At 44.1% G+C, this 72089-nt stretch overlaps 1 protein-coding gene across 1 annotated transcript; it reads left to right on the forward strand.

Moving 5' to 3' along the window:
• Positions 1–7716: 7716 nt before the first annotated feature.
• LOC146027211 (uncharacterized) lies at positions 7717–42811 on the forward strand. Its single transcript, XM_083158167.1, has 4 exons — positions 7717–8542; positions 9395–9897; positions 21392–21589; positions 42718–42811. The coding sequence occupies exons 1-4, from the start codon at positions 8126–8128 to the stop codon at positions 42809–42811; spliced, it is 1212 nt and encodes a 403-aa protein (XP_083014293.1). The 5' UTR covers positions 7717–8125.
• The last annotated feature ends 29278 nt before the right edge of the window (positions 42812–72089 follow it).

Here is a 72089-nt window from a genome sequence, read left to right on the forward strand (position 1 = left end):
CCCCTGGCGTCCATAGATGCCTCTTGTTGTATAAGCACATTGGCTGTACAGTATTGCGCCGCCACTTCCCTGCAGCTGTGAAATATCCTGCATCTCTGAATCAGGACCTTTGTTGGGAAAAGACCTGACTATGTTACCTGAAAATTTAATTCTATTCTTGGAAACCATCTGTCAGCAGAGCTACTTAGACGATGTTATATAATCAAAGACTCATTTTAGATATGGTAAATGTTTACATTGATTTCACATGGAACCAATACAACGATTGCATAAAAATGGAACCTCACGTCTCTCATCTTTCCGAATTGGAATAGTGTGATTAATTAGGTCAAAACCCAAACTACCTCTGCTCAGCTGACTACAGCATCCAATCAGAAGACAGTAATCCCTTTAAAAGCACTTCCTGAAGCGCCAGCCAGTTGCCAGTGCACTGTTGATCTTTCAAATGCCAACGTGGTCTTCTGCAACCTGCAGACTACTCCGTTGCTTCTGTCTAGCCCAGTGGTCAGGGAACGGGTAAATTACCCTTAATGGGGTAAAAATGAAATTCCTGTGGGTAATGGACGGTCACGCTGCCGAAACACAGCCGGGCATGCATATGAATCTATAAGCATGCCCAGCTGTGTCTCCACAGCGTGACCGTCCATTACCCCCAAGAATGTCATTTCATTGCATATAGAATTTATATATAGATTCTATATGCATGCCCGGCAGTGTGTGTTACAATACTGTAGTGTACAAGGACCTGGCGCAGTGCAGTGCGTCAGGCCCTTGTGTATAACACACCTCTGTGCGTGATGCCCTGGGCCCCGCCTCCAAGTCCGCCTACTACTTCAGTAGAGTCAACTAGTTGCTGCACCATGTCACCAGTCTGTACTGAGTTTCTTTGCCTGGTTACAGGCTCCTGTCACGGTATACCCATCTCTAGTCGAGGGGAAAAATGTGCACAGACTGACACTATATCATCTTGTAATACTGACACTAGTAGTTGCGTGGATGTCACATTATCAATGGCTATACCACACACATGGCAGCGATCGATGATGATGATTACCATGTACCACACACAGCCCTACATGGTAATCATCATCAATGGCTGCCAGGCTGTGTACTGTACTAGCAGGATACATCATACATTTCTGGGGGTACAGCATGTATTACAATTATATAATTTCCTTCCTTTCAAATCAAGGCGGTAACGTCGGCGTATCTAAATATATTTTGGTGTAAAAGGTTAAAAAAAAAAAAAAAAATCCCTGCCCCCTGGTCTAGCCACTGCAGTCAGCATGCCGTTTCCAGTCTGTTACAGTCATCCTGTTCCGGTCTGGCCCAGCATTCTGGTTCACTCATCTGATTCCATTCCACCCCAGCATTACTGTTCAAGCTTGTTTCATTCATCTATTCAGCTCCAAGACAGCATTCTGGCTTCAGTCTTTCGGTTCCGGTCAGGCTCAATTATCCTGTTCCAGCCCCACTTAGCATTCTGGTTCCAGTCCGGTCCAGCAATCCAGTTGCATTCCAGTTTGGTGTAGCCAGTCTCAGCCTGGCATTCAGCCTGATATCCAGTGTACTGTAGCCAGTCTTAGCCCAGCAATTAGCATTGTCAGTACCTGCCTGGTATTCAGCATAGTAAGTTCCAGCTCGGCATCCAGTATAGTGGCCTCAGACAACATTACCGGTCCTCATTACTGGTTCCAGCCTGGTCTTGTCAGCTTAACAGATTTCTCTGTAGTTCTTCTAGGCCTCTTCTATCTCGAGTGCATTCCGCACCCAGCTGTTCCCTTTTGTGCATTCAGCGATGTCACTCATCCTGTAAGATAGGGGGCACTGTTGACGGCACTTGTCATTTATCGACTTTCACTTATAGCTTCCCTCCGCTTTGAAGCCTGGCATCCACTGACTGTCCCTGTATCCTTCCTCCACTGATACAAAATGCTGACATACCCAGGATTCAAACCTATAGCCTGTGGCATTGCAGTAATGCACTCTAATCATTGTGCTATCTGACTTGCAGAGAATTCTAGAGAATTCCAACTATTTGAAGCTCACATTGTACTTGTTGAACCAATATTCGGCATTGCATTTTAGCAGATTTATGTAGTGTGTGGTTGCAGATTATTGGATTTGTGGCTGCACACTAGGGCGGAGTGAAAAAACTGAAATTGAGAAATTCAAAATCGGCTAGTGTGGGAAAGTTGTGACTTGACCTGAATAAGAAACGTGCAAAAGCATTTTGATCTGAGTCAACATCTTCTGTTCTGGCAAGAGGCCTAAAGTTTCACTTTTTTGGTGAAAATGACGAAACCTATGAAGATGCTCCAATCTAGTTATAATTATGTCAGGATGTCTTAGAGTGATTCATTAATATACTTTAGCATAGTAAAAAACAGTACGAGCTTGTCCTAGTGCAAAGTGACTGACTGGCGGGAGAAAAAATCCCTAATAATTGACTCATTTTCATGGTCACAATTGTGAATATTGTGTGTTTTCTCCTGAACGTGTTTATAATAGAAGAAGCACAAATACTCCAGGGTTGCCGACCCTCCCGGAATTTCCGGGAGTCTCCCGAAAATCGGGGCTCCCTCCCGGCCCCCCGGAAGGGTGGGCAACCCTCCCGGATTCAGGAGGGACTCCCACTGTCCCCCGGATCGCGGCATTAAAATGCCGCAATCCTCGGGTCTCAGAGGAGGGGGCGGAGCTAAAATGACACAATCGCGTCATTTTAGCCCCGCCCCCTCCACGGAGATCACTGAATTAGCTGGGTTAACAGCATGGGGGCGGGGCTAAGTGATGTCGCGCTTAAGCCCCGCCCCCTGAGCGGCAACTGAATCTCTCCTCTCCGGGCTTCTCCCGGAGAGGAGAATAAGAAAGTCGGCAACCCTGAAATACTCTAAATGGAATTTCATTGACACTGTGTGAAATATAACACTGCATAATAGCCTTAATCAGACCTGATCGCAGTACAAATTTGTTCTCAAAATGGGCAAAACAAATGCTGCATTGCAGGTGGGGCAGATGTAACGTGCTGAGAGAGTTAAATTTGGGTGGGGTGTGTTGAAACTGAAATCTAAATTGCAGCAGGTATTTACCCTGCACAGAAACAAAATAACTCACACAAATCTAAAGGTGGCCATACATCTACAGATCGATTGTCAGATCTGGCTGGTTGGAACAAATACCTGGTAATATCTGAATGACAGTTTTTGGCAGTTTTCCAGCATTTCAAAGCAAAATGCTCTCATCCATTACCAGTATTTGGTTCCAAACAGACAGATCGGACAATAAATCTGTAGATGTATGGCCACATTAACTCCCTCTGCACATGTTACATCTGCCCCACCTGCAGCTGCATTACAGCATATAATTATGCCAAAGATAAGCCAATATATTAACAGTTAAATACATTAAAGTGCATTATGCTGTAATAAGTATTGCTGATCAATCCTGCCTAGCAGGGCTGTCTTTTTGTATGGGCTTAATGGGCACTTGCCCAGGGGCCCCCGGCATATAAGGGATGTATATTGATAGCTGAGGATCCCCTTTTTCCATGGAAACCAAAATTTTGAATATCGGCCCTGGGGAACTGCAGATATCCAACTTCAAAGCAGCAGTCCACATCCGACCTGTTAATTACAATTTCCAGTCATATTTCTCAGGTTCTCTCTGACACTAGCGGCTTGTCTCTATCATGCCCAGAACCAGAGATATCAGCCTTCAAGCAGCCGGTCCCTGCTCCAGCTCCAAACGTCTGGTGTAGTTTTATATTTTTGTCAATGGATTGCTCTGGCTCCTGATCTCTGATCCCCAAGTCCCCAGCACCTCCTGAAAGTTGGGACTCTAGGTTTTTATACTAGGCTAAGAAATCTATTTCCAGATAATGGCGATATCTGCAGTCAAACAAGCTGCACTTCCACCGGAAAATGACGAATATTAAGCCCACTCCATTATCCAACCGTCCCCTGTGTATAAAACATCCCCTACCTCCCTGGAAGTCATTTACAATGGACCCTTCATACAGCTTAGTGCCCCCTTCCACACGTTAGTATTCACCCTCCCACCACCTGTGCAGTAAAGGAGTAATTAGCAGAAGTTACTACTCCAGGTCCTACATGTTGAATGGAAGATAGAGCACCCCCTGCCACCCGTGGGACATCAAAGCTGCTGCTGATACCACCCCCCATCCCTAGGAGGGAAGAATGGGTAAGGGCCCCAGTGCATTGCTTTGCCCAGGTGCCCACACTGCTGTTAAGACGGCCCTGCTGCCTAGAAATGAACACAGTGATTGGCATATATGTACTGCTGGACACCACTCATAGAATGATTAACCTGTTATTTTTTGAATCAATGTTCTTGTTTTTTTTCCCCCTAAACATTAGATGTATTTGTTTATTTATTTATTTATTTACAGTTTCTTATATAGCTCAGCAGATTCCTTTACGCTTTACAATAGTAGACAGTGATAAAACAAACTGGGTAATGACAGACAGACTTGGGGGTTAGAGGGCCCTGCTGCAAGCTTACAATTTATTACATCATAATACACTTCAACGTATTTAACTGTTAATATATTGGCTTATCTTTGGCATAATTATATGCTGTAATGCAGCCCAATCATGTTCCCAGTATAGGGGATGCAACACTGTTTTTCTGTCAATAAACAGAAGTGATATGTAAAATGATACATTAGACAGTTTACACTTACTTGTAATACTTATTGTAACAGTTACTGTTTTTCAATAACAGACTGCAAGTTATTTCTTATTTATATACACAGGATTGTCTATCTTTGTATATGCACTGCAAAGAGAGCAGCATAAATCCAATTTCATGTATTTCAGTGACACTGTGTGAAATATATCACTGCATAATGGCCCTTAATCAGACCTGATTGCAGTACAAATTTGTTCTCAAAATGGGCAAAAAAATGCTGGACTGCAGGTGGGGCAGATGTAACATGTGCAGAGAGATTTAAGGTGGCCATACATCTACAGATATATTGTCCGATCTGGCTGGTTGAAACAAAATCCTGGTAAAAGATGAGAGCAAATGACAGTTGACCATTTGCTTTGAAATGCTGAAAAACTGTCATTCAGATATTACCAGCTGTTTGTTCCAACCCACCCAATCTGACAATCGATCTGTAGATGTATGGCCACCTTTAGATTTGTGTGAGTTATTTTGTTTCTGTGCAAGGTAAATACCGGCTGCATTATTTTTACACTGTAATTTAGATTTCAGTTTCAACACACCCCACCCAAATTTAACTCTCTCAGCACGTTACATCTGCCCCACCTGCAATGCAGCATTTGTTTTGCCCATTTTGAGAACAAATTTGTACTGGGATCAGGTCTGATTAAGGGCTATTATGCAGTGTTATATTTCACACAGTGTCACCGAAATTCCATTTAGAGTATTTGTGCTTCTTCTATTATAAACACGTTCAGGAGAAAACACACAATATTCACAATTGTGACCATGAAAATGGGTCAATTATTAGGGATTTTTTCTCCCACCAAAGTCATTCACTTTGCACTAGGACAATCTTGTACTCTCTTTTACTATGCTAAAGTATATTAATAAACCACTCTAAGACATCCTGACATAATTTTAACTAGATCGGAGCATCTTCATAGTTTTCGTCATTTTCACCAAAAAAGTGAAACTTCAGGCCTCTTGCCAGAACAGAAGATGTTGACTCAGATCAAAATGCTTTTGCACGTTTCTTATTCAGGTCAAGTCACATCTTTTCCACACTAGCCGATTTTGAATTTCTCAATTTCAGTTTTTTCACTCCGCCCTACTGCACACTACATAGATCTGCTCTATCTATTTACAAAGTGCAAGGAGCTTCTTATAGTTAGAAATCTCAATGTCTGTATGCATGATCAAATAGCTCCATATGTATGGTGATTGACTGAGATGCAAAATTGCAGACTCACGGCTAATATACCTATTATGTGGTCCCATACGTGGTACCAAGGCTGGTATGACAAAATTAACTTTTCAGCTCAATGTTTTTATTTTACGTATAAAAATAAAATAAATTAAAAAAAGCTTGGGGGTCCCTCGCTAATTACTCAGGGCCCTGTTTGCAGTGCTGGGGAATACATGCTTTGTGTTAGAAGTGAAATCCTATCCTTCTGGCTGAAGGCCTGGATTTAATAAATAAGATTACGCTGTGACTAAAAAAAAATATATTTTAATTTACTGTTTTTCTTCACGTTCCTTCCATTGGCAGCAATTCTGAAGACACAAATCTTTATTCTATATTAGATCTAAAGCCACCCAAAAAAAAAAAAATAGCAAAACAACCGCATTGTGTAAGGTAGCGCTGCACTACACACACACACACACACACACTAATGACGTTCAATTAAGCGCTGCATTGGAGATGCTAAAGGTTAATTAATAGTGAAATCACTGGTCCTTATCTGATAACAAGACTACATTTTAGCCAGATGGATCTTTGCTGTAACAAAGTACATCTAACTACATATACAGCCTCATCCTTTCTTCTTGCATTAAAAGGACGAGTAAAGCCATGCTAATTTCCATATCTTAAACATGTAGGTAACGCGCGGTAAGATGCTGTTTGGTCTCACTCTGACTTATTACCATAGATTTGTAAAAGATATCTCCAACCATAAACATACTGGGAGAAATTTACTAAGATGGGATATATATATATTTTACAAAGGATGTTGTTATGTGTAATCCATCAGATACTGGGTCTGGTTCACTTGCAAAAGCAAATTCACTCTCTAATGGACAAAACCATGATGCACTGCAGGTGGGGCAGATGTAACATGTACAGAGAGAGAGAGTTATGCTAGGTACACACCAGGACGACTAGGGCACGATTCTGTCAATTTAGATCCGATTCCGACCGGTTGTATGCAGATTGTGTGTACTATCGTGTGTTTTTGCCATTTATTTGATCCGATTCCGATCCAATGCGCGTTCACGCCGCTCGTTTGGTCGCATCTTTGGTCCTACGTGCTGCAGGTAGGATCCGTCAATCCCAGGCCGACCGACCGTCAATCGTATGCAGATCGTGAGTGTTTTTTGCCGCCTCCGTCGTCCGTCCGTCGGTGCGTCCGTCGTTTGATCCAGCCTATTTGAGTGGCATTTCCTAAACACTCCCCCGGCGCCATGTTTTTCCACATAGCAAACAGCGCTGGCGCAGCAGTTGGACTCTCCTTCTTGTCTCATCTCCCAGAACAACAACCTGGTATGTTTGCACTCCCAATGCTCTTCTATGCATGCCCACTGTTGCCACCAATGTATATAGTGTGTATAAAGCACTGGTTTGGCAACCGTGCACCCGACCATGTCACTGTTTTTTTTGGGTGGGCCCCATGTGTGTGTGTATACATATAACCAGTGTCCACCATTGCAGTATTCCAAGCACTCCTCTCTGCTAGGCCCCATTCACCTGTGTGTGTGTGTGTGTTTGTGTATATATAGATATATATACATAAACCATTGTCCACCATTGCAGTATTCCATGCACTCCTCTCTGCTAGGCCCCATTCACCTGTGTGTGTGTGTTTGTGTATATATAGATATATATACATAAACCATTGTCCACCATTGCAGTATTCCATGCACTCCTCTCTGCTAGGCCCCATTCACCTGTGTGTGTGTGTGTGTTTGTGTATATATAGATATATATACATAAACCATTGTCCACCATTGCAGTATTCCATGCACTCCTCTCTGCTAGGCCCCATTCACCTGTGTGTGTGTGTTTGTGTATATATAGATATATATACATAAACCATTGTCCACCATTGCAGTATTCCATGCACTCCTCTCTGCTAGGCCCCATTCACCTGTGTGTGTGTGTGTGTTTGTGTATATATAGATATATATACATAAACCATTGTCCACCATTGCAGTATTCCATGCACTCCTCTCTGCTAGGCCCCATTCACCTGTGTGTGTGAATAGCAATCTGCACAATAAAATGTATAGTGGTTTTCATAAAAGTTTATTAACATTTTAAATACTTAAAACATAAGAACTAGGTAAACTGGTAACTATAACTATAAAAATTTAAATATGAAACAAAACATGGGTATAACTATAACAACTAAAATGGTTTTATCTTTTTACAGTCCCAATGTCCAACGCAAAGGAACAAGAGTTTTTGGAAGGGTTTATTGAAAAATATCGTACACACGAATGCCTGTGGAGAACAAAATCCAAGGAGTATTCAAACAAAATGAAAAGAAACCAAGCCTTGGAGGAGTTGGCACGCTACAGTCTTCCATTTCATCCAGAGGCCAATGTTGAATGGGTGAGGAAACGCATCCAGAATATGCGCACGGTGTTCTTAAAGGAACACAAGAAGATGGAGGCTGCAAAGAAGTCTGGTGCTGGAGTCGACGAGATGTATCAAACATCGCTCTGGTACTATGACCGGTTGACATTCACCCTCAGCCAGGAGTCGATGAGGACAGGAGTAGTCCTTATGGTAGAACATGAAAACCAAGAAGTCACGGCGCAGGAGGAGGAGGAGAATTCGCAGTCTGCATCGGTGAGTCTATTTTTTTGGCTATCTAATTGATTCCTCCTGCCAATCCACAGCGCCCTCCCCATTAAAGTAGGCCATGTACTCTTCCCTCACCTGTTTGGCTCGTGCACTCCCTGTGTAGCGTTGTGTTGGGGTTTGCAAGGAGGATATCTGCACTACCTCCTCTGGCAGTTCTTGGTCTTCTTGGAGTGCTGTGCCTGTAGCCCTTTGCTGTGTGGCTTTTCTGCGGAGCAAATTGTGCAGGACACAGCACGCCGTGACAACCCAGTCAATTTTGTCCACCCTCAGGTTAATGGCAGTGTGGAAAATGCGAAACCGGCTTGCCAGGATGCCAAAAGCATTTTCCACAACACGCCGTGCCCTGGATAGCCTGTAGTTAAAGATCCTTTTGTCATGGTTCAACCCCCTTTGCGCATATGGCTTCATGACATGCTCGTGCAGGCCAAAAGCCTCGTCAGCCACAAAAACAAAGTTAAGCCCCTGTTTAGTTTCCTGGACAGACGGCAAGTGAAGGGTGTTCGCTATGAGCCTTTCGTAGAACTTTGTGTCCTTGAAAGTGCCACCATCCGATGCACGGCCATTCCTTCCTACATCCAGGAAGATAAACTCATAGTTCGCATTAACAACAGCCATTAGTACAATGCTAAAATAGCCCTTGTAATTAAAATAGTAGGAACCACTATTGATAGGCTGGGCTATGCGGACATGTTTGCCATCAATGGCTCCACCGCAATTTGGGAAGTTCCATCGCTGTTCAAACTCCTCTGCGATGACTTTCCATTCATTCACGCTGGTAGGGAACTGAAATTAGAAGTAAATAGAATTGATTAGTAAACATGTTCAATTTTTTTACAGCTTGGTGACTACCCACCTGCAACCCCAGACCTATCTGTCCTATCTGAGAATGCATGCACATCGAACGAAGTTCCTACTCCGGCACGCACTCCGCCACCCACCCTGGAACCCACTCCACCACTCCCCCGTGCCAAAAAAATGCGTGGCAAAGGAAAAAAAGGAGAAGCAGCGGCACATGAAGAATTTATGATGCGGGCACATCAAGTCCTGCAAAGAAACCCGGACAAACATGACAACTACTTCACTTATGTGGCAGAGTGTGTTCGCAACATGGCTCCTGACCAGCAACTTACTTTTGAAAAGTTATGCATGGAGTTGGTGTATAATGGCAGTTTAGGGTATCTCAACAGTGGCACTAAAATAGTTGGCATTGGTAGTGCACCAGACACACCACTGTCATTAGAATCACCAGTGCCTACTCCGCCTGCCACCGTAGCAGGCCAGTCGAGCACAATTCCAACACATACCCAGTCAACACCTACACAGCCTTCTCAACCCCCCAAGTACCGTAAATTCTACAGTTCTTTACTGATAGAAGATCCAGAGTGTCCTGTTTTTGAGGATCTGTCTTAAAAAATAGGCTACTTTATCATTTACCATCGACATGGTCTCAGCTGCAGGTATGTGATGGCCACTGCTCACATGGCGTATGGCGCACATCAATGGGGCCGGGACCATTGCATCTGCGCCATGCGCCATGTGGGCCGCAGCCTTTACATATCTGCAGCAGACATCCTCTGCCACACAAGGGCCACAGTGTGTATTTTTGTTTATTTATATGCTGCTACCTGTACCTGCATTACCAGAGGGAGAACAGGATTCTCCTCAATCTGGATAGCAAACTCCATTTATTGCCCTTTTGTCTTTGCCAATAGTATGGGGTACTGTGCGGCAGACATGGTCTCAGCTGCAGGTATGTGATGGCCACTGCTCACATGGCGTATGGCGCACATCAATGGGGCCGGGACCATTGCATCTGCGCCATGCGCCATGTGGGCCGCAGCCTTTACATATCTGCAGCAGACATCCTCTGCCGCACAGTACCTATCCCTACTGTTGTAAGGGCATGTTCCAGAAGTTACCAGAGTGTGTTTTTTTTGTTTATTTATATGCTGCTACCTGTACCTGCATTACCAGAGGGAGAACAGAATTCTCCTCAATCTGGATAGCAAACTCCATTTATTGCCCTTTTGTCTTTGCCAATAGTATGGGGTACTGTGCGGCAGACATGGTCTCAGCTGCAGGTATGTGATGGCCACTGCTCACATGGCGTATGGCGCACATCAATGGGGCCGGGACCATTGCATCTGCGCCATGCGCCATGTGGGCCGCAGCCTTTACATATCTGCAGCAGACATCCTCTGCCACACAGTACCTTATCCCTACTGTTGTAAGGGCCTTTTTCAGAAGTTACCAGAGTGTCTTTTTTTTCTTTTTATATGCTGCTACCTGTACCTGCATTACCAGAGGGAGAACAGGATTCTCCTCAATCTGGAGAGCAAACTCCATTTATTACCCTTTTGTCTTTGCAAATAGTATGGGGTACTGTGCGGCAGACATGGTCTCAGCTGCAGGTATGTGATGGCCACTGCTCACATGGCGTATGGCGCACATCAATGGGGCCGGGACCATTGCATCTGCGCCATGCGCTATGTGGGCCGCAGCCTTTACTTATCTGCGGCAGACATCCTCTGCCACACAGTAGCCCGTACTTATTGGGAAAGTTTAAACTGGGTCATACATACTTAAATCTTTATATATAGTGTGTGTTTTTGTACAATATCTTTTATATATGGTATTATAATATATTTGTGTTGACACAATCTATTTACTATTTTACATGTTTTAACCATGAAAGGCCTAAAAAACCTGTTTCTGTCCTAGGCCTAAATTATAAATAAAAATATTTTGTTTGCACAATAAAGTGTACAGTGTATATTTCATCCTTACCTTGCAATACTGGTACTGCAGCACCTTCACAATGGCTTTGCAGGTCTCCGGGATGATGAGGCCCAAAGCTTGCGGGGAGATGAGGGATCCAAACTTTAGGTCAGCAAGAGACCGTCCTGTCGCCAGAAACCTCAGGGTCACCACCAGCCGTTCCTCAGCAGGGATAGCCATGCGATACTTGGTATCCTGCTTCTCGATGTGGGGAGTCACCAGACGCAGCAATTCCTGGAATGTGGCATCATCCATCCTCAAGAAGTTACGAAAATCGTCTGGGTTATTCTCCCTGATGTCCCTGAGCAGTGGCATGTGCGAACGAGTCTGACGCTGAAGTAGCCACTGCTTTGTCCAGCATGATCTTTCTCTCCTGCGCTGGGCTCTCTGACGCCTGAGCTTCAAAACTGCATAATAGAGCAGGTACTGTTGCTGGTGACTACCCATCACTGCATTCTCCATAGTGCAGGGTTAAAAGACACTTTGTAATGGCAGGCAAAACAAAGTAATGTGTAAATAGCTATGTCCAGCAGGTATAAACCAAGCCTCACTAGTAACAAAGCAGAAATACACTGGTTTAAAATGGCTGCTGCTATTCCTATCCCCCTCTGCTAGTCCTCCCCCCTCTGCTAGTCCAGCCCCGTCATTCAAATTTCAAAGGCCCATCTGACGACGGTCGCATGTGTTCTTGCAAAAAAAACAAAAACCAGCGATCCGACCGTCTTAACGACCATCGCGGGCGCATCGGGATCGGATCTAGATCGTTCCGCAAAAAAACACAATTTTTGCTAATCGTTTGCTGGGGACTGCCTGGGAGCTCCCGGGAAGTCCAAGGGAAATCGTTCCATGGTCGTCTATCGGTCGTGAACGACGGTGGTCGTCCTGGTGTGTACCCTACATTAGATTTGGGTGCTATTTTGTTTCTGTGCAGGGAAGGTACTGGCTGCTTTATTTTTACACTGCAATATAGATATCAGTTTGAAGTACAAACCCCACCCAAATCTAACTCTCTTTGCACATGTTAGATCTGCCTCACCTGCAGTGCATATCGTTTTGGCCATTAGATTAGATTAGATACCTCTTTATTGTCATCACCCCAAATAGGGTGACAAAATTCAGTTTAGCATCCATCCAATACAAACCATCAACAAATAAAATACAAGATAGTCCATAGGCAAACCCAACCACCAACTCCTAACCCATTTCAACATTCATTTCTAAAATCGCCCTCGGGAAAAAACTATCCCTCATCCTACTTGTTTTACTTTTCAAGCACCTGAACCGTCTGCCAGAAGGTAACAAAGTAAACAGCACATTTGCTGGGTGGGTTCTATCCTTAGCAATACTGTGTGCCCTACGCAAGCAGCGTTTCCTCTGAATATCATTAGCTGATGGAAGAGGAACCCCCACTACTCGCTGAGCCAGTTTTATTACCCTTTGGATTTGCTTCTGCTCTACTACAGTGCAATTCCCATACCACACAGTAATGCAGTTTGTAAGGATGCTTTCTACCGCACATCTATAGAAATTTAATAGAATTGGTGGCGATAATTGTTGTTTCTTAAGCATCCTAAGAAAAAAAAGGCGTTGATGGGCCTTCCTCACTAGACAGTTAACATTAGTTGACCATGTCAGGTCTTCTGAAATGTAAGTGCCTAGGAATTTAAAATTAGGAACCTGATCCACAACTGTCCCATTGATTTCTACTGGCTGGATCGGTTTAGATTTCCTTTTTCTAAAATCTACAACAATTTCTTTTGTTTTACTGGCATTTAAGAAAAGATTATTGGCGTTACACCACTCGGTTAGTAACTGAATCTCACTCCTGTATGCTGCTTCATTATCATTGTCTATGAGGCCTATCAGTGTTGTGTCATCAGCGAATTTAATTATGGCATTCGAGTCATACGCTGGTTTACAATCAGATGTAAAGATTGAATAAAGAAACGGACTTAGCACACACCCCTACGGGACCCCCGTACTCAGCATAACTAGATCTGAGCACAGTTTACCTGCTCTTACCACTTGGGGCCTATCAGTCAAGAAGTCCCCTATCCAGTTACATAAAGAGTCGCTTACCCCTAGATCATATAACTTAGAGATTAGCCTAGATGGTAACACCGTATTAAAGGCAGAGCTAAAATCAATGAACAGCAGCCGAGCGTATGTATTGCTTTTATCTAAATGCGACAGAACAGTATATAGCAGCAGAGAAATTGCATCATCAATGCTTCTATTTTTGCGGTAAGCAAACTGGAATGAATCCAAATCTGGTGGAAAAGCAGCTTTTAAATGTGTTAATACCAATCTTTCAAAACACTTCATCACTATAGGAGTATCTATCTTCCTTCACACACTCTCTATTCTACTCCAACCCACAATACCAGAGTAGTTGTGAGCACCCCGATTTTCTACCTTTCACATCTCAACGTGTTTATACAGGTTTCAACTTGAAAAACCGCAATGACCCCCAAATGGAAATACTTTTCTATGAACCTCCTTCCTCAGCGCATCCTCATGAACATTTCTTGGTAAAACCCATGATCAATTTCCAGACCCACAGGCAGAGCCGGATTAAGCCTTCGGAGGGCCTGGGGTCACTTTAGACAGGGGGGCCCCCTCCCACTTTTCCATACTGGCCACAAACTGCACAGGAGAATATTACACTGTCAAGGCAGTATAAACTTGGTCAATGGGTAACTGCAGGGGGGGGGTTAATGTAACCATAAATATATATAATGGTTCACTACCTGGCAGAAGAAGGTCCAATACCCTGCAGAAGGAGGTCCACTTCCTGGCAGAAGGAGGTCCACTACCTGGCAGAAGGAGACCTATTACCCAGCAGAAGGAGGTCCAATACCCGTCAGAGGAAGGGCTATTACCCGGAAGGAGATCTACTACCTGGGAGAAGTAGGCCTATTAATATCCCGGCAAAAGGAGGTCCACTACCAGGCAGAAGAAGGGCTATTACCCAGCAGAAGAAGGTCGACTATCCGGCAGAAGGAGGCCTATTAATAACCCTGCAGAAAAATGTTCACTAACTGTCAGAAGAAGGTCCACTACTGGCAGAAGGAGGTCCACCACCCGGCAGAAGGAGGGCTATTATCTGACAGAAGGAGGTCTACTACCAGGCAGAAGAAGGGCTATTACCCAGCAGAAGAAGGTCGACTATCCGGCAGAAGGAGGCCTATTAATAACCCTGCAGAAAAATGTTCACTGTCAGAAGGATGTCCACTACTGGCAGAAGGAGGTCCACCACCCGGCAGAAGGAGGGCTATTATCTGACAGAAGGAGGTCTACTACCTGGCAGAAGGAGGCCTATTAATAACCTAGCAAAAAGAGGACCATTACCCAGCAGAAGGAAGTCCATTACCTGGCAGAAGGAGGCCTATTAATAACCCAGTAGTAGGAGGTCCAAAACCGGCAGAAGAAGGGCTATTACCCTGCAGAAGGAGATCCACTACCCTTTCTTACTGAAACCCTTTCTTCAGGCACTTATTCTTATTGTCTTTTAACCCATTTAGCAATGTGACCCCAGGGTTGATTTTGTTCGATAGGGGTGGGAGTGTCTGTGGCTTCAGAGCAGAGAGAGTCCAGATTGGCAAGTTAGGGTAGTTTCCAGAGAATATCTTCCCTAGCATAACTAGTCAAAGAATGGATTGTACTGCAAATACCAGGGCTATATCAGGGTCACATAAACAGATGGATGAATTTATAAGGTACAATAACATCCACCCCAAAATACAGGGATATTTTCAGTTTAGTAGGCCCTTCTGAGAGGGGCCACCCATCTAGACCCACAACTGAGAGGTTTATCCAGTGATATCACTGGTAATCAGAACCTAGTGGCCACTTCACGGTCAATAACATTGCTTGCAGCCAAGGCCGGATTAAGGGCCTCATGGGCCTGGAGCTGAAAATGTTAAAAGGTCCTATTGTAAGAAGTGGAGGAGGTGAGGCCAATGCCATGTAGGCATGTCGAGCCCATACACTATAAGCCCCAATGTCTCTCTAAATATATAAAATATGTGTGGAAAATTGAAATGCAATATTTATACTTCACTAGCACATTTCTTCTAATTACATTTATATACCTGTGCGAAGCAGGGGCGGGTCACTAGTACTGTATATATACACATATATGATGTAAGTGATAGTAATGGTTCAGTAAGAGGGGGCTGGCTGTGAACCTACATAGGAAATTGGGAGACAGAATAAGCCCCCACCCCCTCAGGTATGTGTCACCACAACAGCCATCAACCCCTGCCAACTTCAGGCCCTGGTGTCCAGGGTACTCTCCCATGCTGCCCGGGAAGGGAAGTCACTCTCTGGCCTCTCGCTGCCGTCAGCCCATCCACTCCACCCGGCACCGTGCTCATCTTCCCAGGCTACTTCCCCTCACTGGCTCCTGACTGGTCTCCGTCGCAACTACTACTGCTGCACCGGCTAATCAGCCACACCCCCCTCTCTTCCGGCTCTATCCCAGCAGCTTCCCTTCCCAGAGACTGAGCACTGGCAGCAGCTAGAGAGGGAGAGTCCAGCCCATGACTGATACCAGATGTGCTGACGTCACCCTTGCCGAGTCTTCTCCCACACATTGCCTGGCCATCATATTAGCAGTGCCTCCCATCACATTGCTCCTGCAGCATCTCACATTGCTGCCCACAGGAGACTGTTTGGCATCTTGGTCTATGTTATCATTCAACTTATTGAGACTCTCCAAGTTACTTGCAACATGAAACTAGACTAGAGTGTCTTTAAATTATTAAGAAAGACACAGGATTTGGAGTCACAATTTCAGATGCCTCCAGTGTTTATAAGCCATAAATGACTATCCGTCTATAAACTTATTTATTAACACCTATTTATATAGTGCACACATATTCCGCATCGCTTTACAGAGAATATTTGAACATTCACATCAGTCGGTGCCCCAGTGGAGCTTACAATCTATTCCCTACCATGTGTACACGCACACATTCTAGGGTTAATTTTGATGCAAGACAGTTAGCCTACCAGTATATTTTTGTATTGTGGGAGGAAACCTGAGTACCTGGAGTAAACCCACCCAAGTATATGTATGTATACTTTAGAGCAGATAAAGGAAAGGGGGGACATGATAGAAACTTTCAAATGCATCAAGGGCTTTAACAAGGTACAGGTGGGAGACATTCTTCACAGGAAGAGGAGCAACAGAACACGAGGAAATGCACTGAAACTACAGGAAGGAAGATTATGTGAGGAAGAATTACATCACAGAAAGAGTAGTAGATAAGTGGAATAGCCTCCCATCAGAGGTGGTAGAGGCAAATACCGTAGAGCGATTTAAGAATGCTTGGGATAGGCATATTGATATCCTTACAAAGAAATAAGGATCAAGTTTAAAAAAGGGGCCGACTAGATGGGCCAAGTGGTTCTTATCTGCCGTCACACTCTATGTTTCTATAAGTATGGGGAGAATATACAAACTCTACACAGTTAGAGCCATGGTGGGAATCAACCCATGACCTCAGCGCTGCGAGGCATTAATGCTATCACCAGTCCTAGGCTAAGCAGCAGTGAGATCAGGAGGTGTCACTGACAGCATTTAGGCTACCCCATGCTTTGTGCAGAATATATATGTATACTGTATACATACACACACAGTCAGCGGCAATCAGAAATCAAAAGTTCTCAAACGCAGGTAATTAGTTTACATGAATAAACAGTTTGTATATGTACAAATCTATTTCTATAAAAACATATGCACATACACAGTCTATTTTACATTCAATTAAAATCCATAACTACAGTAAATTCAACACGTTCTTTATATCTTTATATCTAACCTATTGCAACTAATTAAGTTGCTTGGAACAATCAATTTCCTTTCCTTTTGGCCCTTGTGTGTTGGAACATAAAGCCTGACAGCAATTGATGTTAAATCTATTTCCAAGGCAATTTTATTTTATTTATTTGGTCTTTTATGACCAAAATGTTTTTCCCACATTTTTCTCTGGTAAACTTGTCCGTTAAGTAATTGGGGGCATATTTCCCTAATGCCCTGTAAAATTACATGAAAAGACGATTGGTGAGTCCGGCTAAAGATTATATTTATTTGAACAAATAAAACAGACAGTTTTATGTGTGCACCAAACATCAGAAAATGGCTTAAATATAATTCTTCTATGTATATTGTTAATTTGAAGGTGTGTGGTCCCGGGGGATTAATCACACATAAACCACTAAACATTACTCAGAACTAAATGACATTTTTATCACATCATATTACCAAATTTCCATTGAAAATGCTAAAACGGTTCGTCATGCGGCTGATAACTGCCTGAACCGTAAAAATGACCAACACAAGTGCTAGTGCTCCAACATTAAATTATGCTGTAATTAATAAAGACAGTTAAACTGTCGACTACCAACAGCAATTTAGGTAACCACATTTGATCAGCAATAAATTGTAACTACATTAAAATCCCAGAAATATTAACAATATGGATTAGTTGATGGAAATAGGTGCTGATTACCCACAATGCTTCCCTCTTCCTTTAACTGTGGAAAGACAGGTCACCCTGGCTGGAGGACCGTGGGCTAAGATCACAGCTAAGCACTTTTAATCTTGTGAAACAAGCAATTACAAATAGTTGCATCGATTTGTTAAAAGGCTTTTGGTGACATAAATTGTTTCCTGTTTAGCTCGGAACCGTGTTCCAACACAGTAACGTCACTGTGTATAATATTAATGAGGGACAGTGGAAACAACAACGGCTGGTAGATAGTGGCGTCTGGCCAGGAGACAACAGAGATGGATGATTATTCTCACCGGACAGCAGTAGTCATCACATTTTCGGTGTGAGTGGGGGCAGAGATGGGGCAACAGTCCAGGAAATGTGGTGGGAAGAGGGGGGTAGAGGAGCGGAAGAAACATAAAATATAGATTCTGAGGCACTTTTGTATTATATACAGTGGCGGCTCTTACCTCTGCGGAGGAGGGGGCGGCTCTTACCTCTGCCACCGCTGCTGCCACTGCTGTGCTCCCCGCTGCTGCCACCACCACCGCAAATGAATCTCAGTCCCAGCCGCCGGTCCCCTGCTTCTTACATACTGTGCATGCGCTGGCCTCAGCCTATCTGGGCTGCTTTTGCATCAGCCCCCGGAGTTATATTCAGGGTCCCAGGTCCGGCGCATGTGCATTATCGTTCGCAGTACTGCGCATGTGCAGAACCCGTTTTTGGGGCTGCCGCACGGGTGCACATAGAGAGGAAACCCGGAGGGAGGGAACACCTCCCAATGGGACTGCCTTGGGTAACTGGCAGGTTGGACTTCCAATAGGAAGCCGCTGCCAATCACAGTGAAGCCAGAGTAGTCTCACAGACCGGCAGAGACCAGTGGTGGATTTTACCTTGGGGGGGGGGGGGGGGGTTTGCGGCCCATAGGTAAAAACCGCCACTGATTATATAGCTTACCTTCTGGACTTGTAACTTGGTGGGACTGCTATGCTATTACTGGTGCCTGTCCTTGTGTTTCCCCCTTATATCCCTATAGATTGTAAGCTTGCAGCAGGGCCCTCCTACCTCCAAGTCTGTCTGTTGTTACCCAGTTTGTTCTATCACTGTCTACAATGGTAAAGCGCAATGGAATCTGCTGCACTATATAAAAAACTATAACCGAATTTGTTGCGTTATATAAGAAACTGTAAATAAATAAAACTATAGGACTGGGCACAATGAAATAATTAAGCCTACATGCTGATGTTGCCATATGAGAGGCATTCAATAAACTGTATCATTTTATTTCACTGCGGCGTTACTAATCAGTGAGGTGCAAAGGAACATTTCCTCCCCATCTTTAATTAATAGCAAGAAAAGCTTCCATGGGTCTTACATATGGAATATATGACAGAAAGATGAAATGGTCAGTTATTGCTGATCATGCTTGTAGTGTTGGCACTGGTCATGGATTGATGCAAAAACTTTATGTTGACTGCCTGCAAATCACTTAATATAACAATACCAGGATTCTATACAGGGGAGAAGCCTGGCATTGCTAGGCTCCACCCTCTGGAGGGCCCCCTTCAAGAGCAGAGAGGGGTCAGAGGTTCAGCAATTCCAGCCCTTCTTCTTCACCTCAACGTGTTACAGAAAATGCACCACTTATAGCAGGGGTGTGGGATGAAATAAAATGTTGATGCTCAAAATGTTGAAACTCCTTTTTTTGGCCTATGCCTAATTGCAGCCTGGCCATAACCGTAACCGTTTCTAGTCCAACGCTAACTCTAACCCTAATTGCATCTAACTCTCAAATCATCCTAACCCTAATTTCATTCATGTCAACATCCTGTCTACAGCCCAGAATTACCACCACTGATTTCATTCATGTCAACATCCTGTCTACAGCCCAGAATTACCACCACTGATTATACGCACTGCGCCTACACTCCTATTCACTCGTATTCATGGGCATTCTGTAAAATGCAATGGGAATCTGGAACCTGTATACCAAACTTGGTTAGCGATGTCCGTTGGAGGAAATTCTGCTTCGTAGATTGGAAATGACCTCCCAAGATTGTGGATTAGCAGATCCAGTTGCGAGCTGATGTATTGGTGTGGTGTCCCAAAGCAAGGAAGGGTGAAGGGGGTCCTGCAGTCCTAGTGCAAAAAGTGCAGTGTCTGAGCTGATTCAATGCAAATGCTGGTGGTCATCCTTTAGTGTCCAAAATATGTCTAAGTAAGTGCTCCTGTGCCTTGACGCGTTTCGTTGTTTTGTTGTACTTGGACAACGTAATCAAAGTAACATGCACAGTATTTTTTTGTTTAAGGTTCCCTCAACAGCTTAGGCATGTAATCACTGGCACATGGCACATGCTGACCCATTTCTTGAATAGTTACCCCTCCGGAGTTCCGCACCGAAGGCAGCAGTGCCATTTTTCTGGAGATCTCTGCTTGTACATTAGAGTCTGAGCTCCCTAGCGCACACCGGCCTCCTACTCTCTTAACCCTCCCCTGCAATATAATCAAAGGCTTAATGAGGTAAGTGTTTGTCAACTCATTGTCTTGGTTGCAATTTGAATCGAAGAAGAAAATAAAAAATTCTAGTTACTACTTTAATTACACCAATTTAATTTTACAGTTTTGCTGCTTGATACCAGGTTCGCAGTTTAAAATATAATGTCAGGAATGTTATTTTATTCCCCTCACTGCTCTAGAACATTGTTTATGAACCCTTTCTGCTGCACTAGAATAATACACCTTATTTTGTAAAGACTTTTGCCTGCTGTGTAAAACGTATATACGTAAAATAACAGTGCAAGGCTATTTTGTTAACATAAATCAGGCCTCATGGACACTGTTTCTTTGGATTGGCATTTGACTTACAAAAATACAGTTAAGCGTTGCAGAAAAAAAATTTGAGAAAATTTATTAAATATGAGGTTTTTACTGTAATAGAATATTAATGTAACCCAATGCTTATTCCCCATTAAGTTGATCCTGTTTTAATACACACATGCTTTTTATTATTTTGCACTCATGCAAGATATTCCACACACAAACTGTTTCCACCCTGAATGGAATGTCTGGTGAAGTGGAGACTGAGAGTTTGGAAACAAAATAGATAGCCCATTTTATTTCTGTAAGAAGAATTCCATTTGTTTACAGAAGGGCAAGTCACCTTAGAATATAGGATTTTGTTTTAATGAAAATACAAGTTCCTTATGATCTTTCACAAACAAGGTGGTAATATATATGAGTGTACATAGGTATATGGGTGCTTTTTTTTTGTTAAAAAAATCACAAAAATGTATATATTGATACACGTTAATGATCAATTATTCAAATGCATCTCATGTGCTTGCAGGCTCCAGTTCCTTTTAGTCAGTTCTCTTTTAATCTTTGGGTGCATCCTCTTTCTCCTCCACATATTTCTCTTATCCTCCTTTGCTCCTTAGGGGCAGATCTCAGCTCCTCCCTCCCTCCTTGGCCTGCCCCTTTTTACCCTCATTTGCTATGTGGAGGCAGGCCCTGGTTCCTCTTTCACTCAGTTCTCTTATCCTTCTCTGTTTCTTAGGAGCAGTCCACAGTTCCTCTTAGTTTTCTTACCCTCACCTTCTCCTCAAGGGGCAGGGCCCAGCTCCTCTTCCTCCCAGTTCTTGTATCCTCTTCTGTTTATTGGGGCAGGATCTAATTTCTTTTGTAACCTACTTTTCCTAACCTTCTACTCTCTACAAGAGCAGGCACCTCCTATCCCTCTTCTAAGCACCTGTAGGTAAGCATGATATACTGTATTGGGTAAATATAAATGAATAAACCAAAATATTATGACCACATTCCTAAAAGGTTGTTGCTACTCTGTATGCCACTAAAACGGTAATGACCTACCTAGGCATGTTCTCTATAAGACCTCAGAAGTTGTACTATAGTATTTGGAACAAGGATGCAAATTGAGAGGTGGAACCACAGTGAATAAGAGATATTGTTCTAGCATATAACACAGATTATCAATTGGATTGAGATCTGGTGAAGTTGGAGGCTGAGACAACACACCAAATGCTTCATTATGGTCTTTAAACCATTGTCAAACAATTTGCCCCTGAACAGAGAACTACACCTGGAGCGTGGTGGGAAATCCTCAAGAGACATAACAATACCCCCCAAAATGTTATTGTTCCAGCAGTTGCACTCATAGTCACCCAAAATATTTCCTATGGATCGTGGGTGTGACTTTTCGTGGCAATATAGTCACATCCCCAAATAGTCGGAGGTACAATGAGCATATGAACATCCATAATTAACGAGACTCGATGACGATGTTTCAGAGAAAACAACTCTTTTCTCATAGCATCAGTTTTTTTTCCTTAAATACTTGAGATCAAGCTAATCTTCATTTAAAAAAGCCTATCAGCTTTAACAAACAGGTATTTACAAAGGTTAACACAAATAGCAACTACAGATCAAACCAATTAGACCAATAGATAAGCACATATATGTCCACTACGGAAGAAATACCTAATACTAAAAATACCACCAAACATCGTAGAGAAAATTGTAAAGAAGAGAATAATCGGTACTTGCTTCCTAGCCTGATGCCCAGATTTTCTACGTACGCTAACGTAGTGAAATCGCATCGCATCACATGCGCTTTTTGCATGACATGCGATGCAATGCGATTTTCCATATTTTCACATGTATGATATGGCTGGTGTGAATGTGTTCCTAAAACACCCCCACTATCCACGCCACCCCGAAGCGTGGTGAGCGGCGGTGGAACGCGACCTCCGACCTTTTCATACCCCCACTATCCACGACGGCATGGAGTTGTTTCTATATAGTGTGGCGAGCCCAAAGCGTGGCGAGCGGACGCGCATTACTTCACATGTATGCCGCGTCCCCTCGCGGGGCTCGCCACGCTTCAGGCTCGGTGTCTCACTGCGCTTGCCACACTATATAAAATCAACTCCACGCTGACGTGGATAGTGGGGGTATGAAAAGGTTGGAGTAATCGTTATGCCGCCCCTCGCGGGGGTCGCCACTCTTCAGGGTGGCGTGGATACTGGGGGAGATGCAATGGCATAGTAAGCACCCATCACATCACATGGCATGGGTGCTTATGCAACGAAATATCGCATCGCATTTGGTGCCATGCGATCCTATGCGATATTTCATTGTATAAGCACTCCTGTGCACTTAATGTGGGCATCGCATCGCATGCATCATACAGCACTATACATGGTACGCGATGTGATTTTCCTACGCAGAATAGCCCACTAAACTATTTGTTTAGTGGGCGCCGTGCTAGGAAACAAGTACCGAATAATCAACATGGCAACAGTCATAGGGTGGAATCCAATAATGGACAAAGTTCTCTTGGCCGCAAATTAGTGTGGCAACTTCGATACTTTATGCTACCCTGCATTTGCTCTATTTTTTTTCCTCAAGCCCTATAGTGTACATAATTACATGAATTTGCGGGGAGGGCGGACCATGGGGGTTATAGTAGAGGGATTGTTGGTGCAAAGGCAACGGCCACCTTTCGCCCCTAATCTGTATCCAGTGAAGTTCCTGAGGCTGCCACTTTAGTTAGATACGCCAGCTTGCAGCTATACAGCTAAGTACACTACAATGTATACAAGAGAAAAAAAATATTCAGTAAATAATAAAGGACAATCAGCAGATATTGTGTATGTTGTGGTGTAGATAGTGGAAGGACTGCTCAGAGAATTGAGCAGTAAGTTTATGGCCAATCTGACTTGGCCCAGAACGAAGGGAATTAGTCCCAACCATTGTGCCAACAGGCCATCGTTCTGGTGTGTACCTGGCCTTAGGGGCACTGATCGGAAAAGCAAACTGCTTAGATGTAAGGTAAATTGGGATTTTGATCTCAATGCATTGTTATCTCAGGGGTTATACGAACTACTGTAATTTGAACCCGTTTTTTTTTTTAAACTTATTTTGTAATGTTATCTTTTTTGATTTTTGTTCTGACAATCTAGAATAAAGCCCCTACAGACTACAATGATCCCGCCGACGTAGATATTGGCATACACACTTGCCGATGTCGCACACAACGGAGTCGACGGTGGGGTAGGCGTGGAGATGACGGTCATGATGCAGCATGGCTGTCGTTGACGATGTACTCCCTCGTCTGAACAGGCTTGGACGAGGGAGGGGGGGTGTTAACGATGTGACCAATATCGTCTAGTGGGTATGAGCCTTACCACTCTTATACTAGTTTTCTGTATTTTTTTAATTTCTAGCATAATATTCTCTGCACAGTTTCAATAATATCCCTCATATTATATTTCCATGCTTCCCTTTTTTATGTGCTTTTCTTCAGCCGCACCATGCTGGATGTGCCCAACCTCATCTAATCTTGGAAGCTAAGCAGTGTTGGGTCTGGTTAGAACTTGGATGGGGGACCACATGGAAATATCAGGTGCTACAGTCCAAAAAAACGAATTCATACTATATTTTTACATCCCCTTTCAAGTTTCTCCCCACTTCTGTCTTTCTGTTGCCTAACTAGAATATTGCGCCCCGTCGTCAAAACAGTTTTTGCCCCCACAAATAAAGTATAATTTTTTTCCACCTACTTGCTCATTGCCAGGGGTTACATGCTTATTGCCAAGGGTTACATGCTCATTGCCAGGGGTTGTATGCTCATTGCCAGAGGGTTATATGCTCATTGCCGGGGTGTTATATGCTCATTGCCAGGGGGTAGGTGATTGACATTTCTGGGTAGCGCTGTGCGAGCTGTGCACCCCTGCCCGATGATAGAGGTCCAGTAGGACCTCGTTCTCTCTCTACATATACTATATATATATATATATATATATATATACCTAATTTCCCTTCTTACTTGCTAAATGTCAGCAGATGCCGTGCTATACTCTGCATGCACAGCGTATGTCTCATTTATCTTTGCCTATCTATCTAGATCATTCAGCATTAAGGACCTCTGGAACTGATTACGAGAAAATTAATATCCCCCTCAAAAGCCTTTTTTTAATTATTGTGAAAACGGCAAAACCCATTTCTTTTTGTGTGCAAAAAGGTGTGTAATTAAACTAGGAGTATAATACCTATCAACACGCAAAGCCGGCACTTATGAACTTTAACTGCTGAATAAAATCTCCTATTACATGACCATTAAGTATTATGAATAAAGCTAGTCATTGTAGTACTTGATTAATTTTTATACACTATATAAATATAGTTTAATCATTGTGTAACTGTTTTAAAACCAGTTCTCTAATATATCGGATAGGATGAGATGATCAGTGGTATAGAGATAGTGGTAATGGGGGGAAAAAAAAGACTTTTTTATTGACTTGAAAGAACTTGTAGACCTAGATGTTCTGCATTAACAAGTTTTTTGGTCATTTTGATGATCTCGTCAGTCCGGGTTTGCAGGAATTATCTCGAAGATTATGTGAGCTCCAAAGAGTACATCTCAACCATGACATATATTATTCTTATAGAGCTTGTTAAATGGAGAGTCTAGCTGTTACAGCTTACTGTATATACTCTATTCAGTTATACTGTTGCTTAAAGGTTTGGTTGCACCATAGGGGTTTACGGTTGCCCACAAATCTGCCTACTCTTGGCAAGTGGCTCAAATTATGACAACAAAAGCAAATATAATAATGGGAGCTGCTGCGCATGGCTTATTATACCAAGTTTGCTGTGTGTGGATCTGAGTCCTCAATCAGTGCACTAGACCAGAGAGCAGCTATGAGGAAGAAGACACAGGAGACTTACCATAGGGTGCTTAGAAAGTGTGGTACTGGTTCTATCATGTTTGTGTATGTATTTATTTATTATGGCATGTTAACCTTTTCTTGACTACTTATTTAAATTAGTTGAATGTTTGATACAGCCTACATTATAGACCGTCCATAGTGTTAAATACAGTATTAATCCTGTATTCCATACGGCAGGGCCGAAACTAGGTTTTACAGTGCCCGGTGCAGGCAATAATATGGTGCCCCCGGTTTACCCGGTGGCAACCCACACCCGGAAGCCTCCACCTTCCCTCCCGGAGGTTACCTCTGTGCTGCTGCCCTGCGTGTGTCCCCTGAAGCGGTTGTAGGTGTCAAGGGGGTGCAGCGATGGCTTTGGGAGCCACTGATCAATGGTGCAGGGAGGAGCCGCGGGCTGCTGTGCAGTGACACTCAGCTGTTGTGGTTCCTCTGCACCTGCTGTGGCCAGTATCCGAAAGGCAGTCCGCTATTAACAGTGGACATAGCGATAGCGCAAAGCCTGTCAATTACATGCCCCTACACTCCAGCTCCCATGGCACCTGACCCCCAAGTCCACCTCTAGCCCTGTAAACAGTATCTATAAATAAAATACTAATGTTTATATTACTGTCCAGGGTTGGTAATCTGCTGCTTCCCCAGACTGCTGCACTTGCTCCAGGTGGGAGATGGTGAACTACATTTGAACTCCCCACTCACACAAATCCTCTTTATACCCCGTGCCACATGCCCTCTTTTTCTTCAGTTCATAAATAACACATTTATACTGCCATACCCAGGATTCAAACCGATAACCTGTTGCATTCCAGTCAAACACCCTAGCCATTGAGCTATTTGATCCAGTATTAAAATGATGAGATTTCTAACTATATGAAGCTACTTGTACTGTGTGAAAAAAATATAAATCAGTATTGCAATTGAGCAGATCTGTGTAGTATGCAGCCACACACAACATAGATCTGCTCAGATACAATGCTGATCATAAATGTATGCCACATATGATGGGTTTTAATCCCTGGTAGGTAAGCATCTTGAAATATAATAAAGAACAGTGTGACTGAATATCAAAGCACTCTCAAGTTAAGTTCTTGAATGTTGTATGGGATTAGAGATGGAATGGGTAGAGGAAGGAGACAGTGTGCAATTGGACTCTTCGCACCACCCCAGTTATGTCTGTGGTCACTAATGTGAACTGCAAAATGTAGTGCTTTCCACTTTCTGACTTTTTCCAAAAGGACTCCACTGTAGTTGCAGCTGACACAGGTCTTTCTCTTGCATTCCCTCTTCTAAACTGGTCACACAAAAACTGGAGAAAAAAAAAGAGGTGCATTTCTGCCCAACAAACTTCTACGATCTAGGTCTATGGGTTATATTCCACTAGCTTTATGTTCCAGACACATGGGGCCAGATGTAAATATGCCACAGTTGGCCAGTAATGTGGGTTCCTGCCATGTAAATGATTGCTGCTTTAAAAAAAGTTCAGGTTCCCAGCAATATAAGCTTCAATGGGGATTGTATCCTGTATAACTTATTTGCTAAACAACCAGACCAAAAATACATGGGTATTGGTTGGTGAGGTTGTGGGGAGTCACAACTGCTCATTTAACCCCTTACCGACGCAGCATGTTTTTGCCTTCCTGACAGAGCCCTTTTTTTCAAATCTGACATGTATCACTTAAGTGGGGATAACTTTTTTTTGCTTTTACTTATCCCAGTGATTTTGAGATTGTTTTCTCGTGACACATTGTACTTCAAGTTAGTGGTAAATTTTGGTCGATACAGTCTGTGTTTTTTTGTGAAAAATACCAAAATGTCGTAAAAAAATTGAAAATTTTGCAATTTTCAAAATGTTAAATTTTCTGCTTGTGAGACAAATAATCATACCACTCAAAATAGTTAATAACTAACAAAGACCATATGTCTACTTTATGTTGCCATCATTATTTCAACCTCCTTTTAATTTTTTTGGACACTAGGAGGCTTAAAATATGAATAGCAAATTCTAAAATTTTCAAGAAAATGTCAAACACTGATTTTTTTTAGGGACCAGTTCAGTTCTGATGTGACTTTGAGGGACTTGTATGTGACACCCCCATAATGATGCCATTTCAAAAACTGCACCCCTCACAGTATTCAAAACAGCATTTTGGAAGTTTGTTAACCCTTTAGGTGTTTCACAGGAATTAAAACAAAGTGTAGGTGAAATTTCAAAATTTCATTTTTTTTGCAGATTTTCAATTTTAATACATTTTTCTAAGGAACACAGTAGATTTTACTAGAGAAATGTGACTAAAAATTGATTCCCCCAATTCTTTTGTTTTCATAAATATCCTATATGTGGCCCTAGTGTGCACGTTGACCAAACCACAGGCTTCATAATAAAAAGGAGCACCTACTTGATTTTGGAGCCACCTTTTTATGAGATTATTTTTTAGGCACCATGTAGGTTTCTAGGCACCATAAGATGCTAAAAGTTAGGAACCCCCCCACAAGTGACCCCATTTTGCAAACTACACCCCTCAGGGAATTCATCTAGGGGTATAGTGTACATTTCAAACCCCCAGGGTTTTCACCAATTGTGGTACAACTGGGCTGTGAAAATGAAAAATTACATTTTTTTACACAAAAATGCAGTTCTGGCTCAAAATTTTTCATTTTCACAAGGAATGAAGGAGACAAAGCACCCCAAAATCTGTGCCCCAATTTCTCCCGAGTACGGCAATGCCTCATATGTGACCAAAAAATACCATTTGGGTGCATGGCAGGACTCAGAAGGGAAGGAGTGATTTTTGGATTTTGCAGCACAGATTCTGGTGGAATGAATGGTGGGTGCTGTGTCGCATTAGCAAGACCCCCGAAGCACCAATACAGTGGAACCCCCCACAAGTGACCCCATTTTGCAAACTACACCCCTCAGGGAATTCATCTAGGGGTATAGTGTACATTTCAAACCCCCAGGGGTTTCACCAATTGTGGTACAACTGGGCTGTGAAAATGAAAAATTACATTTTTTTACACAAAAATGCAGTTCTGGCTCAAAATTTTTCATTTTCACAAGGAATGAAGGAGACAAAGCACCCCAAAATCTGTGCCCCAATTTCTCCAGAGTACGGCAATGCCTCATATGTGACCAAAAACTACCATTTGGGTGCATGGCAGGACTCAGAAGGGAAGGAGTGATATTTGGATTTTGCAGCACACATTCTGGTGGAATGAATGGTGGGTGCTATGTTGCATTAGCAAGACCCCCGAAGCACCAATACAGTGGAACCCCCCCACAAGTGACCCCATTTTGCAAACTACACCCCTCAGGGAATTCATCTAGGGGTATAGTGTACATTTCAAACCCCCAGGGGTTTCACCAATTGTGGTACAACTGGGCTGTGAAAATGAAAAATTACATTTTTTACACAAAAATGCAGTTCTGGCTCAAAATTTTTCATTTTCACAAGGAATGAAGGAGACAAAGCACCCCAAAATCTGTGCCCTAATTTCTCCCGAGTACGGCAATGCCTCATATGTGACCAAAAAATACCATTTGGGTGCATGGCAGGACTCAGAAGGGAAGGAGTGATTTTTGGATTTTGCAGCACAGATTCTGGTGGAATGAATGGTGGGTGCTATGTCGCATTAGCAAGACCCCCGAAGCACCAATACAGTGGAACCCCCCCACAAGTGACCCCATTTTGCAAACTACACCCCTCAGGGAATTCATCTAGGGGTATAGTGTACATTTCAAACCCCCAGGGGTTTCACCAATTGTGGTACAACTGGGCTGTGAAAATGAAAAATTACATTTTTTTACACAAAAATGCAGTTCTGGCTCAAAATTTTTCATTTTCACAAGGAATGAAGGAGACAAAGCACCCCAAAATCTGTGCCCCAATTTCTCCCGAGTACGGCAATGCCTCATATGTGACCAAAAAATACCATTTGGGTGCATGGCAGGACTCAGAAGGGAAGGAGTGATTTTTGGATTTTGCAGCACACATTCTGGTGGAATGAATGGTGGGTGCTATGTTGCATTAGCAAGACCCCCGAAGCACCAATACAGTGGAACCCCCCCACAAGTGACCCCATTTTGCAAACTACACCCCTCAGGGAATTCATCTAGGGGATATAGTGTACATTTCAAACCCCCAGGGGTTTCACCAATTGTGGTACAACTGGGCTGTGAAAATGAAAAATTACATTTTTTTACACAAAAATGCAGTTCTGGCTCAAAATTTTTCATTTTCACAAGGAATGAAGGAGACAAAGCACCCCAAAATCTGTGCCCCAATTTCTCCTGAGTACGGCAATGCCTCATATGTGACCAAAAATGGCAGGACTCAGAAGGGAAGGAGTGATATTTGGATTTTGCAGCACACATTCTGGTGGAATGAATGGTGGGTGCTATGTTGCATTAGCAAGACCCCCGAAGCACCAATACAGTGGAACCCCCCCACAAGTGACCCCATTTTGCAAACTACACCCCTCAGGGAATTCATCTAGGGGTATAGTGTAGATTTCAAACTCCCAGGGGTATCACCAATTGTGGTACAACTGGGCTGTGAAAATGAAAAATTACATTTTTTTTACACAAAAATGCAGTTCTGGCTCAAAATTTTTCATTTTCACAAGGAATGAAGGAGACAAAGCACCCCAAAATCTGTGCCCTATTTTCTCCTGAGTACGGCAATGCCTCATATGTGACCAAAAATGGCAGGACTCAGAAGGGAAGGAGCAGTGCTTAAAGTGGTCCAAGGGAGGTGGTGGAACTCAACCCTCTACACCCACCCTTTCGGGCCACACCCATAGCACCTCCCACCTGGAATAAGCCACGCCCCTAATGCCACCCTTACATGGTAGCAAGGGTATTCAGTGGTGGGTGGGGGGCAGGTATTCAGCAGGGGGCATCATAAAAACATAAAGGCCCACACAGTTACCTAGTACGCCTCACAAATCAAGCCCAAACAATGACAGGATACTGAAATCATTATATACTATCTATCTGTAATGCCAATTACAAATTATGCCGCACATTGTGATGCCAATTACACATTACACCCCACACCGTAATGCCCATTCCACATTACTACAAACACCATGATGCCCATTATGCCGCACAACATGATGCCCATTACACATATGACCCCACAGTGCCAGATACATATGTCCCCACGGTGGCAGGCAGGCCCCCACAGTGCCAGTCATACCCCCACAGTGCCAGATATGCCTCCACAGTGCCAGATATGCCCCCATAGTGCCAGAAACATACATGCCCCCAGAGTACCAGACACATTTATGCCCCCAGAGTGCCAGACACATTTATGCCCCCACAGTGCCAGAAACAGATCTGCACCCACAGTGCCAGATATGCCACCACAGTGTCAGATATGCCACCACAGTGTCAGATATGCCACCACAGTGGCAGATATGCCACCACAGTGCCAGATATGCCACCACAATGCCAGATACATACATGCCCCCAGAGTGCCAGGCACATTTATGCCCCCACAGTGCGGGTAGCGGGTACAGGGCTGCTGCCTCCACAGTAAAATCTGCCACCACAATGAGCCAGTCTGTGCACTGGCTTTAATGGCTGTGGATTCCTATTGGTAGCATTTTTGCTAATCACACACAGGAAAGGCAGCCCACAGGGAGGTAACATGGGGGGGGGGGATTCAGATTTGATGGTACGGGGCCCGAATTGGGTCCAATGGTGGAGGAGGTCTGAGCATGCACATGCACGTATTTCTACATGTGCAGACCCCAGGGAACTCGCTGAGGGGGCAGGTCAGAGCAGGGAGAAGCAGACTGAGTGCGCACTGCGCAGTAAAATGGAAAATGGCGCCGAGGCCAGAGAAAAGGCCCGCCAACGCCAGCCCCCCCTACCTAACTCAATCCCTCCGCGTCCCCCACCCAGCCACCTCCCCACAGAAGCACAGACTTACTTGTTGGGGGTAATATAGTTGAACTTGTCGTCCAACTTGTCTGATGTGAGAATGGGCTCCTGGCGGGGGCTACTGCAATTAGCTTCCGCCGTCCAGCGAAGGCAGCGTGTGGTAAGCGCAGCGCTGGACTCGAGGCTGCACAGCGTCCACTCCGCTCTAGCTTGCTGCCGTGACAGCCTGCGCATAAGCGCAGGTCCCTCCTCTGTCCCCCCTTGGTGGCCAATCCCAACAGCAGGAGGGGGAGGCAGTCAGGTCAGTCCCTGCCCGGCGCTGTGTACCGCTCGGCGCTCATAGTCACAGCCGCCTGTCACTCAATAGAGTCTCTATTGTGACAGGCGGCTGTGACTGTGAGCGCCAAGCGGGGCACATAGACACAGAGTCACGGCAGCCGCAGCAGTAGCACCCACATCGGCGTGTCCCCGACTACCCGCGCATTGAGAGATCCATATGGATTCTCGGCAGGGCGGCAGCAGCAGCAGGCTGGGTGGGCGAAGGAGGCGGAACTGAGTTCCGGCTTCAATTTGAACTGCCGGAACTCAGTTCCGGTGCGTTCCGGCCCACTTTAACCCCTGGGAAGGAGTGATATTTGGATTTTGCAGCACACATTCTGGTGGAATGAATGGTGGGTGCTATGTTGCATTAGCAAGACCCCCGAAGCACCAATACAGTGGAACCCCCCCACAAGTGACCCCATTTTGCAAACTACACCCCTCAGGGAATTCATCTAGGGGTATAGTGTACATTTCAAACCCCCAGGGGTTTCACCAATTGTGGTACAACTGGGCTGTGAAAATGAAAAATTGCATTTTTTTACACAAAAATGCAGTTCTGGCTCAAAATTTTTCATTTTCACAAGGAATGAAGGAGACAAAGCACCCCAAAATCTGTGCCCCAATTTCTCCCGAGTACGGCAATGCCTCATATGTGACCAAAAAATACCATTTGGGTGCATGGCAGGACTCAGAAGGGAAGGAGTGATATTTGGATTTTGCAGCACAGATTCTGGTGGAATGAATGGTGGGTGCTATGTCGCATTAGCAAGACCCCCGAAGCACGGTGAAATGATGAACCTAATAATCCATAGATGTGTGGTATATTTTAAAGCACTCCTTCATACATAGGCCGGGTTTGTCGGGGCAAGTTTCACAGTGGAAAATAGTTTGCTTTTGTATTCCCCTTTTATAGCAAACTTTGCACCTTTTTTGTGTCCTGCCCTTTTTTCCAGTGGAGGGGATTTCGTTTTGGAAAATGCTGCCCTGATACAATACGGGGGCCAGTACTAGAAGTACTGGGGCCAGTACTAGAAGTACTGGAGCCCTCTGCCTGCTGGTTCCCAAATATTAGGCCCTTTATGACTTCCTCTTGAAAGTGCATAAATGTCCCCGTCTGGCTGGTAGAACGGAATAGTACGTAAGCGTTATACAGTGCCATCTGGATGATATACACGGCCAGCTTCTTATACCATATTTTTGTTTTCCGCAGGGCACTGTACGGCTTCAGTACCTGATCTGAAAGATCCACTCCGCCCATGTACTTATTGTAATCAAGGATACAAATAGGTTTTGAGGTGTGGGTACTGGTACCTCGTACAGGGACAAAGGTGGTACTGTCTCCGTGAATTGTTGTCAGTATAAGGACATCCCTCTTGTCCTTATATTTGACCAACAACATATTTTCGGTGCATATTCCCCTGCTTTCACCCTTTCTCAGTAATTGGGCAACGTGCGTTTTTGGGAGGCCTCTTTGGTTCTTGCGCACAGTACCGCAAGCTGCTGTACCTCTTGAACCAAGGGCCTTAAACAGGGGGATGCTGGTGTAAAAGTTATCCACATAGAGGTGATAACCCTTATCCAGGAAGGGGTGCACTAAATCCCAGACAATCTTTCCACTAACACCTACGAGGGAGGGGTGGGCATTTTGGCGGTTCAATTCTTGTGTCCTTCCCTTCATAAACCCTAAACCTGTGGGTGTACCATGAGGTACTTTCGCACAGCTTATACATTTTTATGCCATACCTTGCCCTCTTATTGGGAAGGTACTGGCGGAATTTAACCCTTCCTTTAAAATGTATAAGTGACTCGTCTACACAAATGAATTTTTGGGGGATGTACATCTCAGCAAATTTGGCGCTGAAATGATCAATGACCGGCCTGACTTTGAATAGCCGGTCAAAGGTGGGATCATCTCTGGGTGGGCACTGTGCATTATCGTTGTAATGCAAAAATTTAAGGATTGTCTCAAAACGAGTCCGGGTCATGGCCATACGATGAAGTGGGGTGCTGTACAGAACATCTGTACTCCAATATTGCCTAATTTCTGGCTTTTTAACTATGCCCATATGTAACGCCAGACCCCAAAACGTCATCATCTCTACTGCATCTACAGGGGTCCACCTAGCAAATGATGACGTGGGGTTTTGGGCAATAAACTGCTGGGCATATAAATTACTTTGGTCCACCATTAAATTTATAAAATCATCAGAGAAAAAGACTTTGAAAAAGTCAATTTCTTTGAGGCCTGTACTATCAAATTGGATTCCTGGGTTGGCCAAAAACTCAGGAACCTGGGGCTCAAAATTGTCTGGTGGTGGGGTCCATACGAGATCAATCATTGGGGGGGGGTCTCAGCTGCTCTACGGGGGCGTCTTTGAGGGGGTCCCTCATCCTCATCACTAGAGGAGGAAGAGGAGCTTAAGACAAATGCCAATTCATCGCTTACTTCACTGGCTGTGTCAGTGTCAGAGGCAAGAAGGGCATATGCCTCCTCCGCTGAAAACAGTCTTTGCGATGATTGGGACATTTTTATTATTTTTAAGTGTAGTGTATAGTGTAGGGGGGGTACAAACTTTATTTCAACACGGGGGGTATGTAGTGTGTATGTAGTGCTTTAACACGTGTAAGTTTAAAAGAAAAAAAAAAATTGAGCACAGATGTTGGTCAGTAACGTCCATCACTGATCAGCGCTCAGCGGGCACAGGACACCCGCAAAAGCACCGTGGGTGTAAAAACAATAAAAAAAAAAACCCACAGCACTCTCCAAAAAAAAACAATTAAAAAAAAACTGCAGAAAAAAAAATTATATCAACCCTGTGCCAAAAATGCTGTTCAGTGATGTACGTCACTGATCAGCACTCAGCGGCCACAGGACACCCACAAAAGCACCGTGGGTGTAAAAACAATAAAAAAAAAAAAACCACAGCACTCTCCAAAAAAAAAAACAATTTAAAAAAACTGCTGAAAAAAAATTATATCAACCCTGTGCCAAAAATGCTGTTCAGTGATGTACGTCACTGATCAGCGCTCAGCGGCCACAGGACACCCACAAAAGCACCGTGGGTGTAAAAACAATTTAAAAAAAAAAAACCACAGCACTCTCCAAAAAAAAAACAATTTAAAAAAAACTGCTGAAAAAAAATTATATTAACCCTGTGCCAAAAATGCTGTTCAGTGATGTACGTCACTGATCAGCGCTCAGCGGGCACAGGACACCCACAAAAGCACCGTGGGTGTAAAAACAATAAAAAAAAAAAACCCACAGCACTCTCCAAAAAAAAACAATAAAAAAAAACTGCAGAAAAAAAAATTATATCAACCCTGTGCCAAAAATGCTGTTCAGTGATGTACGTCACTGATCAGCACTCAGCGGCCACAGGACACCCACAAAAGCACTGTGGGTGTAAAAACAATAAAAAATAAAAAACCACAGCACTCTCCAAAAAAAAAAAAACAATTTAAAAAAACTGCTGAAAAAAAATTATATCAACCCTGTGCCAAAAATGCTGTTCAGTGATGTACGTCACTGATCAGCGCTTAGCGGCCACAGGACACCCACAAAAGCACCGTGGGTGTAAAAACAATTTAAAAAAAACAACCCACAGCACTCTCCAAAAAAAAAACAATTTAAAAAAAACTGCTGAAAAAAAATTATATCAACCCTGTGCCAAAAATGCTGTTCAGTGATGTACGTCACTGATCAGCGCTCTGCGGCCACAGGACACCCACAAAAGCACCGTGGGTGTAAAAACAATTTAAAAAAAAAAACACAGCACTCTCCAAAAAAAATAAATAAAAAAAAACTGCTGATGACTCAAAGGCAACAGAAATTTGATAAAAAAAAAAAAAAATTAGATCAACCCTGTGCCAAAAATGCTGATCAGTGATGTACGTCACTGATCAGCGCTCAGCAGCCACAGGACACCCACAAAAGCACCGTGGGTGTAAAAACAATTTAACCCCACAGCACTCTCCAAAAAAAAATAACTGCTAATCAGTGATGCAACACTGTGATGCAGCAATGTGAGGGGCAGCAGGCACACAACTGTGGGTGCAACCTGACAGGGTATATTTAAACCCTGCACCCCAAAAAAGGTGCTGATCACTTAGTTTATAGTGATCAGCACAAAAGGGGGGCAGCAGGGGGGAGCAGATACAAAATTATAGCACAAAATAATAGCACACAATTTAAATCTCTGCCACAATGACGCTTCTGCAGCAGCAGCAGCAGCAACACAAGGAAGTCACAAGGAAGTCACACCAGGAGCTGGCAGCACGGATGCCACCAACGATCAGGTCAGTATAGGGCACAGATGGGCACGGAGACCGCTCTGCACGCTGTTCCTGACCGGAATGGCGGCTGCAGGGCTGTCTCCGTTACCTCATTTGAGGTGTAATGGCTGTGATTGGTCCGTCGGTCTGACGGACCAATCACAGCCTTTTGGGGGCAGGTGGAGTGAGGTGGGGTGACACCAGTGTCACCCTTACACCCGGTGGTGATTGGTGCTGTACTTAACAGCACCAATCACCACCGATCCCTGTGTCACCGGCGAACGTTATTCGCCGGTACACAGAAAACGCTGTAATTGGCTGTTCACATTGAACAGCCAATCACAGCGATCGCCGAACGGGGGGGGTATCGCTGCCCCCCCTGGGCAATGAGGGAAGATGTCTGCTGTCAGGGACAGCAGACATCGTCCCTCTGTCACCGCGTCTGTAGACGCGGTGGCACTTTGAAGTCATGACGTACATGTACGTCATGTGTCGGAAAGTACATCCCGGCCATGACGTACATGTACGTCAAATGTCGGGAAGGGGATAAGATTACCCATAAAATCAACAAGAACAAGTGTCATCACTAAAAGAGAACCAGTGGAATCAATAAAAGAGAAACAGATACATCCTTATAGGGAACCAGGGACATCACTTAAAGAGAACCAGGGATGTCATTGAAAGAGAACCTGGGACGTCACTGAAAGAGACCCAGTGATGTTACTGAAAGAGAACCAGTGGCATCACTGAAAGAGAACCAGTGGCATCACTGAAAGAGAACCAGTGGCATCACTGAAAGAGAACCAGTGGCATCACTGAAAGAGAACCAGTGGCATCACTGAAAGAGAACCAGTGGCATCAATGAAAAAGCACCAGTGGCATCAATGAAAAAGCACCAGTGACATCACCAAAAAAGAACCAGTGGCATCACTACAGAAGAACCAGTGAATTCCCTAAAAGAGAACCAGTGACATCATCGAAAAAGAACCAGTAACATCACCAAAAAAAGAACCATTGGCGTCACTACAGAAGAACCAGTGAATTCACGAAAAGAGAACCAGTGACATCACTGAAAGAGAACCAGGGGCATCACTGAAAGGGAACCTGAGGCATCACTGAAAGAAAACCAGAGGCATCACTGAAAGAAAAGCAGAGGCATCACTGCAAGAGATCCAGGGACATCACTGAAAAAGAACCAGTGGCATCACCGAAAGAGAACCAGAGGCATCACTGACATAAAACCATAGGCATTACTGAAAGAGAACTAGTGGCATCACTGAAAGAAAAAGAGTGACATAACTGAAAGCGAGCCAGTGACATCACTGAAAACGAGCCAGTGACATCACTTAAAGAGTACCAATGTTATTGCTGAGAGATAAACCATCGGCTGTATTTGTCATTCCCCTCTTAACTAAAGCACAATGTTTTTCCTAGCACTGCAATGTCACCAAGGAGGGTATGTACAATTACCTGTGCAGTTAAAATTTACAGTGAATATTATAGTCATTTTTGCAGCTGTAGCAAAACTTTTAACAATTAACCCTCCACTGTGCAATTTTCTCTATTGGGTTTTTGATATTTTTTTCTCTTCCGTAATACAAAAGCGAATGTACTCATTTTCCAACATTGTATAAGGTACACAGCCCACTGTCTGCATGAAAAGAATACGCTTTACTTCCAGAGCTTTTAGCAGGCTATACAGAAGCTCAGGAGCTGTGCATGTGTTAAAGACGTGACGAATTCAATTGCTCAAAAAGAGGGAACAATGAGTTATTTTAAAGTTTGGTTGGACATTTTTATGGAATTAATGCCTTCTGTGGCAGTCAATCAAATGCTGTTCTGCATTGTTCTGCATTCAATCAAGTTTAGAACAAGGTTTACAATGTGATACAATAAAATTACACTTTCTATAGCATTTTTTTTTAAATAAATGTATTCAGAGAGCTTGTTTGTCAAGATCAAAGCTACATGACAATAGATTGCTCTGAGGGGAGAGATGGTTGCTGCACAATTAATCATGGCATATACAAAGCCCCGCAATGCAATTTACAGGGAACCGGGTGCAGATATTTCACCTTTTATGTCATTGGGAAGACATAATATTTTCTGATATAATATACACATATAAATATATATATATATATATATATATATATATATATATAGGTTCGGTGTTCGGCCTGGCACTCTCCCAGTTGCATAAGTGCCCCAGTGCCTTCTGGAAAATGTAGATGCCAGTCGAGAGAACAACAAACAGCGGCACTCAGAGGACTTGTATGTAGTAAAGCAATTCTGGCATTTATTTAAAAATGCATTTGTCCCACATTTTGAGGCCCGTTTTCACCATATCCTTGAAAAGGGGGCGCCTGGGTCTCAAAAATAAATGCCAGAATTGCTTTACTACATACAAGTCCTCTGACTGCCGCTGTTTGTTGTTCTCTCGACTGGTATATATATATATATATATATATATATATTATTTATTTTTTCCCCAATAGTGGTGAGGCGCCAATTAATAAGTGTACAGTCCTTATAAAAACATTCAATTCATCCAATATGAATAAAATGACAGAGAAATGTTCTCCAAGCGATTGTTTTTATTTTGTTCTTTGATTTGGTACGTGGTCATAAGACGAAAATATGATAGATGTCCCAACGCATTTCGTCTTATAAAGACTTCATCAGGGGAACAACAGTACAATCTTATGGATGATATTGGGTTTCCTATTATAGTATATACGTCCTATTCGGTCCACTGTGTGAATCCGGTGATTTTATTAGTTCTCCTTATTGGATAATTGATTCTCTTTCAACGAGAATTAAAGATAAAAAGATGGTGCCATAAATATTTGTTCTGAAAGGCTTATCTGGCCAAACCTTTTGAAAATATAAGTGAAACCGCCCAGGAAGGATTGTTTGGACACTTTCTCTCTCCTAGTATTAGTAGTCCGCTCTAGAGGACTTCTGTCTCCCACAGTTTCAGCCAGCAGAATGAGAAGCCTCACTCGAGTATAAGCCGAGGGGGGCCTTTTCAGCATAAAAAATTTTCTGAAAAAGTAGGCTTATACTCGAGTTGGAGCTTGGAGCTTGCTTTTTCACAATTTTTCCATTTTTTTCATTTTTTTGTTTTTTTTTGACCATCCTCTTTATCCTCCTTCGTAACATTTGAAATATTGGCCACTGCTGGCCCATAGGTGGATGTGTGACACTAAATAGAGCTATATAATATTTAGGGATCTATATGGTTTACTAAATTACTAGTTTACCCTTGATAGTGGAGAGTGTCTTAGTTAGAGTAATATTGATGTGACCATAATAGTATACCTTACTCTTTTTAGATATGTCTATGTTTATATGTCTGTATTGTTTGTAATTATGTATGTTGTTTTATTGGTATATTGACTGTAAGCCATGAACAATCCACCTATGGGGATACGTTTTTTCTAAAACAGATTTTTTAAGGACATGCCATTGGCTATGATTATACTCTTCCGGATTTGCGTTCCAGTGGGTTGGAACGCACGTTGACGCCAGGACAGCCCATCTCTTGAATGAGGCTGACTCATGTGCTGACAGTGCATAGAGGGACGCACACTACGTGGAACGTGATGACGCACATGCGTGATTCGCGTCACTAGATGAATCCAGTGAGATGCGCCGCCTATGATACATGCGCAATGAGAAGCTGAATGCTGAGGCGCCATATTGGAAAAGGGCGCAGCATAGTGTGTAACTCATTGGTCTATGAGAGGAGTATGACGGTCCACTATTGAGGGGATCGATGACGCTATTGGTGTAATGCGTGATAGTGTCATTGATGACAGGTTGATTGCCACCGCCCACCCGGAAGTTAGTGGTCACTTCGTTATCAGATTATTATGCGCTGGGTATGTTATTTAATACTTTTATACTGTTTTTTTCACAGCGATACACTTGTGATTTAGACCCTTTATCTATAGTACTGGTGTTATGTCCTGTGTGATTGGAGTTAACCCGTTATGTGCTGATGTAAGGTACATGGAATTGGGTATTCCTTGTTTATGCAGGTGGATTGAATTGGCTTAATTACTGCCCTATATAGGTGTGTTGTTTGTGGCTTGTAGATCAGTTGCCTTCTATGTGGGACACAGGACGCCATGATTAAGGGCCTGTAACAGGTCCGAAACGTCGGCTTACTACAAATGAACTTGATGGAATAAAAAAGCACTTGAAATATTGCTGCTTGGTGAGTGCCCTGATTTCAAATTATGTGGATTTGGACCATGTTGGAGTAACATGTGCCTGATGGGAGCACCGCCTATGTTGATCTTTTGACCGTGAGTGCACTGGAAACAATATTGTATATATATATATATATATATATATATATATATATATATATATATATATATATATATATATATATATATATATAGCAACAAGTCCGTTTTTTTAGGCCAGAGAGGGCACTCACCACCACAGCAGGTAAAATTGCTTTTTAATCAAAGATGTACACAGGCATGGTCAGCGTTTCAACCCCGGAGGGCCGTTTTCAAGACAGCTACAGGTTTTCAATGTGTCACCACAGCAAGCCAGACATAAACTGAGACTACCACAGAGGCCATTTATACCTTAGCCAATTAGGGATCATTGCCCATTATCAACATTAATTATCAGGTGTGCAGGACCTCCCATAGAACACCTACATACTAGCAATTAGTCAAATCCAAATACCATACCCTATCTAGCCCAAAGACAAACAAGACAAACATACAGGTACATATACAATACAGGAATCTATTAAGTGCAGTATCTGCACTGCGCGCTCACCGGATCGTCAGTGCTCACCTACATTCCTCCAGTGTATGAGGCCGTCAGCACACGTCAAAGTCACCCGTACCCAGAAGTGTGCGGCTCATCTGCGTTCCACATCACTGCGCCTCTAAGGATTGGTCAGCCGGCGTCAGCTGTTCATTATTATGTGCGGCAGCAGCGATTGTTTTCTTTAAATATCATCCAAGCCTGAAAAGTTTGTGATCAATCTGCGCCCAGTATATCTAGTGATCCACTCAAGTAAGGAGGATAATTTTAAGTGAATAAAGCACGCTACAAGTGCCTGGGTATGCCAGTCACGACCAGCATCCCCAGACCCGGAAGTCATGCGGGTCACATGCGTTCCACCACTCTCATAGGCAGGAGGTGGATGGGTATAGAACAACCCTTCTCAAGGGCGATATCTAATCCTACCACATTATGTGAAATCACTAATGACAGACAAAAAGTAAAAACAAACAACATCAAACATATAATACATATTCTGCTTATCTGGACTGTGATTCATAACCAGCAGTATGTCTCATATCATCCATTCAACATAAATTGCGGCACAAGGGTGGTATGGAATACTACAGGGGGTCCATCATTATCAAAATCTAGTAGTAATATATAATATCTAAATATATCAATATTAATGTTGCCAGGTATAGATGAATACTCTATAGTAGTGTACAAAAAGCAAATTTGGACTGTTAAATACAGTCTGCAATAAAATCTGGGCCATCTCACACCACGACAACCATATAAAATGGTACCATTGGTAGAGAGATGGTCCAGAACACATCTCCAGATTAGATAATAACTGTAAAAAGATATTCAGGGGATTATTTTCATTTAACCCATTTGGGTCAATCGTATTAAGATCAAAGATCCAACGCAACTCTTTCTTTTTAAGGATCAGTTCCCTGTTGCCCCCACGTGTCCCAATCACCGCCCCTAAACTCCCTGTTAGCACCTCCAAACAGTCACTTCCCATCAATCACTGCTCCATGAAATTCCTTAATGCAATCGGGATCGCCACGGCACCTTGGCACATGTGCATTGGGAACGCAGCACGCGCGGTCTGCCGAGAATCGATCTGTTGCGTGATAATCGGCATTGCGTACAAACCTAAATAAGGTCCTATGTACACATATGCGTTAAAAATGTAGCATGTAATACTTTCATTTTGCTAATTCAATTAAATTATTAAAATAATTGAAGAAAAAAGTTCATTACAGTCATTGGAAGAAAAACATCTCTCTCCCTTATTAGCAAATAACACTTTAGTAATTAAGAAATATACATTCATGCTGAATGGCAAAGGAGACGGAGCTTCTGCCTGGTAAATTAATTAAATGGAGCAGGATGTTCTTGCCAAATGTGTATCTACTGTTTTTTGTTTAGGAGAGAAATATAATTTCGGGAACTTGAGATTTGCAACATATAGGAAAAAAAATAGTGTTCAACACATTATCTTGGCAGATGTTGTTTTGATTTAATTATGAAGAAAGCAAGTTCTAAAAGAATTCTTCTCACTTCGCTCAGAACAACTACTTTACTTTGCATCTTGAAAGATCTGTTGACAAATAACGTCAGGACTTGGTATACCCAGAGTGGAATCATGATTCTTGTAGTACAGTGAAGGTTAGCTATTGAATTTTCATGTTGGTTCATCGGTGTCCTGTAGGTAGCTGGAGCCTGAATGAGGAACGTGGGACTGATTCAGGGAAGATGCAACGGTGATGTGGTACGCAGTGTAGGGATGTTTTTGCCACTGCGCATGTGGTTAAACCGTACGGCTCATGAGCCGCAATGGTTTTATTTACAGAGTGATTGACAGTTTTGTCTTGTCCATTTCAGGGGCGGATCAAAGCTTGTGTCTATGATCCTGTTCGTAGTTGCAATCTTGATGCTGGTGGCCATGCTGCATAATCAGAAGACTACCCAGAAGTAGAGATGTGCAGGTTCTGATTTACTCTGATTTCAAAGCAGGACCTTATTGGCTATCCCAAATCACATGACAGTTGTTGACAGTTGAAAGGCCAATAAGATCCTGCTTTGAAATCAGAGTAAATCAGAGCCTGTACATCTCTACCCAGAAGGACGATGTTTGACTGATGTGCATCCAATGTTTGCATCTTTGTATATCTCCTGTGGTCCCTCGTAGTCTCTCCACATGCTTCTGTACAGTGAACGGCTCTCTGACTGGTGGATAGCACCGGAAAACCACCAATCAGCATGCTGAAAGCCATGCACTCTCTTGCTTCAAGCTTGGAGGAAGGTAGAGATTGATGCCTGGCTGCCATATGAGTTTGGTTGACAATATTCCCCATTATAGTACTTCCAGTGCATATTTTGCCATATAGAGCTCCCTATTCACATTTTGCCATAATGTGGCCCCAAAACATATTATGCACTGTGCAGTGCCCCAATGCATATTATGCCACATTGTAGTACCTCCAGCTTCAGAATATGACACAGTAGAGGGCCCCAATCAATATTATGCCCCAAGTTAATATTTTCCTGCAGAGTAGTGACCTCGATTTATATTATGCCACATTTTAGTGCCCCAGTTTATAATTTGCCACAGTGTTGTGCGCCCAATTTATATTATGCCATATCGCAGGACCCCCAGTTCATAATATGCCACATTGTAGGGCCTACAGTCCGAACGGATTTGCTTATTATTTACATAAAGTAGGGAGCCAAAATAAAAATGTATATTTGTGAAAGGTTATCTGGCACTCATCATTTGACATCAAATCCCAACCAGTATCTGATGTCTGTGAGCAGGTAATGTCACCAAGTATCTCATTTGTTACTTATGTACGTGAATATTCCTTGCTCCCGGGGCCATCTTTTCTAATGAAGATCTACAGTATTTATATTTTTTTCAAATTTTTTTTAATTTTTTCAAACTTTTTTTTTAACATTACAAATCCCACTTTTTATTAAAAGTAAACAATTTGTGCATTCATCTTTATTCAATTTTATATTCCCAGTATCAATAAATGGAAGTTTGGAAACCTACAGTTGTGTCCTCATCTACAGAGGTGGACTGCCAGAACTTGAGTACTGGGCTGGCAAAGAGAGACCTTGCTTGGCAATCTGGATGGATCTATTAGTCTGCTGGACCAGCACTTCCAAGATTTGTGTTCCACTGTGGAACACAAACTGAAACCTGCTCCAGCTGAGGGTACTTCCATGTGTCCTTAGACATGAGAAAGGAGAAGGTTTATAGCATTGGTGTCTGACATCACCACCGGAGGCACTACCACATATACATACAATCAATCAATCATACAGATCCAACCTCCGTCATGGACATCTCACCCATGCCATCCTTTCTGGTAACCTTCTATTTGATTCCAATTGAACCAACAGTGCCCAAATATAAGGGTTGGGTACAAAATAATATATAATATTGCTGTTGACCATGTCAGCATTCAACATGTAGACAGTGATGAAAGTTTGACATGTTAGAATGTCGTAATTTCCTCCTGGTTTCCATAGCGGTTACTTAACCATTTCCTTTTGACTGTAGTGGCTCCAGTGGCATATTCCTGGTCAAAGTGGTCATGTCAATGCCACTTCCAAGTCAGATATCTCCCCACAGCTTATGATATCCCTGTCTAACACAATAAATAGGGGGGGGGTTTCTATTCTTTGTTAATGTACTGTATCCATTGGTTGAGGAGATTATTTTACACCTCATGAATTATTGTACTGGATCTACTAATAAATGAAGTCCCATTGACTGACAAATTAATATATGCTTTTTGGCTAATTTTACTGCAGTTTGTTATAATATATTACTATTATTAATTACTATTATTATTAGTATTATATTTATTACTGTACTCTCATTGGTTAACTAATCAGGTCTAGTCACCTAAAGCTATACCACTATGACAATACCCAATTCCGCCAGATGGTAGAGATACAGTAGTGGGCCTGGTTAGTATTTGGATGGGGAACTACTTGGGAATACCAGGTGATGTAAGAAATATCTAAGCCTAAAGCAGATACACTATTTCTATTGTACATATCAGTGTAAATCACATTGGCGCTCTCATTGATTGTTCACTGCCATTATGATAAAACGACCAAAAGCAGAAACAAAATTCACACTATACAGTATATACCCCTTGAAGAAGTCAGATGGATGAAATGCATTGGTTGGGACTTCCGGTTCCGCCCCCTGATGCTGCAGTTGCAGGGGACTTCAGCTCCGGTACCTGGCAGCCCAAAACCTTAATCTCCAACAGAAAATGATGAATACACTTGCGCTGTCCCAAGATGGACTTGACTTGTCTTTACAAGATGAGACTCGCCAGACGTTTCTCAAATATAAAAACAGAAATAAGGCAGCAACAGTCAGTGGTTATCCCAATGCTCAGACACTTTCAGGGGATATCACCCTTTAAGACTGACCTCTCTGCAGGGCCCTATAGGCACGTAAAGGTATCTTTGACTAGAAGTATCCACTCTATCAATCTTATTGGATTAGAGCTAACCTTAAAGCTGTGCCCTATGGGCCTTGAAAGGTTTCTTTTCACAACGGTCAGTTGAGAGATATCCCAATCATCACGATCCAGAGTGATAAAAAAAGGCTTTTATTCAGGTCACAGCAGGTGCAAAATATCCAGGTACCATAAAAAAGTAACAATAAAAAATTCCTTAAAAAATAGCTAAAAAGTCCATGCACAATGGGGATTCAAAAAGAACCAGTCCTCCACCTCTCACTCACCCGGGTTAGAGACGAGAGTGGGTGTCAGCCAGATGGAAAAGGTTGACACTGGAACCCCAAAAGTGCTCAGACAATACTCCTCCTCACCAACGCGTTTCGGGCCTCACATATGGCCCTTTTTCAGCTCCGGTACCTGGCAGCCCAAAACCCTAATCTACACGGCATTTCGCCTCCAAAACCGCCGCCCGCCGCTACCTCAATTCCTCCTAAAGGCACCCCGCTGTATGAAGCGCTATTACAGCGCTATGCTGAGCAACCAAGCCCGCAAGAGAGACAGAGACCGTCAGACACCAGGTCCCAAGATGGCGCCGGACGCCGTCTCCCGCCGCGCGGCACCAGCCTCGCCGGCCCCAGACTCCAGGGGTCCCACTCCCCCCCTGCATCTCTCTCAGCAAGATGACCAAAGCGCTCCACACAGTGAGTACCCGCAGCTGCTCCAGACCCTGCCTCCCCCTGAATCCATTGTCACATATGGGGACATGATTATAGCCATCAGGACAGCTATGGGTCCCCTGCTAAAGGCACAGACTGATGATATTGGCAGAAGGATAGATCAGCTCCAACAGAGAGTTATTTCCACAGAGCAAACAGTGGGTGCAAACTTTGCTGACATTACTGACTTGAAATCCTCTCTTAAATCTGCAAATAAGGAAATAAACTACCTCCATAATAAAGTTCAGGACCTTGAAAACAGGTCCAGGAGATGTAACTTACGCCTGATTGGCATCCCTGAAGCTGTGAAAGGGCAGGATCTTTTTGACTTTATTAGAATCCCCTGCCAGAACTTTTACATATTGCAGACAGGTGTAATGATTTAATCATCGAGCGCGCACACAGGCTGGGCTCTCTTCGCCCACAAGAGGGCGCCAGGCCACGTGCTGTCATATTCAAAACTTTAAACTACCTACATAAAGAACTCATATGGACATCCTCTCGCGAAACCAGGGACATTACATGGCAAGGCCATAAGATCCTCGTTTTTCAAGACTATTCCGCCGAGCTTTCCAAAGCTAGGAGAGACTTCGCCCCCACCTGCTCCAGACTCATCCGTGACGGGATAAAGTTCGCCATGTTGTATCCGGCGTGACTGCGCATCTATGAAGGAAACTCGTTTAAAGACTTTCTCTCCCACCTAGACGCCGAAGCCTACCTAGATGAAGCCGTACCACCCACAGACCAACAAACTGACTGGGCAGCAGATAATTAAGCAGCGGGACACTGGTCTATAAGCTTTCCTCCCCACCGTTACTACAAGATAATATAGAAAAATATCCACTAAATTCTATTTCTTTTGCTGAATGTTGGCAGGCCCAATTCAACAATTGCTGATAGATAATGTTTCCCTGAAATAACACGCTTAGTTCTCAATTGCCGAGGCTTTAGCCCCCCCCCAACCCTCACCTTACCTCACATCTTACTCCAGATTTCTATTACACGCTGAAGAAGGTGTAAGCTCCATTTATGGTTGAAGAGTCATTCTTTCACCACTGCAATTCCCTCCCCCCCCCACCCTACTTGAACTAAACCAATTATATAGGTATTGCAGATAGGCACTGTAAGGTTCTTGATGTTTGCAATATTATGTGTTTACCCCTCTCTCTTTCCTTTTACCATACTTTCTATACCCCCCCCCCCCGCTGTTACATTTACCCCTTTTCTGGTTTCGCCTGGTGGGCGACAGACGGTTAATTAGAGGTCAAGGTACCTCTACAGTTATGTTCAAATATGGGCTCCGAGGTTTAGGATTATTCTTATGTTTGGAAGTCTAATCTTCAACTTTAATTCACTCCTCCCCCCTCCTCCCCCAACAGGGTACCATTATGCCGCTATTACTCTTCTCAAGTATAGATCAATGTATGCTTTGTATATCGATGTCTCCTTCCACCTTCCTTTTACCTAGATGACCACGTTAACACTGGGTAGCTGGAATGTGGGTTGAATTAATTCCCCACAAAAACGCAAAAAGATTCTAATGTACTTAAACAAATTGAACCTTGACATTGTGTGTTTACAGGAAACTCATCTGATGCCTACCGAGGTCGCCAAACTTAATGCTCTCCAGTGGTAGGTGCATCCCTAACTCCAAGGCCCGGGGGGTCGTGGTCCTGAGCAAGAGACGCACTCCGCTGACAGCCGACACCTTATACTCTGACCCAGAGGGTAGATATACTTTAACACACCTCACCATTGCACAAACACAGTATATCCTTCTAAATACCTATGCCCCTAATGCCTACTCCAAAACGTTCTTTCAGACCATCATTAAACAACTCACCCCACACATGCATCTCCCAATCATTCTTTGTGGAGATCTTAATTTAATTTCCCATCCAGATTTAGATAAACAATCCCCACTTCAAGAAAGCTCCCTAGTTTAGGTGTCCCGGCCCTAGCAGCTCAATTACACTTACAGGATATATGGAGGATCTTCCATCCCACTGACCCTGACTACACATGACTTTCCTCAGCCACCAGCACACTCTCCAGGATAGACTACATACTTACTTCTACAGATCTTTTCCCAAAAATCCTCATGTCTCATATAGAACCAATTTCACTTTCCGATCATGCTGTGATCTGGATCTCCTTGAAAGTGTCACCAGAAAAAAGGTCGTTCATATCATGGAGATGCCCCTCATCTATTACTACTTCTGAATCCCTAAAAGCAGTGGTTTTAAAAACATGGGACGAATATACACAAAATAACAAAGACACGGCCCGTACTAACCCTGCTAAAATTTTGGGGGTGTGGCCTAATCACGGGATACATGGCCACCTATCGTGTTTAGGCCACACCTCCAAAATGTTTAGAGGGGGGTGAGAAAACTGTTGAACGTTGAGACGGGATTGTTGGTATTGTCTCTCCCCCCCCCCCCCCCTCAGCAGCAGCAGCACACACTTACACACTTACACTTACTTACATGCTGTAGGTGTGTGCTGCTGCCCGGGAGGGACGGAGTGGGAAGTGGGGGGGCTGACCAGGGCCCCCGCCAGGCCCCTCCAGCAATCCCAGGCCCGGGTAATAAGTACCCCCCCTCTCGGCGACCCTGCCTGATGCAGCGCAAAACTTATACTGTATGCAGCAAATAAGTGTCAATGCATCCGGGAAAGAAGAAAAAATTGCACATGCTACATTTTTACCGGTTTGTAAATTAGCCACAGTGGGTGCAGTAATGCTGTCAGCATGTTAATGTGTGTGCGAGAGCTATGATCCGCTGGTATGAGATGAATTAAATACACATTTTTGCATTCAGGCACAGTACTTTCCAAAACAACAGACTTGTACGCCACTGTTTAATTTTCACCCGATATAGTATTACAGAGCAAGATGACAGTTGTAAAATGTATCTGATTATAGAGCTCCCATTATCTTTGAAATTATGGAGGCAATTATTGCTTTTCCTGTGGCTGCCCTCCTCATTAACACTAATTAAAAGTTGATCTACCTCCTAATAGCTTTCCTACACTTTTTAAGAAAGGGGAGAAATATGTTTTGCCTTTTTTCCTCCAATTAACTGAGTCTATACAACAAATGTAATATTGAACAGCTGATACAGTGTAATTTGTAATGATGATATCTGTAATTATGTTTGACCTTTCTGATGAAGAGATGCATTGTACTCTATGTGTTTTCCAAGATTATTGAGCCTGGTTATGAATACTTTTATAATATTAACCTTAATAATTATCTATAATTTAGTATATATTTACATTCTAAGATGCTGGCTTTAGAGAGCTTGGCATTAATTATTCTGGGATTTTTAAATGACTTTTTCACTCTTTACTGCACAATGAAGGATATAATTTGTCTATGATGTGCCATAACAGTGTGTCAGGATGCTTTATTTTTTATGCTGCTTTTTAGGTGGTGAGGGGGGGGGGGGGGGATCTTTCAAAATGATTGCCAAATTATTGTAAAGAACACATTTTCTGCAAATAATTGGTTTACTGGTTAAATATAGTACAGTAAGTGCAACAGAATATGATGGTGCTAACTAAGTAACTGAGAGAGAGGGGGAGGGGACTAGTTATCCAGGCCCAGGTTAGATGGAGGGGCCCAGTGGGGCCCCCATGACCTGAGAGCAGCAGCTGCTCTTCTCTATCCGGGACACATGCTGCAGTGTGGCCTGGGAGGTGCTTATAGTACTATTTTACCTGTATTTTATTCTAAGGGTGCAAGGCCATGCCTCCCACAATTAGGCCACACCCCTAAAAAGTACCTGGTCCCAACCAGGCTCTCTGCTGCCCTGAAAACTATACTACTAGTAATAGTAATAAATTATTATTATTATTATTATTATCATTGTTGTTTTTGGTATTAATAATAATAATAAAAACCTATTAATTATTATTATCTGCCTATCTGTACGGTAAAGGTTCTCTGGCAGTAACTAAGATGTAACCTCCGAGTTGCTCTTTGCAAAGTATGGTGTCAACTAGGATGCAATCTGTATTATTTCACAAGGATACTCTAGATTTTCGGTCCATGTAAACACAATTTTTTTATGAGGGTTTTTTTTTACCTTGCTAGGAAAAATATATTTTAACCCTGTCTACGTTTGGGGTGGCTCAGTCTAAGGTCAATTTCAAATTTATTGTTTTTCCAGGACCACTTTAAGTTCCCAATCCACATTGCCCCAAGTCCGGATTTTTACCAGCTCAGCCATTAAATCAAGTGGAATAGTTAGATTAGATTGCATCACTTGTGATTTACTTACTTGAGCACTTAAGAATTCTTCGGATAGAAGAAAACTCATGGAAAAAAAAAATCAATGCATCGCATTATATTAATAAGTCAAAATTATTTAAAGTACATGTTTTGAAAGCAGACAGAATACTATGGAACAGCAGCCTGAAAAGGAGACAGTTCTGTTACTAAAATAAAGTAATGATCATCATCATCAGTGGAGATCGTATATTCACCCTAGGTCAGGTTGCTCAGATTTTTCCAGATGTTAAATATCAGACTTTTCTTAAGATGAGAAAAAAAAAAAACAACCGGTCTCCTGCGAGCGCTGTTGTTGGTTTTAACTAAACAATAGGATAATCTTTCAACAATGAAACCTTAAAATAAAATAAAAAATCCAATGTTACTAAAATAAAGTGACAGATTTAAAACACATAACTTTAAATAAAGTTAGAAAAGAAACATAATGGATAAATTAATCACGCACGCTTTGGTGAGCTACATTCCATAAATGATGGGCTAGAGTGTTTCAGGAGCATATGGGCTTTAATGTAAGCCAGTGGTGATTTCAGAAAAATGTGTTTTATAGAACGCGATAGTCCCACAGATAATATGTTGAATCATGTCCAGCCAGACTTAGATTTGGCTTCAAAACTTTTAATCAGGTAATAAAAAGGTAATTTTAAAGTGTAATTCTGATGTAACTAAATATGCTATTTATTTTACTTGAATGCTACAATCCGGTCACATAAAACAAACGCTTAAATGTGATTTTTATAGAACGGAAAAAAAAAATAGACGAAAAAGTTGTGTGCCTCAATTAAAGCCATTAACGGTAGATTTCTCCTAGAAACTACGTTTTACTAGACCTGACTTGGAAATGGGCACCATTTTGTGCATGAAATGATCACTTGTGAACAAATATTGTACGACGAGAAGTTCCCCTATAAAATGTCTTTTGTACCATGAAATACATGCGTTGTTCCAAAAAAAAAAAAAGTTTTTGTTCCAGGCACACCCGAAATTAATTATATATGACGCATAAGAGAAAGTAAAGCATTGGGATATGATTTACTTCACAAAATGGTTTTTGTGACCTGAAGTAGAAATTCATGTGAATTTGGTACACTAGAAGATAAATACGTTCACTGCCTAAATGTGGGAATAAACCAGGCATGGACAAATGATGGCCCTCCAACTGTTGTGAAACTACCAGCCCCATCATGCCTTGCCCCAGTTTTGCGATTAGGGAATGCTAAAATTATGGCAAATGATGCTTGGATGTGTAGTTTCACAACAGCAGGAAGGCCACAGTTTGGCCATGCTTGGCCTAAACAGTAGCCACCGGTGGGACTGAGGGCCTCATTTAGATTTGATCGCTGATGTGTGAGTTTGCAGACTGAGCAATTTTTGATTGACTACACATGCGTACGGAACGCAAGTCCAAAAAGTGACAAAAATAGTGAATGCATCATCATCACAATCCCCTCACAATTTGACAGGAAGCCGATATTTGTGGGCGGTAACCAAATGTTTTCTGGGAGTGTTAGAAAAAAGAGCTAGCGTGACAAGGCATTGTAAGGAAGGGTCTGCGTCATCAGCCCCAGCAGTGGCATAAGTTATTCCCAGTTGCCCGGAGGCAAGATAAATATTGGTGCCCCCCCCAACACACACACACACACACCATTTTATATAAATATATGCATGCATGTATGTATGTTATGAAATTACGTTTAGAATAAAGAGAGTGTGACATTATGGTCCTGCTAGGAGGAGGAGACAGCCACAGAAGCAATATCAACGGCTTTCAATAAACTGATTCAAACTTTCAGGGGAGAAGAGGTGCCCCCTTGGGAGCAGGAGCCCGGCGGCAGATGACTCCATTGCCTCCCAGAGTTCTGCCACTGAGCCCCGGCATTGATCAGCCTGTCTCTGTGGCAGGTGACCGGTAGGGTTAGGTGTACTCACATAGACTGAAAAACTCATAAGATGGTTCGTAAATTGCACATGGATTTGTGACTGGATAGTGAATAGCGATACTTTCGCAATTCATTCACAGATTTGCATGAGTCAAAATGTTGCTACAAGATATTTTAGGCTTATGGGTCAGGATGAGGAATTAGGGGTAGGCTGAATATTTGGTATAGACATTATGTACCTGTCAGTGGCGTTTCTATAATGGGTCCAGAGGTGCCCACAGGAAACACTCTACTTTTATTATTTCTTCGACACATACCATTCTCTACTTCCACTTCAGCAGCAGGGAAATGACATGGTGGACATATTCCCAGAATATTGAGCAGACACAGAAGGAAAATTGGCGGGAAAATGGTTACCATATCTAAGGAGACCTGGGCAAACCAAGTAGAATCTTACACAGGGCCAGAGTGAGGTGCTGCCAGCTATAGAGGAAGACACCCAGATGGTGACTACATAGGGCCACCTCCGCTCTTGATACTCCCCTGGTACATGAAGACATTATGAATGTTGGCATTGTAGTTGTCTTTGACAATCTGAACATTTTTTCCCTGTCGACATTATGGTGTCTACCTCATGAAAGTTGACATTGTGCATATTGACAAAACATACCCAGCCCAGTGGAAGATTGATGTGTTTATAGTGTACACCATACATTAGTATAAGGTGTATCCACTTCTGAAGACAGACATTGTCAACAGGGTCATTTTAATGTACAGGAAGACAGGGCAACTTCCCAGGTCCCCATAAATCTGGAGGCCTCTCAGCGGGGGGAGGTGATTCTCTACCTGCCTGCAGCCAGACAGTGAATCTCAGCATTCTGATTGGTGGCTGGCTGGAGCTATCTACCAATCAGATTGCTGACAGCCATTCACTGTATGGAAACACTGTATGGAAAGATGGCGGAGGCCTTTAGATTTTCTTTAAAAGCTGCCGATTGCCCAGCCTCATACTGTTCTTGCAAAATAATAAAACAAAGTTACGGTAAACTACCGTCTACCGCAAGCTGCTTATAAATGAAAGTATAAACCAGTAAGATTTATTGTACTGCTCGTCTCAGTGTTTATGGTAAAACTCGAACTATGACCTTTTTTACTTTTTACATTGCGTCCAACAAAAAGAGTACAATGCACTATCTATCTATTCACACATCCGAGCCAGCAACGCCAGTGTTATTCTTAATATCTGTACTACAAAACAGCAGAACAATATATCAGCGATGGAGACCTTGAATCAGCGTTCTACGGTTCTATAAAGCCAGCTGTAGAAATGTTGTCATATAGCTTAGAACAAAATAACTTTCTATTGTTGTCTGCTCTTATTTAACATAATTGTTTATCTTGGATCACTAAACACACCGGCATATACTGCAAAGAAACGCATTTCTCATACATCAGCGCGGTCAGACTTTGCCATACAGATACCTGCAGCCTTGATAATGTTATTTTAAATGTAAGTCTGATTTGAATGCATGTGATTGTTTCTTACACAGCAGGGTGTTATTACCACATAATCAAAACATCTCAAAGCCCAGTGGCTGAAAGCACATTATCTCCAACCACTTGCTATTTCTTTGAAATGAAATGCCGACGCAAACATACGAACACTTATTTGTCAATGATAAATAATTTGTTATTGAGAAAAACAGCTTTTAAAGGGAACATTTTCTCTCCGGCTCCAGTTTCCATCCACGTAGGAGTGCGGGGAATCTAGCGGCAAGTGTTGGGAAGATTAGACTGTTCTTAATAAATTGCTCACTTCAGGTTTCTTTGAAAATTGGATATGCCGCTGACTGATGACATCATAATGTGGCGACGCGATCTTAAGATGTTGCTTTAATGTGGATATTCAGGATTGGTATTTTTCTCACTCTTGCGTGATATTGCTTGAACAGTAATAAAGCGGAGAGAGATAAAGTACCGACCAACCAGTCCGTTATTTTTCAAACACAGCCTGTAACATGACAGTTAGGGGTTGGAGTTGGCTGTTACTTTATCACACTCCAACAGTGGCGTAACTAGACATTTTGGTGCCCGTGCCACAAAGTGAAAAAAAAAAAAGTAGGGGCATGGTTTCATGGAGGAGGGACGTGGCCACATAATAGTACCAATTCACATTACAAAACACCAGGGGCGTAACTAAGTTTTTAGCGCCCCTCCGCCGGATGGTTTTTCGGCGCCCCCCTCGAACACCCCCCCCCCCGCCGCCGCCCGCCACCCCCCCACCTAACCTGACCCCCCCTTCTTACACTTACCTGTCCCCGCAGTCTGCATCTCGCCCGGCTCTCTGCCGGGACCTGCCTGACGTCACGGTCCCGGCCGGCTCCTGCTGCTGCAATGAAAACTGACTCTTAGAAAATGGCTGCCCCCATACTGCAGACAGAAAACTGTCTGCAGTATGGGGGCAGCCATTTTATAATAGTCAGTTTTCATTGCAGCAGGAGCCGGCCGGGACCGTGACGTCAGGCAGGTCCCGGCAGAGAGCCGGGCGAGACGAAGACCACAGGTCTTACCTCCGCAGCCCCCCGGCGGCGCCCCCAATTTCTCTGCGCCCCCCCGCCACCGCAGGGGCTGCAGAGGTATAGTTACGCCACTGCAAAACACAGTAGTGCCACTCGTACACATTGTACCAAGTAGAGCTCCTTATACACTTTACGCCAGATAGAGCCCAATCAGACACACTGCGCCAGGTATAGCCCCTTATACACATTGTGCCAAGTAGAGCCCGTTAGACACTTTACGCCAGATAGAGCCCAATCAGACACACTGCACCAGGTAGAGCCCCTTATACACACTGCACCAGGTAGAACCCTTTATACACATTGTGCCAAGTAGAGCTCCTTATACACTTTACACCACATAGAGCCTAATCAGACACACTGCACCAGGTATAGTCCCTTATACACATTGTACCAAGTAGAGCTCCTTATACACTTTACGCCAGATAGAGCCCAATCAGACACACTGCGCCAGGTATAGCCCCTTATACACATTGTGCCAAGTAGAGCTCCTTATACACTTTACGCCAGATAGAGCCCAATCAGACACACTGCACCAGGTAGAGCCCCTAAATATAAAGCAAAACTTTAATCATTTTTTGAGGGGAATATTTAAAACAAAACCTGGGCTAGGACAGGGACTCTGATAGCAGCCTGTCCCAGCAAAGAGTGTTGCTGTATCACTTCTGACATAGCAACAGTATGAGGACGTCTATGCACAGTATCATTCTGTTATAGCAGGAATGAGAAAAGTACCGGAGACATATCAGAAGATCTCTGTTCTGCCGTGGTTTTCACCCTAGGGACAGGACCATCTGAATCTACTGGGACCCACATCCAGGACCGCAACTAGAACTTACCAAAATCTTGAAAGCCCCTCCCCAATATTTATCACTACAATGGCCCTCTCGTACAGAGAGCAAGGGAAGTGAGAGAGCGAAAGAAGGTATCAGGTGGTGATATAGAGGAGCAAGTGAGAGAGAGTTTTGTGGAAAAAAAGTAATGACAAAGAGAGAGAGGAAGGGTGTCAGGGAGAAAGTGAGAGATAGGGATAAAGAAGGAGATAGCAAGAGGACATCCGGGTGGCAGCCTTAGAGTGTCAGTGGTGATGGGAAAGGGCAAGAGAGAGAGGGGGAGGGAGGGATACAAATGGAAGTGACAGAGAGAGTGTCAGGGAGGAAGGGAGAGAGAAAAGAGAGGAACAAGAGAGTTCCAGGGAAAGAAAGAGAAAGAGAGGGTGTCAGTGAGAGAGAAGGTTAGTGAGAGAGAGAGAGAGAGACACTGTCAAGGGGAGGAAGAGAGAGGGAGGAAGATATAGGGAGAGAGTGTCAGCTAGAGAGGGGGCAGGGAGAGATAGGGAGAGAGTGTCAAGGAAAGAGAGACATTGTCAGAGAGAGAGAGACAAAGGGCCTTATTCTGGTTCACTCCTTCTGGCAAATTCCTTCTTAGATGGACAAAACCACGTGCACTGCAGGTGGGGCAGATGTAAAATGTGCTGAGAGAATTAGATTTGGATGAGTTATTTTGTTTCTGTGCAGTGAAAATACTGGCTGCTTTATTCTTACACTGCAATATAGATCTCACTTTGAAGTAAAACCCCACCCAAATTTAACTCTCTCTGCACAAGTAACATCTACCCCACCTGCAATGCACATGGTTTTGTCCATCTAAGAAGGAATTTGCCAGAAAGAGTGAACCAAAATAAGGCCCAAAGTGTCTAGAAAGAGAGAGAGAGATATGTAGGGAGAGACAGTGTTTGGTAGAGAATAAGGGGGATAGAGATGGTGTCAAGAAGAAATAGAAAGAGCAAGAGAGAGTGTCGGCATGCTGATTGGTGGAGCTACCCACCAATCAGAGTGCTAAAAGCCATTCACTGTATGGATACTTGCAGTGGCGTAACTATAGCACCGCAGCCCCCGTCACCGCGGGGGGGCGCTGTGCATATGGGGGCGCCGGGGGCTGCGGTGCTATAGTTACACCTCCCCCAATCCCCCGCAGGCTTACCTATTTCGCTGGTCCCGGCGGCTCCGTTCTTCTGCTGAGGACCACCACAAAATGGCCGCCCCCATATAGCAGACAGTTCTCTGAAACTGTCTGCTGTATGGGGGCGGCCATTTTGTGGTGGTCCTCAGCAGAAGAACGGAGCCGCCGGGACAAGCGCGAAAGGTAAGGCTACGCCGCTGGATACTTGTGGAGAGACTGCACAGGGCCTACTAGGCGATAAGAGTGACAGCAAAGCATTTGAATGGCATTAGCTAATGGGGTTTTTTAGGGGCTAAGTAATGTGGTCAAGGACTGGTGAGACAAATATCTTATACTCATAGCCTCATCTGTGATCCTTATAGTGTGTGTCCATAAACAAGCTTTAATATCAGCCTTTTCTCTCTCTCTCTCTGACTTATTTACAACATAAGAAGTGGGGCAGCAGAGCGTACAGTACGTTAACACCCAAATGAGCAATCAGGTGATTCATCTGCTCAGACACTTTTGCCTTTATTGCTATAGTTGTTTTTTCCTTGTGACTCCGGCATGCAATGGTTTGCAAAATCCAACATGTTCTCCAGACTATCACATGTGAACCTCACACCTGAAAGCCTTTTGCCCTGAATCATCCGTTCATAAGTAACCCCCACACCCTTCTACCATAGAACAACTGATTACAGCTACCTGGCTTCTGGCAACAAGGACACAGAGGGCACAGACACATACATTTACTACTTCAAAGTGTGGACTAGGAAATACAAGGCAAATACCTACTGTACTTACGTCTTAGTTTTCCTCTCCAGGAGAAACAACCTGCAGGAAATGTTGGGGGGGACGGCCGGTCCTCTGACACCATCAAGCCCTGTCCCTCCTTTGGGGAAAAGTGATGCAATTTTTGGGTCCATAATTTTTGCCCCCCCCCCCCCCCCTTTGCTCCTCGCCGGCTTTTGATCACTCCATCCTGCCCATTTCACTGAGGTGCAGGAGATCTGCTTGCTCTTTCGGGGGGTGTGGAGTGTTCTACAAAAAAATCAGGAGCCTCCTACAATTTCCGGGAGAGCAGGCAAGTATGGTTTCTGGGCACCTGCAACTAATTGGGGAAATATATCAAGTCTTGGAAGGAATTGAGGGGGTCTCATTTAAAAGCCAGATGATAGCGCTGTGCAGGGCCGCGCATACCGTGTTTCCCGATAATAAGCCCTACCCCGAAATTAAGCCCTACCCTTGATTTTGGACATGGGTCCAAAACAAGCCCTACCTCGAAAATAAGCCCTATTAAAATTTGCCTAAAACGGAGTGCAGGCATTAAATTGTACCCCATTGCCACCCACGCTAACCCCCCCTCACCTCCGCGTTGCTGTATCGTACAGGCTTCTACTGAAGCCGTTTTAGTTCCCGATCCCAGGATGCACTGCGGGCAGCGCGTGATGTCGCCGCGCACATCATGTGGCTGCAGCACAGAGCAGGGAGCAGCGGCGCAGCCAAGAAGAAGTGGAAACTTGGTGAGCAGGACTCTTAATTTGTTATTGAAAGGAGGAATGGGGGCTGTTTAAAAGGACTGGGGGCATGTTAAAGGAGGACTGGGGGTCATTGAAATGAGGAATGGGGGCTGTTTAAAAGGACTGGGGGCATGTTAAAGGAGGACTGGGGGTCATTGAAATGAGGAATGGGGGCTGTTTAAAAGGACTGGGGGCATGTTAAAGGAGGACTGGGGTAATTGAAAGGAGGAATGGGGGCTGTTTAAAAGGACTGGGTTAAATGAGGACTGGGGTAATTAAAAGGAGGATTGGGGCTGTTTAAAAGAACTGGGGCATGTCATTAAAGGAGGACTGGGGGCATGTTATTAAAATAAGACCTACCCTGAAAATAAGCCCTATGGTCTTTTTTGTATAAGGTACAGTATATATATTTTTTAGTGTAATATAAATATATCTATGTTGCAATTATGAAAAACAAACTTAATTAATCAGTACTCCAGGTAGTGAAATGAACTCGATCTCGCAGTACGATGCAGCCGGTGACCAACAGATGCATTTCGAAGCCACAGCACTGGCTTTTTCTTCATATATTTTCTGCCGGAGGGTTTACAAGTCTCGAAGCCAAAGGTGATGTCTCTATTCAACCAAGTATAGACGTCTCTTGACAAATTACAGTATGTTCATGTATTGCCATGGTAACCAGATACTTCAAGGAAAATTAGTGTTTATTACTTTCACTTGAGTTTATTTTCCATAAACCCCATTGCCCTGAGTCTCGCCAGGATTTGGGTCTAGCCTGACACTTGCCTGTCTTCACTAAGTCGAAACATCAGGTTCCACCCTAGCATTTGTTTTCCCACCCGAGATGCTGGTTTCTGCCCAGTTTTTGATTTCTAAGGTGGGCGCCCTGAATTTACCTTCATTTAACATTAGTTTCAAGTCACTTGTAGGAACAAATAGAAATCCTGTTCAGCGTCTTCCAGGGATACGGTGCAGTAACATTAGCCGCCTCCTTTTTTTTATCACAGTGGGGTAAGGTAACGTTTTGAAATATTTCAACATTTTCTGGGGGATCTTGCAGATCTTGTATTTAATAGTGGGGACCTATGTACAAAAGAATATAATTTGCCTTTACTGGAAAGTACAAGTCAAGGAAAATGCAACAGAGAAATGTCATCGAAATGAAACGGCTTTTTCAGATAAATAATCAGAATTATTTCTCTGGCTTGGTGGGGATTTACACTGGGCGTAACGGTTAAGTTTGGTTATTCAGCACATTCCTTTGTAATATAATTCTGCTCTAGTTCCTACTGGAAAAATAATAAGTGGACCGTGGTCTGCTCTGCGTGAAAAATGACCAATTACTCCCGTACGCTGGAGAACTTAGCGATCAAATCACTTTACCATTTTGTAAAACACTGTAATAAAGTTGTGGAATACAAAGCAGGGCACCCCCTGATAAACACCCATTCTGCAAGGGCTGTGCCAATTACATTTAAGCCCTGTTTAGTATTCTTTAGACTTTTGTACGCTTGGTTGTTTTTTTTTTTCCTATGCAATCATTGATAGTATTTGTTGGGCATAGTTTTCGGGGCAGTTGGGATAACCAAATTTACTGTAACATATTCAATAATACAGAGGCGCAGGATACAAGTGCATAAAACAAGGGACTATCGGCCTTGGTGAAAAGGGGCGTGAACTCATAATGATGCTACCTTGAGTCATGTCTCCCATTTTCGCCATGAATGGGGGCATGCCCAGTGCTCTGTAAGGCATCACACTACTGGTAAGCCCGCCCCCAGACTCCTGTGAAACTAGCCAATAGGAGTCTGGGGGCAAACTTAGAAGGAGTCTGATGTAGGGATGGCCATCTTTGTGGTGGCGGTCGATGGTTGACATAGATGACAATGATGTAAGTGGCCATAAATAGCAGCATACTATGCAATAGATGACCATCGATGGTTTCACCATAAAATGTACACGTGTATCAATTATCGCAGGCAGGGATTTGTTCTGCGCACACATATACCACATTGCTGTACAGAGAATATTAGAACATTCTCATCAGTCCCTGCCCCAGTGGAGCTTACAATCTATATTCCCTACCACACAGACAAACACACTCAGATATTTTGTTGAGAGCCAAGTAACCTACCAGTATATTTTGAATTGTGGGAGGAAACTGGAGTATCCGGAGGAAACCCACGCAAGTACGGGGAGAATATACAAACTCTTCACACTTAGGGGGAAATTTACTAAGATGTGTATTCTACTTCACATGTGAGGGTGCTGAATAAATAAGAACTAGCTTCTGATTGGTTGCCCATGGCAACATCACATGTGAAGTAGAATACACCACATTTCCCCCTTAGGATCATGGTGGGAATCAAACCCATGACCTCAGTGCTGTGAGGCAGCAATGCCAACCATTACACTATCCGTGCTGCCCACACACCGCAATTGTGCAGGTACCAATGCTTCTGGCACCCACCTCCCCATCATGACGCCCCTCACCCCTACGCTGCGACCCTCCACCCCACCACCACTGGAAATACTCACCACCCTTTTTCCACACTCATTATAATGTTAATAAATGGGCTCCTAAGTGAGGGCTGTGTTTGTGCTCTGATTGGCCGTAGAACTGGGTTGTGTGCAGCAGCCCACGTACTTGTGATGAAAACACCTCCAGACCTACTGTATTTTTCTCGGGTAAACCAATATTTGTTCAGCCCTTATGACAAACAGACCTAATTTCCCAAACTTCGGTGTAAGCGCCTCGGCTCCGCATACAGTGATGCTAATAGTAATAGTCAACAGTAAACAATTTTCTGCGCTTGCCAGGTGCACCTGATAGGACGTAGCGCGCTGCCAGGCCTGCAGGCTCTCCAACCCTCCTTAAGCATAACAGCGTTGGACTTACAAAGCAGAACAAGACGGGGACATTTCTTGTTCTGCATCTATTGTTCTACCAGTCTGATCACTGCATTACACAGTACATGAAATGATAGCACTTTGAAATTGTGGTGTAATGTTTACAACGGGACTGGAAGTGACAGCTTTCAAAGTATTATTTATATTTCTCTGATTTTTACAAGTATAGACTTGACAGCATGTCACTTGCAATCCTCGTAAAGAGTAAAAAAAAAATTGATGCAATTTATGTTTGTGATACAGAACAAACTAATAGCCGCACTAATTCACAAATGGCAAATTTAATGTGCACAATTACGAGAGTTCATAGTTCTAATCATTCCTGTTAACGAAAACATGACAGGTGAGAGTAGAACGCCGGCGCTGGGGAATGATGACATGTTCATAAAACAAACAATAGATATGTCGCTCTTTATTTTTGTTGAATATACATAAAGTTTATTTGATTGGCACAGCGTTTAGTTAAACAAAGAATGTACTGGGTGATGCTGGGTGGTGACAGGGAGGTGGCTTATTAGACGTGCAGGCACGGGCCGTCTTACGGGAGTGTTGTATACAGAGATGTGTAGTTATGTGCCCCTGTGCTGGGACAGCTACCCTGCTCTCAGCACCGGAGCAGCAGCATCAACAGAGGGAGATGGAGCTGTGTACTCCACAGCTGTCTGATCCCCGTGCTAACAGTGAGGCAGCGTCGGGTGTCCAGGGCCTGGACCAATCTTTGGTCCCCGGTGCTGGACTGGAAGTGGCGGAGGAAAGAACGGCGTTTCAAATTTGGTAGGCAATCAGAAATGGCGGTTTGAATTTCCCAAATCGGTGGCCAATAGAAAACAGCTGCGATGAGACAATTAGCGCTCGCTGCACTGGGCCCCGCCCACAGTGTCTGATAGATGCCACCGGGAGGCGTCTGAAGCAGGAATTTTGTCGGCGGAGCGCTCCTGAAGAGAGGAGACGACGCGGCAAGAAGATGAAGATGGTGGCGTAGGAAAGAAGAGCTCTGGTGGCCGCTGAAGAGGCCAGAAGACATCAAGAAAGAAGATCTCCAGCTCCTTATGGAAGTGGAGAAGAAGCAGCGCTGCCGCTGGCCAGGATGGGCCAGCAGCAGAAGAAAAGAAGATGGCGAGTCATGGAGAGGCCAGCAGGGGTGGGATGCAAAAGAGCTTACAAAGCTCCCCCCCCCCCCCCTGGACTCTCCCAATGTCAGGTAGGCGGCTTTAGGGCCACATACCCCCATCAACTAGTAACTAGACCACGGCTGTTTGAGCACTAGGCCCGTGGGCACAGTCAGGCCCTCACGGCCTGTGGGCACTTAAGTCGGGCCTTCTGGGCCTGTGCCCATATAATTGTTGGGCCCTCCTGGCTCGTTGCCATTTATTTGGGCGCTAGGCCCATGGTAGGCAGGTTTCTTGCTCGTGGGCAGTATTCAGGCACTAGGCCTGTGGAGTGTGGACATGAAAAGGCATTAGGCCTAGGAGCAGTTAGGAGGTTGTGCCACAGGGACAGATGACTGGGCATTAGGCCCAAGTCACCTTACCCTGCTCAGATAGGCAGGCACAAGGCCTGTGAGTGTTATTCAGGCCCCTAGGCCTGCAGGTGAGTAGGGGAGGGCGCTAGGCCCAGTATTGTGATTCCCCCAGAGCGTGTAGTTTCTCGTAGGTTGTTGGGGGTTAAGAGGTGAACAGGCTGTGTCACCTCTCCGGTCCCCAGGTAGAAGCAGCGGGAATAGCCAGAGCAGGTGTAGGCCGGCCAGCTCTAGTGGGGAGTTGTAACATCAGAAAATATGTAGAGATTTAAAGAGACAATTCAGTTGTAAATCTTGTATTGTATTACATGTACATTGCAGTACAGTATATTGTGTTTGTGCAGAGCAAAGTTGTTTAGCCTGTTTGTTATAGTTGTGTCGCACCACACACACTTAGGCCCTTATTCAGATCTGATCACAGTAAAAATTTGTTCTCAAAATGGGCAAAAACATGCTGCACTGCAGGTGGGGCAGATGTAACATGTGCAGAGAGAGTTACATTTGGGTGGGGTGTGTTGAAACTGAAATATAAATTGCAGTGTAAAAATAATGCAGCCAGCATTTACCCTGCACAGAAACAAAATAACTCACACAAATCTAACTCTCTCTGCACATGTTACATCTGCCCCACCTGCAGTGCACATGGTTTTTCCCATTTTGAGAACAAATTTCTATGGCTTTTTGCCATATTCAGATGGAGCCGGGCTCATCCTTGGCCGGCGCTCGCCAGATCCCTTTCACTGGCAAGCGCCGGCAATAGAGACTGGGACGCACGTGCATCTCATGCACACGCGCGTCCCAGTATTACGGCGGCTGGACATCGTCTCCCTGCCCGTCTCCGCTTCGGGGGGGGGGGGGGTGTCGGGGCGGCGAGGGGGACCGGTGGAAGCAGTGCTGACCCCTAGCAAACTTCCATTGCAGCAGCCGGCCGCTAGAAGGGGATGGTGGTATAATCCCCTGCAAGGATGAGCCCGGCTACAGTTGTGCCACGTTTAGGTAGTGTTAGGCTCTGCTCGTGTCTGGTGTTCTTGTCTCCTTACAGGAACCTGTGAGGAGAAATTAAGGGAAGTACAAGATTGAAGACGGTGAGTATCATCTTGTCCGTCCATCTTTCTGTGTCTGTCTCTGCCTACCCTTACTTCAGGGCGTACGTGGGCCTTGCATCCCTGTGCAAGGTCAAGTTTTCACCTAGGTGCACGAGTGCCAATAAATGACACCTCAAGTTCTGTGGCCGTGTGCTGAGGATGACACTCCCTGGAGCCTGAAGACTTATATTGTAGAGATGTTGCGGGGCAGAGTGTGCATCGGTCTACGCTACGGAAAGACCATACTCACATCTCTCCTTCCACCTAGGTGATTGTGTCCAGGTGCCGGAGTTTACCAGGACCATGGTTCGTCACGGCCAGAAGGTGAGAGGGTGCAGTGTCAGGTAAGTGGTCAGGATACACCTGCCTGGCAGCAGGCACCACACTGCACTGCCACCACCAAGGAGGCCATATTCAATCCACAGTAAAAGATGGCGCTATGCAAGTGCAAAAGACCAAACAGTGGCCATCTTGGTTAGGTGTTGATGCCTCTCTGCAAGAGCAGCATGGGGATGGTATAGTAGTGCAGTTCATATCTCAGCAAGTCGTAGGCTTGATCTCTGCCACCTCTGAGTGTGTGGGAAAATGGAGACCTATTGTGGGTGAACACAACTGTGGTCTCCCATAGGCATAATTCCCATCTCTTTTAAAATATTTATTATGGCAAAATAACAACTTTTCTATCCAGGTGGAGGCAATAAGAGGCCGTAACCCACGTCCAACAAGGAGCGAAGTTTGATGGAATTGGGGTAAATTTACTGGGTATGGGTCATTAGACCAACATTGAAAAGGTCGACTACTACTATCGACAGAAAAAGGTTGACACAAGAAAAAGGTCAACATGCATTGGGTCAACATGATCACGTCAACATAAGCAAAATTTCGACATAGAAAAAGGTCAACAGGAGTTTTTCAAAAAATGTTGGTGTCTATGTCAACATAGGTCAACATGGACTCCATATAGGTGTATCGCATGGCTTGCCATGCTTAGGGTGCGGTGCCACGCTAAACTCGTCACACTATTATATTCTCCCTCTATGCTGGGGTGGTAAAGTATGATCAAGTTGGTTTAAAAAAAAAATCATGAATTTTTTTTCTCATGTGGACCTTTTGCTTGTGTCAACCTTTTGACCATGTCAACCCAAAGCATATTGAACTTTTTCATGTGTCGACCATCTTATGACCAATAATGGTCAATCTTGGGCTTTGGAGCTAGACACTGTCCACCTGATGACCCCATATCAATTTACTAAAGCTTCTAAAAATGAAAAGAAGTGATGTTGCTATAGGACGGAGATAGGCTGTAGATTTCTGTTCATGATATAAAAGTGGCTTTAGGGCTATACACAGAGCCATGATAACCTATCGGCACACTGGGCAACTGCCCAGGGCCCCACAATTATATGGGAATCTGAGCAGGGGCAGGTGGTGCTCACACAGTCACATACCCTCCAACATGACCCCTTCCATTAGGTACAAAATGCTTTGTTCCAGTACTTCCCTGCCAGTGGCAGTTACAGAGGTTAGCCTCCAGCAAAGTCCAAAATTCAAAGGGGGGGAGTCACATCAACTGCCAGTGAGTGGAAGTAGGTGTGGCTCCCCTTTTTGAATATTGGACTGTGCTGCAGCCTCACAGCTGCAACTGCCACTGGTAAGGAAGTCCAGGAACAGAGCATTTTGTACCTAATGGAATGGGCCATGTTGGAGGGTATGGAGTCATCGGGCAGTATTCTCTACCTGCATTCCAGCCTTCATTTAGACAGTGAATGGCTACCTGCATGCTGATTGGTGGATGGCTGGAGGCTTGTAGGCTTGTACCGTAACTCCCAAAATTTAGACATTTGAAAATGGGCCAGAATAAACCCTCCGATCAGTGGCGTAACGGAAAATTTTTCTCCCCCCGCCGGGACAATATCGTCGCCCCCCCCCGTTAAAAGACAAGACCCCCCCCCCCCGGGAGCTGGCAGGGGGGTCCGTGCGGGACACGGGAGAGCCTGGAGGTCCCTGCGGTGCTGATTATGAGTTGCCGGGGTCCCTGCAGCGAAGTGGAAATGGAAATACTGCGCTACCGCCGTGCAGCGGCGCGGGAAGCACTTCTGACTCTGAAAACACTGGGTGCATGCTGATTGGCTGAATCTCAGCCAATCAGTGTGCGGCCGCGGCCAGTGTTTTCAAAGTTAGAAGCACTTCCCGCGCCGCCGCACGGCGGTAGCGCAGTATTTCCACTTCGCTGCAGGGACCCCGGCACCTCATAATCAGCGCTGCAGGGACCTCCAGGCTCTCCCGAGTCCCTAACCACAGGTACCCCCGCGCCGCACGGACCCCCCTGCCAGCTCCCCGCTGCACCCACAAGCAGTGGGGAGCTGGCGAAGAAACAACAGCGCCCGCAGACCCCCGGCGCCTCCCCGCCACCGCGGGGGCTGCGGCCCTTTAGTTACGCCACTGCCTCCGATACACCGCTCCTAAGAGAAATGGGTTGTTAAGGGTTAATACCGATTGTTAGAACATCCAATACCTCATAAATGAGGCTCTGTGCAGCACACCAGCACAGCTGAAGCTGTCTGTAATTGTGTTTACCTGTGTGCACCACACCCGGGCAAACAATTATACACAACTGGAAATAAATGTCAGGTTTACTCCTCAGGACTGAGGGGTCATCTGTGGGTCAAGAAGATAAATATTGGGGTAGCTTCCATTACATTACATGCAATGTTTTATCCACTAAAGGTGCGCTGCCTATAGGAGCAATGGGGGGATTCAGACCTGATCGCAGGGCACTGAATTTGCACTGCCAGTATTTAGGTAAGCCTGCTAGAATGGACAGTCATATCCTGCCTGGAGCTGACGTCATACACCCTCCCCTAAAACACTTGGACACGCCCAGCATTTTTCTAGGCACGCCTGCATTTTTCTAAGATCTCCCTCAAAACAGCTGGTTACCATCCCCAGATGCCGACTTCCTTTCAATCACCTTGGGAACGGTGCATGAATAGAAAAAGTTGCAGGACGGCTTCACGCCTGCATACTGTGAACCATACGCAGTCTATCGATAATCACCCACTGTGCCAATTTGCAGCCATGCAGGGCTGAATTACCCCAATGTACGGGCAGGCATCTCAGGGTACAGATTGTCCACACACACACTGGGGATTCGGTCACGCCAAGCAGACCTTTGTGGCATTCCTTTTTGCATAAATAAAACAACTGGGAGCGGCAAAACTACTTTGCTATATTGTACTGATCGATGTGCAACATTTGACCATATGTGTGCAAGAAGGAGGAGAGTTATCAAAGTTAGGAGGGAGATAAAGCAGAGAGAGAGATAAAGTGTCAACCAATCAGCTCCCAAATATCATTATTCAAACACAGCCAGTAAAAGGATAGAAGGTGATTGGGTATTACTGTACTCTGTCACTTTCTAAGTTTTGATAACTCTTCTCCCATATCTACTGTATATTCTGACCAGTGGTGGTTTTAACCTACAGTATGCGCAGTACAACATATAATCGCATCGCATGCCATACACCCGATGCACTGCGATGCGATTTAAAATTGTATAAGCCCCCTATACGATGTTTAATTGTATAAGCACCCTTATGGGGGCTTACAATGTTAAATGCACCCCCACGCCACCCCCACTATGAACGTGAACCCGAAGCGTGGCAAGCGCAGTGAGCCCGGTAGGGGCGGTGGTACGCGTCCTCCGACCTTTTCATACCCCCACTATCCACGTCAGCATGGAGTTGATTTTATATAGTGTGGCGAGCGTAGTGAGCCACCGAGCCCGAAGCGTGGCGAGCGCACGCGTATTACTTTACGTGTATTCCGCGTCTGCTTGCCACGCTTCGGACTCGCCACACTATATAAAATCAACTCCTCGTCTACGTGGATAGTGGGGGTATGAAAAGGTCATAGGATGTGTACCGCCGCCCCTACCGGGCTCCCTGCGCTTGCCACGCTTCGGGTTCACGTTCATAGTGGGGGTGCATTTAACATTGCAAGCCCCCATTAGGGTGCTTATACAATTTAAAATCGCATTGCATTGTATGGCATTGTATGCCATATACAATGGTATACAATTTTAAATTGTATACCATCGGATGCCAATCACGTCGCATCGCATACCATCGCATGCCTTATGGTCTGCGATGCGCGCCGTGCTAGTACACAAGTACCATATACGCTATATATATATATATATATATATATATATATATATATAGCGTATATTATAATGAATGATATCGCCCAGAATGATCAGAAGGGCCAAAATCATTCATTATATCGCCCAGCGGGTACACACCTTTATTCCTGTGCAGTAAAAGTATCTCCCACAGTATGGTGCATTGCTGCTAGATGTATGAGGACACATCTGTGCCTGCTAGATTGGGCATATTTTGCAATTATGTTTAACTCCTAGAATTCCGCCCGATTCTGTAGTTTTGGTTTGGGCGGAGATCGCCTCTTAAGTTGTGTTTTTCTTATGTGACTTAGACAGTCATTGTGTGTGTACTGTATCTCTGTTCTTTGTCTGCAGTCAGGAAAAGGGGATACAAACGCTGACATTTCTTCCCAGTTATGTCATTGTTTGAACTCCTTCTGTACACAGGTGTGGTGCACTTATGTAAACACAATAAAAAGACAGCTGTGTACAGGTAATTGTGTTTGTATTTATTGCATCGTTTGTGCTGTTCTGGCTTTCGTTACATCTTCAGGTCAGAAAACATCTTACGGCAGATATTAGGAAATGAATACAAAAAAGTCTCCTGTGTACTAGATTAGTGATGCTGCTTGTTCCCAGTAAGCTGATAGCAGGGTGTAACTACAGTGGGTGCCGGCGCTATAGGGTACGTACCACCTCCAGGGGCCCACCTCCAGCGGCCACCTGGAGAGATGTCTGACTAGAATCCCTGGGGTGGGTATGGTATAACTTACCAACAGTCGGGATTCCAACGGTCGTTTCTCCGACAATGGAATACCAACTGTCAGGAGCCCGACAAGAAGGCGAGTGCATTCAAACCCTTTGCGGGCTCGGTGGCGAACTGGGCTAGCCACCCATTCTACTCTCCCTCTATGGGGTCGTGGACCCCTATGAGGGAAAATAGCCGGTGTAAGTTGGGATTCCGACTGTTGGTCATTCATCTGGCAGTGGGGGACCTCCTCAAAAATGTTGCTATGGGGCCCACACCCCTTGTTTGGTAAGTAAAATGGCTGACTCAGCATAATATATGTTCGGCACACTCTCCTCATTGGATGGTTCCAATTGATAGGTCGACCACTATTGGTAGATAGGCAATAGGTCGTCACAACAAATGGGTTGACATAAGTTTTTCTCATTTTTTAACCATTTTATTCGTACTTTGCTATCCATGTCGACTTCTAGTAAGTGCGATTGTAGGTATTACACTAATTGGGGGTCCATGCTGACAGGCGTCAACATAGACATCAAAAACGTGAAGGGCCCGTGTTGACCTTTTAATTTCCATGTCGATCTTTGGCCAATATTGACCTAGTGCATGATGACCTTTTTCATGTATCGACCTTTCCACTGTCGACCAATAGTGGTCAACCGAATGACTGTTGACCTAGACATGGTCTATCTTTACATCCACACCCCCACCGTGGGGAGACTTGTGACATCAATCAGTAAATTGGAAAATCACAATTGTAAAGCGCAATGGAATTTGCTGCGCTATATATGAAACGGTTAACAAATAAATACAATATTTCTCATTCATAACCTGTCTGCATAGCACAGCCCAACTGATGGGTGACGTGTCTATGCCACCATAGGCACATGGCAATGAACTGGTGTTAAAAGTGGGTAATGGGTAGTCTAAAGGTTCCCATAAGCTATGTGTCTTCTCTGAGGGGAGAAGTCACATATGATACCCCTTGATATATAGTATGTGGGCCTTCTGCATACGATATATCATATGTGATCCTGTTAACCGCTGTCGTTAGGGGGGGCGGAGTCGGAGGTCGGACGTGCAGCAGGTCCGACCTCCTATTCAATACGCACTGGACCGCTCTTCCAATCGCATGTCAAACACTTCCAATTTGGCCACTTTTCCCCCAATTTCTCAGCCCGATTTCTCTGAATCCGGAGAAAAGAGGCCAAATCAGACAAGCCCCGGGTGCATGCCACCTTGCTCCTTTGTCATAACTAGAGCTGCAATCTGTTTATTGGTCTGTGCCGTTAGTCACCAACCCCTATTTTGTGGCCAAATATTGGTGTCAATTAGTTCATGGGTACTCCAAATTTAGTCCTCGGAGCTTGATTATAAAACCAGCTTTATAACAGTGGTTGCTATGATGGACTGAAGCATAAATGGTAAAGTTAAACAACTTAAAAAATATATATGTAAAAGAGCAAGAGAGAAGTGCTCATTAACCCCTTCCAGTGCATCAGAAGTCTGCCAGGCCACAGTTACTTGGTCCAGCTGTTCCTCCTCAGAACTTCTGTGATTGAGCGTTGGATTGGAGAAGGCCTTGGAAATTGATAAGAGAACATTGTGTCTTTGGAGAGAAACAAAAAAAGATTCCTGCTCTGAGGCAACGGGAGTCTCTTATCTAAGGTGACCTCTGTTAGCGGACAGCAATGGGGACAATTATTGTAGCATATAAATAATTTATCTGATGACTCTCCGATACCTTTCCCATGCCATTGTTACTGTAATGCTCCTTAATGAGCCATCCTCAGGCTACTGCAGATAAGTTTGCAGCCATAAAGCTTCATGGATAGGATACCAATGGCTAATACCTACGGGCAAAATCAGATCCAAAATCCACATACAAGTCACAGGTTCGGTTCGCAGGCAGGACTGTAACATACAGTCAAGAGATTAATCAAAGCTGCAGTCAGGAACATAGCCAAGGGTGTCAGGGATGGAATCATAATCATACAAAGCCAAAGATGAAGTTCAGGAAATCCAAAAGCAATCAGGAACAGGAGCAGCAAGATCAAGGGCTGAACCACAGTAATCAGGCACAGGTACTACTGGCCTTCTTCTTTATCAACCCAAAGCCTATGGGGGATTGGATGTGGTCATGAAGTGAGCAGAGAACCAGTACAATGTCGAAGATTCAAGCACCTCCACGATGAGTCCAAACCAACTGCTGTGGTGGCTACACCAGCAGGAACTCATCAACGCCTTTTCCTATGAGACCAAGGGGAAGGAGATGTATGGTGTGGTGACATGTTAGCATGTCACCATACAATCTGAGAAGACATAAATAGAAAAGAAAAAAAAGTAACTCTGCTACAATGAGATAGTAAAATATAGGGTAATTTAGTAATAAAAGCACATAAAAATAAATTAATACATTTGAAACACCTCTGATGGAAAATGCATTTTAAGGGATCTGTTCCTATGTATGCCACCAAAATGAAGTCCACACATGAATCTCCAATAAACAGTCTCTCTCTAGATAGGTACTGTAGATATACCATATATACTCGAGTATAAGCCTACATTTTCTGAACATTTTTTATGCTGAAAAAGCCACCCTCGGCTTATACTCGAGTGATGGTCCCATTTGAGTCAATAAGTTTTCCCAGTTCCCAGCATTTTTGTTTGGGGAAAATAACTCTTGCCTCACTGCTGAGATGTAGCCTGAGTTGGAAGTGGTCACTGAACCAAGAAGACTGGAAATTGTTCATTCTGACAGGTAATGCACTGGTCTGATTTGTCCTAAGGACAAGTCGGACCAGTTTGACCAGAGGACCCCGGTAGCTGCCCGGGAGGCTCACAAGTAATCAGTTTTGAAATGACTGGCCGGCTGTTGATTGGCTGAGACTCTCAGTCAATCAAAGGCCGACCAGTCATTTAAAATTATTCAACAGCCGCATTCCGCCGCCTGGCAAAATGCCATACAAGCTCCAGCCACCAGATGGACCCCGCTGCCCGCCACTACTATGAGCTGCCTGCCCCCCCCCTCCCCCCACCACCACCAGTTGGCTGGACCCTGCTGCCCTCCCCCCGCCACCGTAGCAGCTCCCTGGGACAACTACATGCAATAAATCGCATGCAATTTATTGCATGTAAAAACCCCGTTGCCCACCCCTGGGACCCCGTTGCCCACCACTACTATAAGCTGCCTGCCCCCCGCCACTACCACCAGCTGGCTAGACCCTGCTACCCACTACCTGCTGCACGGAAAGGAGGTCCCAGGTCGGGTGGTCGGACGGCCAGCAGGTCCGACCACCTGCTCGGGTCCGATGCGCACGGAACCACGCATCAAACTGAGCCAATTTGGGACGATTTTATGGCCCGATTCATGGTTGCAATCTCCTGATATTGGCCCAAATTGGTTCGGTGTATG

The sequence above is a fragment of the Crinia signifera genome, chromosome 8 (assembly GCF_055691185.1).
Source record: "Crinia signifera chromosome 8, ASM5569118v1, whole genome shotgun sequence".
NCBI classification, from domain to species: Eukaryota; Metazoa; Chordata; class Amphibia; order Anura; family Myobatrachidae; genus Crinia; species Crinia signifera.

Bases quoted from the DNA above. Each gene is read 5' to 3' on its own strand.
- LOC146027211 (XM_083158167.1), top strand. From the start codon at position 8,126: ATGTCCAACGCAAAGGAACAAGAGTTTTTGGAAGGGTTTATTGAAAAA. The intron at 8,543-9,394 runs GTGAGTCTATTT...ATTTTTTTACAG, and splicing joins AGAATTCGCAGTCTGCATCG to CTTGGTGACTACCCACCTGC. The intron at 9,898-21,391 runs GTACCGTAAATT...TCTGTTTCTTAG, and splicing joins CAGCCTTCTCAACCCCCCAA to GAGCAGTCCACAGTTCCTCT.